General features: G+C 42.5%; 1 protein-coding gene, 1 long non-coding RNA gene and 1 other non-coding gene across 3 annotated transcripts; 1 reads left to right on the top strand and 2 right to left on the bottom strand.

Moving 5' to 3' along the window:
• Window positions 1–1,769: 1,769 nt before the first annotated feature.
• LOC113022188 (zinc finger BED domain-containing protein 1-like) lies at window positions 1,770–3,889 on the bottom strand. Its single transcript, XM_026167326.1, has 2 exons — window positions 2,691–3,889; window positions 1,770–2,421 (listed from the first exon to the last, which is right to left on the bottom strand). Exons 1-2 carry the CDS (start codon window positions 3,761–3,763, stop codon window positions 1,770–1,772), a joined length of 1,725 nt encoding a protein of 574 aa, XP_026023111.1. The 5' UTR covers window positions 3,764–3,889.
• Window positions 3,890–14,207: 10,318 nt separating this feature from the next.
• Window positions 14,208–14,279, bottom strand: trnaq-cug (transfer RNA glutamine (anticodon CUG)). Its single transcript has one exon. It is a non-coding gene; the product is annotated as a tRNA-Gln (tRNA).
• A 26,530-nt stretch (window positions 14,280–40,809) lies between these two features.
• On the top strand, window positions 40,810–71,870 carry LOC113022998 (uncharacterized). The gene is made up of 3 exons (XR_003272481.1): window positions 40,810–41,323; window positions 42,921–43,066; window positions 62,568–71,870. It is a non-coding gene; the product is annotated as an uncharacterized LOC113022998 (long non-coding RNA).
• Window positions 71,871–72,089: the final 219 nt, after the last annotated feature.

Here is a 72,089-nt window from a genome sequence, read left to right as displayed (position 1 = left end):
TCATCTAAGAGGGTATGTTTTAGCCATCCTGAGATAAACTGAAGCCTGTTGGCTAAGAAGTAGTGCTGAAAGTTAGGCAGTTCTAGTCCTCCTTTATCCTTGGTCGTTTGTAGTGTTTTTAAGCTTATACGTGGGGGTTTATTTTTCCAAAGGAATTTGGACATACATGAATCTAGAGATCTGAACCAATCTTGTGGCGGTTTAGTTGGGATCATTGAGAATAAATAATTTATTTTTGGTAAGACCATCATTTTTATAGCGGCAACCCTTCCCATGAGTGATATGGGTAGACATTTCCATCTAGCCAGATCATCTTCTACCTTCTTTAAAAGTGGGATATGGTTTAATTTAGTTAGATCTGCAAGCTTGGGAGAAACATTAATACCTAAATATTTTATATTTCCCGATTGCAGTGGTGTAGAAGAGGAATTATGGAGGGAGCAATTAATCGGTAGAACTGTAGATTTTGACCAGTTAATTGAGTAATCTGATATTCTTGCAAAAGAGTTTATCAATTCAATCACCCCAGAGATATTGGTTTGTGAATTTTGGAGAAAGAGTAACACATCATCCGCATAAAGGCTGATTTTATGTTCCACGTTCTTGCATTTTATGCCCTTAATTACTGAATTCTGTCTAATTGCTGCTGCTAGTGGTTCAATAAAAATTGCAAATAGTGAAGGGGAGAGTGGGCATCCCTGCCTGGTGCCCCTCAAGAGACAGAAGCTGGAGGATGTCTGGTCATTTGTTCTAACACAAGCTGTTGGGGAATTATATAATATTTTTAACCAGTTTATGAAAGAGGATCCAAAACCAAATTTGTGTAAAGTTGCAAATAGAAATTTCCAGTTAACTCTGTCGAATGCTTTTTCTGCGTCTAAAGAGAATATTGTAGTTTCTAGGTTTTTACTGTATGAGTAGTCTATCAAATTAAGTAATCTGCGTGTATTTGTTGATGAGTGCCTACCTTTTATGAAACCAGTTTGGTCAGGATGAATTAAGAGGGGGGTTATTTTCTCCAGTCTTTTTGAGAGAGCTTTGCAGATTATTTTAAGGTCTACGTTTATAAGGGATATTGGACGATAGCTTGAGGGATATACAGGGTCTTTGCCTGGTTTTAGCAGGAGATTAATGTTTGCAGAATTCATATTTGATGGAAGTCTGCCCTTTTCTTTAATTTCCAACAACGTTCTGTAGAAAACTGGTGCTAGAATCGACCAGAATTCTTTGTAGAATTCTGCAGGAAAGCCGTCTGGACCTGGAGCCTTATTATTGGGCATACTTATCAGAGCTTCCTGGAGTTCACCTGGTGTCAGTGGTGAATCCAGTGCCATTGCTTGAGTGTCCAATAATTTTTAAGAGTTATGTTGTCCAAAAACTGATCAATTTCTTTTTTAGATGGGTTTATTTGTGGTGAATACAACGTTTTATAGAAATCCCTGAAAATGTTGTTTATTTGTATCGGATCATATATTGTGTTCCCAGATGAATCTTGAACAGCACATATAGTTGTTTTTTCTTTATTTATTTTTAGCTGGTTTGCTAGAAATTGACCGGATTTATTACCATGTTCATAATTTTGTCATATACACCATATACATCTTCAAGTTCACAGAACATAGGCCTAATTCAACAGGCAAAATAGAAAAAATCTCCAATCATCCTTTTGGGTAAGGTAGATTAGTGCAAAAAAATATGAACAACAGTGAAAAGTATTGTTTAAATCACATTCAAATATAGAACAAGCTCTAAACACACGGTCCTCTGGTCTACTCATCCTTCAGCCAGTTGCTGAGACAAACCAACTTGTCCACGTTCTCTGAGTGCAGAGCAGACCTCTTCTTGTTCACAATGTGCCCTGCTACAGAGAACCGCCTCTCACAGGGCACTGTGGAGGCAGGAGTGGCCAGGTATCTGCGAGCAAGGCGGGCCAGCTGGCTGTGGGCTCCTGCATGAGCTGCCCACCACTGTAAGGGACAGTCCTCTAAGGCAGTGCAGGGCTCTGCTCTGTAGCGCTGTATGGCTCTGTCCTGCTGTACCTCCTCCTCTGACTCAGAGTCAGAGTCCATCTGCAGCAGGCTCAGCCTCTTCTTGGCTGGACCTTCTTCTGCAGTGTGTGATCTTCTAGGAGAGTCTTCATGCAGCATGCCTGCCAGTGTGGTCCACACTGCTTCTCTGTCAGTCTTGGGCACACTGCGTAGGTCTTTAAAACGTGGGTCCAGTGCAGTTGCGATCTGGAGCCATGCATAGTTGGTATGTTCCTGGCGGGAAGCAAGGTCTTCCTTAAACTTCTCTTTAAACCTCACCACATATGCAGGGTCCTCATCAGTTACTTCCATGACACGGCGCAGGTGGCAGAAGGCTGGTAGAACTACAGAGCAGGAGACGTAGGCCTCTCCTCCCAGCAGTTCAGTCACATATCTGCAGTGGAATACACACACACACACACACACACACACACACACACACACACACACACACACACACACACACACACACACACACACACACACACACACAGATAAGACAGCAAATTAAAAAAAGCTTTTCAATACTAGGTAATATTAATAAAATATTTGATTTCATTTATTTTTTAAATAAGACATTTTCATAATAACAAAACTGATTTAAGATGTATGTTTGATACATTTAATCTAAACCTACAATTATGGTCACAATGACAGGCTCACCTGCAGGGCTCTAGAAGTGTCTCCAGTCTCTGGAGTTTGTCCCACTCTGGAGGCGTCAGGAGGACAAGTTTATGCTTTTGTTTATCCAGAGTCGCGGTTACTGCAGTTTGGTTGCGGATCAAGCGCTTCACCATCTCCAGCGTGGAGTTCCAGCGCGTAGGCACGTCCTGGGCCAACGGCTCCTGCTTGCGCCCCAGTGACACCTGCTCTGCGTTCAGCTCTGCTGTGTTTGCTGGGGTGTGCTTAAAATGTCCAACAATTTTGCGGCATTTGGCCAGCGCAGTGACAAAGCCACTGTCTGCGAGACTCACTGTGATGCATCTCTGTAGAATGTGCGCGGTACACGGCATGTGATTGAATGGCATGATGCGAGCCGCGGCGATCATATTGCGCGCACTGTCCGTGCCTACTGTTGTCACCTTCTCCTCAATTCTCCACCTGCGAGCAACAGTCTGGAACTGCTCTGCACAAGCCTCCGCAAAGTGCCGCTCTTCCGTTTTCATTATAGTCAGCGCAAAGGATGTCAGACCCCAGGCTTCAGTGATTAAATGCGCAGTAACTCCCAGGTAATTGTCATTACTCAATGATGTCCAGTGGTCTCCTGTCAGAGCCACGCATTCTGTGTGAACTAAAGCCTCTTCTTTTTTCTTTTTCTCCGTTTCATACAGTTCGTGGATTCGAATTGTTATTGTGCTTCTCGCTGGGGGCTTGTAGGACGCGTCCTGAGATGCAACCTTTAAAACATCCGCAAAGCCCTTGTCCTCCACAATGCTTAGCGGTCTACAGTCCTTTGCTATCCATTTGGCTATATTGTCGGTCAGTTTGTCCAAAGAAGACTTACCGAGTGGCCTGCGTTCACTAAGAGTGGTCTGACGCAGGCCGGGTGAAGCTGCTGCCCCGACAAACGCGTGTTTGGCATTAAGGTGGTATTTTAAGGTCGAATTTGAATGGTGAAATTGAAACTCTTTACTACAGTGAGTGCAAATTACAACGCGTTTGTTTATTGTCCCATCTATGTTCTTCTTGTATTTAAATTCCCCATCCAGAAGGCCATCCTGTTCCTGCTTCTCCATTTTCAGTGGCGCGGTAAACAAATCAAGTGGAATTATGGGACTTATCTGCGTGTTGCGCTAAATAGTTAAATATTCTAACGTAATTAATTCCAAAATTTAATTATCGCAATTAACGCGTTAATTTCGACAGCTATAGTAGAAAGATTTTGCGAACCACAATAAGAAGATGGTGAGGGGCATCAGATGCTTATCCTTTGGTGGCCCATTCATTTCATGGGATCTGGCAATTGCCGGGTCACTGGATTGCATAAGCTTCTAACCCTCTGAAGTCTGAATCGTTATATATGGCACCCTTAGGCTAAGCCCATATTTTGGAGAAAACAAGGCATGCCAGTTAGGAGCACTACTTTACTTTGTACCCTGATTGCCTACAGTTGGGTAAGCATTTCCAGAAAAACAAAAATGATAAATTCTGATTGCCTAACATTAGAGTTAGGGTCATCACTGATGATGACTTAAACCTCAGAGGCTTATAATGCCACATGTTTACTTGTAATTGATACTTGCAAGCTTTAAATACCTTTATATCGTTTTTTTAATGTTATGTGCACAATTATTAGATCTTAGTGTAGACAAAATGCATGTGACATATAGCTCAATATTGTGCCTGATGGTGGCTTGGGAGTCAACTGATGGGAAATGGTGCTAACTCTCTACTAAGTCACGATACACAGGGGAAACAGGTCTTACGTTTCAGAATGGACTGCAAACAACATTCATAGCAAAAGAGGCTCTAGTCAGTTGTCTTGTTTAGAGAACACTATAGTGGGGCTGTGAGTCTTAAGCCAGGGGCGTTCCAGAACAAGCGGCGTGCACGTCATATCAAAAATGTAAAGGTAGATATTTTAACTGTGATTTCCAGAGAGCAGAAGAGACTGGTGGGGGGTAATATGGGCAAGATTGTTGCCACTTAGAGTGGAGACCTGGAGTGGGCCTTCTAACAGAATGTCAAGTTGTTTAGTTAGTTTTTTTATGTCCAAAAAACTTTGTTCCTCCCTGGAATAATTTAAAGTTTGGTGAGACACGGAATCATTTTCACATCAAATCTTGGCTGAAACCATTAAATGAAATAAGAAGGTCTTTTGGTCACTGGGGGCAGGATTCAATGAAATGTTCTTTCTCGCCACAGTATAAACACGTCCCAGTCACAGTTCTTCTGCTACTGTCCTCCAGAGATAGGTGAGACCTTAGAATTGCATCGGTTCAGCACCTAATTCATCATACTCGCTCTCTTTCCATGTTCAGTGAAAGTGGAAACTGTCCACAAAGAAGCCTCACAGGAACTATAAGCTTAAGTGAGGCAGTCCTTATGAATGTGGTTGTCCATCCCAGTACCCATAGAATCAAGTGAGTGAAGGTAATCAGGCAATACTTGAGCAGCTAATTCACTCCTCGTGTAATTATTTAATCAATGAGAAAAAGCCCAATGGGAAGCTTTGTCCTCCCAACTACTGTCCTCAGCCAAAATCCAAACAAATCAATGGAGTAACCCTCCACACTTCTTCCTGTCACAGACTAAATATTCTGGGAGCAGCAGCATCTGAACTTCAACCTTTATCAAATACACATTGAAATTTAATAATGAACTCAGGCAGTAAGAAATGCTAATGAAGCTCTTGCTTATACTAAGTCCATTTGAGTGTTCTGCCCCTTAATATATGAATAATAAATAACGTCGACAGAAGACGTCTCGTGTAGAGGTGAGATGACAGAGGACTCACTCATGTTCTCCCAGCAGAGCTCCATGAAAGGTAATGGCTCTCTGGATTAGGTACATGTCCGTCAAGTCCATAATCACCAGACCTGAACTCACACTCAGCACAGAAGTATCAAAGTTGAACAGGTTTAATGCAGACAGCAGAATGTTTGACTCAGACAATAACAACAGAGGGGAGCAGGTGGGAGGGCTGGCTGGGTTTTAGCTGAAGCTTGATCCATAGGAAGTCCAAAGGTACGCACGCGCACACACTTCACAATGACAGTGGGTTTGGCACAGAAAAGAAGTTTCTGTGCCAAACATGGAGCCGAACTCCACCCTACAGTAGACTCAGTGGTCTGGTAACAACTGAAAAATCTCGTCAGCCTTAAGAAGGCAGCAGGTGATGACCGCTTGCAAAACCAGTGAGTTAATCAGCAAACCATTTTCAGGTATGCTCGCCAGGAGGGCTGAAAGGCACAGAGGTGCACCCAACTCTGAAACCAAGTAACAGATTAAAACTTACTCACACTGACTGGAGAAAGAGGGAGCACAAGCAGGATCGACAGACAGAAAAGGTCAGCACAGGTGGATGATAACTGACTTTGGTAGCTCCTATTATCACCTGTAGCTCAGTAGGTGGAGTAGGTCATCCACGAATCAGAGGGTTGGTGGTTTGATTCCTGGCTGTATGCCAGAGTATTCTTGGGAAAATAGCAAAGTCCCACGTTGCTCTCTGATGCGAATACCAGAGTGTGACTGTTTGGTCAAATGAGGCATGTTGTATAAAAGCGCTTTGAGTGATTTACCAGTTACAACCCTCACACATGGTTATAAGCTTTGAGAATTCACTGAAAGTTATTTTGTGTGGTTTGGGCTCACCATTCATGGGGGCTTCACACTAGAACCCCTGATCCTTTGCAAGAGCCAGTTCAGATGATTCAGATGTCTGATAAGGATGCCCCTCCATCCCCACCTCCAGATCCCAAAGTAGATCCAGAATACTCTGGGGGGATTATTTTCCAGGTACTAGACCCTGACATAACATTTCATTGTCAAATGCCACTGTTCTGACTTTCTCATCAGCCTACTGCAGTGTGCTGGTGGTGTTAAACTAAAATAGAAATGGTAGTAAACATTATACAGACCCTATGACTACTACACGCTGCCATTATGAGCATGTTATCATGCCCACATACAATATAGCTGCTTTTGATTGTTATAAACTTCAAAAGCATAAAGGCTGTCACACTGTACTTATAGTAGATTATAGTATCTTGATTACAAGGCATATGAAAAACCTAAAAGCAGCAATGCAACATTCCTTTTCTCAGATTTTACTCAGAACTCTTTTCCTTGAGTGGTGCTTCTTATAAAATGCTACTTACAACTGTAATCTATTAAACGTCGCACAGCACTTTAAAAAAAAGTAATCATTTACTTTATCTGTTCAAAGTAGGGCTGTCAACGTTAATGCATTAAAGTGGATTAATCCATCATCACGATTAATTCGATTAAAATCGAATTAATTTGAGTCATTCTGCAGAAGCGCAGAATGACTCAAAGTCCCTGAATTGTCTCTGTCAGCACATCTCGGGCAGTTTGTCCAAAGCTTGTCCATTCTGCGCTTCAGATTTGTTAAATGCATTAAAAATTTTAATCATGATGAGGCGTTAACGCGTTAACGTTGACAGCCCTAGTTCAAACTAATTTTTTAACGCTACTCATTACTTGTAGTATTATCCAGCAACACACATATCTGTACTACAGTTTAATCCAGGGAATTCCCAGAAGGACCAGTCAAGACCTTTTCCCAATTCCCAGAAAATGTAATGACAGGAAACAGGAAAAAAACCAACTTGGGTGCAACACATTCCAAAAATGTCTATTAATGAATACAAATCCTTGTGGCTAATTAGTAGAAACATTCTCCAACTTCCTAGAATGATCTTGAGGAACTATGTTTATATGGTAATGCCTCATTCAGCGCATCAGGCTGCCTGCATCATTACTGCAGTTAGCCTCATACAGGTAGCTAGGACAGGCTACAGGTAGCTAGGACAGGCTACAGGTAGCTAGGACAGGTTACAGGTAGCTAGCAGCCTATTTTGTCAATCAAGCTAACACAATGTCTGTTACCAGCTTTGGCTTGCAACACGGAGGACGGTGGTGCTAAATGCAGATTGTGTGACCAGGTAAGAAGATCTTCAGGAGTGTCAACAAGCAGACTGTGTGATATTTAGAGTCAACATTTCTGAGGAAAGGGCCATAGCATGGCGGGGCGTGGCCTGCGGTGCCGTGCAGGGAAGGCGGACGCACCTGCACGGCATCTGCAATCACGCCCCGCCGACTTAAATATTGTAATGGGTGCTGTGTTTGTGGTGGTTGTGATAATGTTGAGCGGGCAGCGGAAGAGCTCTGTGAGCATTGTGAACAGCAACCGTGTGAGTCAATAAAGTATGCTGCAAAGCATGAACTTGCACCCGGGTCTGCCGTGGTCATTTACACAAAGGCTATAATTTATTGCTTTGTTATTACAGTAGATTGAATACTTTGTGTTCACAGCCTCACACCAGCAGAGAGGCGGGATGTGAAAGTAGCTCATATTTTACTAATACTATTGAACATAAATTCTGAGTTTTTTGGCCTTAATCATGACCTGAATAATTGACATGTCATGTTGTGAACACATGTCTAGATACATCTCCTTGTTGTATTTAGTGCTGCTTTAAAAGCCTAAGGCTAACCTGAAGCTTTTATTAGAAAAAAACATGTTTATTTGCTGGTATTCCTACAAAAACTGGCTTCAGTTCCTGGAATTAAAATGGGCTGATTTCAGGAAAAATATTTAACACTTCTTCTTTTGTCTGCTCCTTTTTCATTTCAAAGCTGCTCAAACTGTGTTGTCCCTCTGAAATATTAATTTCTAATCTTGTTTATCCTGCTCACTCCCAATGAAAACCTTAAAATGTTCAACTCTGCCACCACCAGCTCCTCCTCCTGTGTTTTTGTCAGTGCAACCATCTCCAAACTATACATCATAGCAGGTCTTGCTGCCATCTTGTAAAGCTTCCCTTTCACAAATCACCCCTGACACTCCTCTCCACCCACTCTACCCTGCCTGCACTCGCTTCTTCACCTCTCTTGTGGAGTGTACATTGATTCGGGTGGTTCATCCCATGTATTTAAAGTCATCTTACCTCCAATACCTCTGCTGTTTGCAGCTTTACTGGTACACCTGTCTCCCACACATTCACGCAGATGTATTCTGGCTTGCTTCTACTGAGTTTTGTCCCTTTTCTCTCCAGAGCCCAGCTGCACCTGTCCGGGCTCTCTTTCACCTGTGATCTCTCACTACAGCTCACAGTGTCATCTGCAAACGTCAAAGTCCATAGAGACGTCATGAGTCAACCTATCCATTCACCACTGCAAACATGAAGTGTATCAGAGCTGATCTCTGATGTAATCCCACCCCCACCTTTGACTAATGTGTCACTTCTACTTCAGCAACTCGTTCCCATATCTTCATGTTGTGGCTCATCAGCTTTATCTCTGTAGTTACTCAGCTCTACACATCAACCTTGTTGTTGGAAATTGGTATAATACACTTTTTCGCCTTTTTCAGGCATCCTGTCACTCCTCAAGACTATGTTAAACAATCTGGTTAAAAAGGATATCTCCTACCTGTACTAGTATGTCATCTGAACCAACCCTTTCCACTCTAAATCCTCTTCTTAGCTTCTCTCACTTCCACTAACTATCCTCCATCCATCCTCCTCTCACTCTCATTTTCTAAATTCATTGGCTCCTCAATCTACTTCTTCCATCTTCTCAACACACTGTCTTCACTAGTTAGTGCAGAGGTTCCCAAAGGGGGGGAGGGGGGGATGAAAAGGAAAAAAAAAACCCAGAATGCTTGGACACTGCTAGCATAATGGACAGCTTGTTGACAGGGCTCCCACACAAACGCAGAGCAGGAGATGAAGCATCGCTGAATATGTTTCCAAACCAAAGACTAGAAAATATGATGAAGCATATCTTTCCTTTGGCTTCACCTGCACAAGTGCCAAGGTGGGTCTCTGTGACAGAATTTGTTTTCCCTGCGTCGGGAGCAGCGCTGGGCTCTCAAATCACAGACAAACAGTATCCCACATTTTTTATTTTTAGTTCACAAACACTTGTTGTAGTGACTAACTACTCCTGACATTTTGGAGATGTTAGCTCTTTATACAGTAAAGTTACATTGGGATACAAATAACATCAGGCTGATCCTGCCATAATTTGTTCCCCCTGTCCAAACCACTTACAAACAGTATCCCACAGTTGTTTATGTTTTTAAACCCATTTTTGAAAAATGTATTGATAGCAATGTTGAATATTATTACACAGGAAAAAAACAACTACACGTAAAATAATTACACCATGCGCACAGAAAAAAGGCACATACCTTTGACGTTGCGTGACAAACTCTGTATTACTCGTCCACACGTAAACGGCGTTTAAAATCACTGAAAAACTATGTTTTTGCCTTTACATGTGTACGAAAGACCCAAACGCATAGAAACAGCAGCGTTTTCAAAAATATCCGTGTAGGTGTGGACGTAGCGTAAAAGAATCAGTAGTTTATTTCATTGCTACCTGTAATTTATTGCAGTTTACTTTTATTTGTTTAATTGTTTACGAAATCTTTGAGGTGTGAAATAAACCACAGTGGAGTTTGAATATAAAATATGGGTGTGTGTGGCTGGAGGATGTGTTTGTGCGGGGGGGGGTGAAGATTTTTCTTGTAAAACTAAGTGGGGCCTAACAAAAAAAGTTTGGGAAACACTGAGTTAGTACATCAATGTCTTCTTTCTTATGTCCAGAGAATAAAACAAGAAAAATATTAGTCATCAGTATTAACAAACCCTAATAGGACTGATTAGGTTATACCACAAAGTTGATACCAAACTCACATAGAGCACTTCACTAAAAAGGTGGTTCTTCTACCAAATATATGACACTGATACCATCCATCCATCTTCTTCCGCTTTATCCGGGGCTGGATCGCGGGGGCAGCAGCCTAAGCAGAGAAGCCCAGACCTCCCTCTCCCCAGCCACCTCCTCCATCTTATCCGAGGGAACACCAAGGTGTTCCCAGGCCAGCCGAGAGATATAATCTTACCAGCGTGTCCTGGGTCTGCCCCGGGGCCTCCTCCAGGTGGGACATGCCTGGAACACCTCACCCAGGAGGCGCCCAGGAGGCATCCTTGTCAGATGCCCGAACCACCTCAGCTGGCTCCTTTCGATGTGGAGGAGCAGCGGCTCTACTCTGAGCCCCTCCCAGATGGCTGAACTTCTCAACCTATCTCTAAGGGAGGGGCCAGCCACCCTTCGGAGGAAGCTCATTTCCGCCGCATGTATCCGCGATCTCGTTCTTTCGGTCACTACCCACAGCTTGTGGCCATAGGTGAGGGTAGGGACGTAGATCGACCGGTAAATTGAGAGCTTCGCTTTTACACTCAGCTCTCTCTTCACCACGACGGACCGGTGCAGCGTCCACATCACTGCGGCCGCAACACCAATCCGTCTGTCGATCTCCGGCTCCCTTCTCCCATCACTCGCAAACAAGACCCCGAGATTCTTGAACTCCTCCACTTGCGGCAGGAACTGATACTTTTTAAAAATTAAGCTATAGTAAGAAATTGAGAAAGTAAACAGTAGCTCCTCGAAGGACAATCCTACTAACTATTTTTGTATAAAATAACATTGTTACATGACAATGCAATCTGAATTCTATTTCAGAAGAATGTACTCCGTTTGAATCTTTTATGTAGGACAAAAGCAGTGAAAGTTCAATTTAAAAATGAACCAAAGGATCACAACTCAGTAATCACAATCATTTCTAATGTGAGATCCACTGGGTTTTTCAGGGTAGTGTTTAGTGTCTATGTGGATTTACACAATTCAACCAGATGTACCAGTCCAACACAGTGCTTCGCATTTGAATAACACAAAGTTAGCATAGCTTGGTTTGGTTTGCAGGATGTTTGCTTTGTACGTTGTTACTTCCCACCTCTGATCAGTGACAAGTTGGTGCTGTGTTCACGCTGATGGATTGTTGTTTCTGGTCTGAGCAGTTTTCATTCTTTATCCTTCATGGAATTAATCAGAAGTAATTTTAATTCTTGAAAGGTTTTAGGTCACCATACATTTTCTCTTTCCACATAAACTCAGTTTAAATGTCAGTATTGGTTGATTAGTAACTGCTATGTTGTTATTTAGAACAGTAGTGCAGGATGGTGACCATTTAACACATATTATATTGCTGTGGAGTTGCACCTGACACTGACTGTAACTAAAAGTACACCCAAACATTTTTAGTTCTCGGTAATGAAAATATTTCCATTTTTACTCACGCGATTAAAAAAAAAAAAAAGAACTTATCAGAATTTTTGACTTTCACTCCATCCCCTTGTATGTGTATCTGTGCTCATAAGACACAGCAATTAACAAGAATGTTACATGTGTGTTAAGGAGCTGGAGCACTTTTGTCACCATGCATGTGTCTGTGGGCTGATGATTGATGATGAGCATAGTGATAAAAGTAGTAATCACCCTGCCAGGGAACTGAAGGCACAGTGGCTGCTGTTTCTAAAAAGTGGTGCATTTTCATGTGTGTGGGTTCGCAAACAGATGACATTTGTGTGTATGTCTCATCAACACCCCCTCGCCCAACTGTCTGTCCATCAAGATGTTCCGTGGCACAAGTTTGTGCATGTGTGTGTATGGCCTTTGGATGGGCGCTTGTCGCCTGCTACTACAGTGTAGTGAGTGCGTGCGCGGCTTGCGTAAATGAGCTACCGAGCATGTGTGACATCTTAAATTAGACAACGTTCCTGGCCGCAAAACCATTCAACCCTGCCAAACACAACGCGGACAGCACCATTCATGTGTGGCAGACTATGATGATGAGACACACACAGTCTCTGTCTCTTTCTCTCTCTCTCACACACGCACACAAGCGGACATGGTGACTCATACATCTTAATTAGAAGCTAAGCAGCATCGTGTTAGTATTAGCGAGGAGAGGCGAGCCTGTCACTGGAGGCAAATGAGAAGGGCCACGGTTATATGCACAGTCACATTAATGCATATGAAGTAAATGCATGGCCTAAAGTCCAATTAGTTTACTACCTGTGCATTTGGCAGATTGTGTATGTGTGTGTCTATCTAGGACAACACACATATTGTACATAAATATCAGGTACACACACACGAGTATAAACTTTTGGAAAAAAATTAAATAGCAGTAGCAAAGAAGGGTAAAAGAAAAAGCTGGCTGCTGTTAGTGTATGTTTGTGTGTGAGCGTGGCCTCGACTTTGTAAAGCCAGCGCTCCTAACACGATCTGAAAACCCTACCAAGACCCTGTTGTTTGGCTTGATAGTGTCACCGGTCAGTGGCATTTGTCAGAGTTCAGGAAACACACAAATGCGTGTACATCCACGCTCACTCACACACACGCACAGACAGTGGCATTTGGCCAGAGTCGTGTTGTGGTTTCTGGGAGCAGTGGCGGTGATGGTAGGGGAGTTCACTGACGTTCCATGTTGCCACGGGGACGAACTGACCTTAAACAGCTCGTAGCGAGGGACATACGGGGGAGTTTCCAGTGACTGATCAGCTCACCTTAACATCAAATACACCACATAAACACACAAACGCACGTACACACACGTGCACACACACAATCATATACCACATTGTTGAGTGAGGTATAATAATCAACAGCCCCCTTTCCAGGTATCTATCACACCTCATTAAAGCCGTCTTCTGTTCTCATATCCTCTTTGCTTATTCTCCATCTGACTCCATTCAGATTTATTCAAACTTGACTCTGTCATAGTTTTTATTCCTCATTTTATCCTTCCCCAACTCCTCCTTGTCTCTGCTTCAGGTTTGGTTTGGCTGTGTTGACATCCATCAGGTGTCCAGTTAACTGGTTTAGGCCTAGGTCTAGGTTCATTTTTACATCTACCCCTTTAATTAATTGACACACCCAAATTGATATCTCATAGTAAAAAAGAGTTATCTTCTGCTTATTGAAAATATGCTTTTTTAGTATCCAGGTAAAACCTGACCCTATAGCTAAGTTATAGGGTTTTTTTTCCCAGTAACCTGTTGGGTGCTAAGGTGTTTAAAGCAGTGCCCAATAAGAAAGTGAAATACTTGTTGAACAATTTAATTGTTCAGTCATGGGGAAAAAGTTCATCACATCATCAAACAGATAAAAATAGACTCTCAGTTTCCAGATTAGGCACTAATGAGTAGAAACGACTGGTGGAACTTGTGTTATTTGAACCTCTGACATCTGCGGTTGTGTTCTCTTTGCTTTCATGGTGTCATCCTGCTGAGATCCAAAGGAGTCGCTAAGACATCCAGGAAAAAAAAGTTCTGAGTACCTGTGAGTTTGGCAAAGGATTTTAAATGGTCATAAATTATTTATGATGATTCCATCTACTGTCAAGGAAATCATCTCTTTTGGGGTTTTTTTTTGTTTTTTGGAAAAAATACTCAAAAGTTAATTTTTTTTTTTTACCGGAGTTGAGGCTTTCTCACAACTTTCAGGATTGTGGTTGAGAGAACATTTTTAATTTGAACTTTATTTTTCAACCCTTATAATCCCACACATGGGAAATGTTGTAGTCCTCTGCATTTAACCAGTTCACTCAAAGAAGCAGTGGGGAGCTACCCCTGTCCAAAATACAGGTTGCACCGAGATTTGAACTCAGATTTCTGGATTCAGAGTCCAGAGTGCTAACCATTACACCATGGAACCACCACTTTCAGTCTTGGCGTAGGGATACAATCGTGTATCGCTATTTTATTGACTACATTTGCAAACCAAGCATCCAGGATAGCTCATCTTTTTATTTGGCACTAAGTTTTAGAAAAAAAACAAACGTGGACTTGAGAAAAAAGAAAGTCCATGGTCTTGCTCAGATTTGCTCTTATACACTGAACAAAAATATAAACGCAACACTTTTGTTTTTGCTCCCATTCCCCATGGGATGGACGTAGAGACCTAAAATTCATTCCAGATACACAATATAACCATCCCTCCCAAACAGTGGTCACAAATCAGTCCAAATGTGTGGTAGTGGGCACATCTGCTATATTGAAATAATCCATCCCACCTCACAGGTGTGCCACATCAGGATGCTGATCTGACATCATGAGTAGTGCACAGGTGTACCTCAGACTGCCCACAACAAAAGGCCACCCTGGAATGTGCAGTTTTGTCTCACAGCAAAATGCCACAGATGCCACAAGCAATGAGGGAGTGTGCAATTGGCATGCTGACAGCAGGAATGTCAACCAGATCTGTCGCCCGTGCATTGAATGTTCATTTCTCAACCATAAGCCGTCTCCACAGGCGTTTCCGAGAATATGGCAGCACATCCAACCGGCCTCACAACCGCAGACCTCGTGTAACCACACCAGCCCAGGACCTCCACATCCAGCAGGTTCACCTCCAAGATCGTCTGAGACCAGCCACCCAGACAGCTGCTGGAACAATTGGTTTGCACAACCAAACAATTTCTGCACAAACTGTCAGAAACCGTCTCAGGGACGCTCAACTGCATGCCCGTCGTCCTCATCGGGGTCTTGACCTGACTCCAGCTCGTCGCCGTAACAGACTTGTGTGGGCAAATGCTCACATTTGATGGCGTCTGGCACGTTGGAGAGGTGTGCGCTTCACGGATGAATCATGGTTCACATTGTTCAGGGCAGATGGCAGCTGAGAATGTCCCAGTTCTTGCATGGCCAGCATACTCACCGGACATGTCACCCATTGAGCATGTTCGGGATGTGCTTGACCGGCGTATACGACAGCGTGTACCAGTTCCCACGAATATCCAACAACCTCGCACAGCCATTGAAGTGGAGTGGACCAACATTCCACAGGCCACAATTGACAATCTGATAGACTCCATGCGACGATGTGTTGCACTGCATGAGGCAAATGGTGGTCACACCAGATACTGACCGGTTCTGGGTCCCCAGACCCCCAATAGCGCAAAAAACTGCACATTCCAGGGTGGCCTTTTGTTGTGGGCAGTCTGAGGTACACCTGTGCACTACTCATGATGTCAGATCAGCATCCTGATGTGGCACACCTGTGAGGTGGGATGGATTATCTCAATATAGCAGATGTGCCCACTACCACACATTTGGACTGATTTGTGACCACTGTTTGGGAGGGATGGTTATATTGTGTATCTGGAATGAATTTTAGGTCTCTACGTCCATCCCATGGGGAATGGGAGCAAAAACAAAAGTGTTGCGTTTATATTTTTGTTCAGTGTAGATCTATTGACTTTCATGCTTCTTATCCCCTCCCTATTTGTTTCCTGTCTTTCTTCTCTCTGCCCAACTGGTCGCAGCAGATGGCCCCGCCCCTCCCTGAAGCTGGTTCTGCCGGAGGTTTCTTCCTGTTAAAAGGGAGTTTTTCCTTCTCACTGTCGCCCAAGTGCTTGCTTATATGATTGTGGCGTTTTTCCTCTGTATGTTTAATTGTAGGTTCTACCTTACAATGTAAAGCACCTTGAGGGGACTGTTGTTGTGATGTATAAATAAGTGGAATTGAATTTTAAAGATTAAGATCCTCGATTGTCATTAAGAATATGAACTGACTGCACTTTGACTAGCACAACTCCACCTTTACATAATCCCATCTATATATTGAGAACAAATATTCTTTAAAATAGATAATTCTGAAAATAGATAATTCTGGCTAATAAAGTGGGCATTTGGCAGAACTGTCCTTAAGTGTAAGTTTATCAGTTTTTTGTTCAGAGCTGTATAAAAGCTAACTAAAACTAAACTAAACTCCATAGATGTTATTTTTCCCACATGATCAAGACTGAAGCCTGACACTGTGCACAACTTGAAAGTAGATGGGGGAGTGATAGACTGCTGAGCTGGAGTTCGATACCATCTAAAAAGTGCATGCAAAATGGCAAAGAGAGCTTTTCAGATTTTTGTCAGCAGCACTTCAACTTTATTTTTACGTGGACCTCCTACCTAGCATGAATGCACAGCCACTAGTTTTTCAAATGCAGTGTGGTTCAATCAGCTTTTACAGCCTGTGATCTGTCAATAGCTTTATGGTTGCTTTTTGTTTGTTTGTTTTATCATGGGTGACTTTACTTGGACCTTTTTCTATTAGAAGTACAGTACTTTTAGAGAAAAACAAAGGTTTCTTTTGAGACTGTTGTTTTTTTTTTTCAACACTATTCATTTCTAACACCAAAATGTAGACCTTTTATTCAGGGGGCACACATACAAAACATGCTTTGATTTATTTAAGTATATGATAGATCCGTTATTTTTCAGTTCGGTTTGTTTGGTGAACAACTTAACTTACCCTCTATGGCCTCAAACTGCTGGTTTTCGCAGAACGAATATGGTTGTAAAATAAGGTCTTATTGCATGCTCAATCCCAGAAATCGCAGAAAGCTTTGTCTGTTCATCTGGCCAAAGTTTTTTCAGTGGGAGAAAAGTTTCACCTATTTCAAACCTTTCTCCCACTGAAAACGTAATGTCCAGATGAACCGCATCAGCTTTCTGAGATTGTAGGAATACGCTTTCTCTGAAGGTTGTCCAGATGCTGCCTTTAGGATGAGAAGCTCCTTAATGAAAAGTGGTCTGGGCATCTCGCCACGATGCCTCCGACATGCCTCTGAGGAAAGGTGTTCTGGACAAGTCTTACTAGAAAAAGACCCCAGGGCAGACCCAGAATATGCAGGAAGGATTATACTCTCAGCTTTTTTGTTTCCCACCAAAGACAGCACTATATATTATTTTAATAGACCACTTTGCTCTCACAGTACAGCCTTACTTTCAACTGTCAGGCCACTGTTTTGTGGAACCAGCTGCCAGTTTGGGTCATGTGACAGACATCTACTTTTAAGACTGGGCTTAACCTCTTAACAACCACCATGCCACTGGCAACCCATCTGTTAGAGTTTTTCCCCTAACGTCCACCCCTTTCCTTTTCCCAGGTTGGAATACCCGTGTTTATAAGCTTTCAATTGAAAAACTGTCAAAAATAGCCAAATGTATGAGACTTTCTTTGAAATGTAGCATCTTCTGTTTAGCATGTGGCCATACAAAAACACAGCTCGAGCCCTACACCCTTGCTGCACTGAAAAAAAGGCCATGTTGGATTTACTTGATTCAATAGTGGACATTGGTTGCACACAAATGTTTTGCTTTGGCAGAAACTTAAACAACTGAGTTAAATCAACACAACTTTTTCATATCCAGTAAACCTGTGCATTTTGTGTTCATAAAACGCGATTGAAACATGTTCAGATGAAGTAAGTTGAGCTCTTGGAATATTTTAATCCTTCACAATTTTGTCATTTTATGTCAACACTATTCAATAACTTTTACCCCAATACTACTTGGTCACTTAAATACTACATGCTGTCTTCATATTACATAATGTTCAACAAAGTCTAAATCCTGGTTACCATAAAAATTGAACAGGTCTTCAACAACTACCATCCTTCTATCTTTATCCTGGTTGCAGGAGGGTTGGGAAATAACCCTGAAGTGATAGGTTACAAGGCAGGGTACACCCTGGACAGCTGACCAGTCTATCACATAGAAACAAACAACCATTTACGCTTACATTCACAGGTAATTTAGAATCACCAGTTAACCCTAACTCTAATAACTGCATGACTTTAAACCAGAATACCCAGAGAGAAACCTGCAAACTAGCCAGAATGTGGATTTGAACACAGGACCTTCTTACTGTGAAGCAACAGCACTAACCACCATGCCAACAATCTAGGAAATGTAGGAAAGCTATGATTTCCTGTATTTGATGCAGAATTGTTTTGTTTTTGTAATAATACACAATAAATAGCAATAGCAATAGCATGCACGTGGTGCGTGTGTAGTTGTCTGCCTCTTATAACTCCAGTGATTTTCCTGCAGTTTGAAATCTTGTGCGATCTTGTGAATTTCATGAGTTCAGCAACTAACCACTCTTACTAGATTGTATCATGTCGTCTCAACAAGAACAAATTAAGTTGTTGAATTTCGCACAGATTCTTCATGATTTAATTACGTTCATAGAAACATGAAATTATTGTGTTCAAATTACAAGTTAGACTTTTTTAATGTAACAACCACCCAATTTACTTTTTTTAGTATACCAAAAAAAGTAGAGGTGGCTGCTCGACTTGACTGAGATGGATGCCTTCCTGAAACCACGATCTAAAGAGCGCGAGTCTGAAACCCGTGCAGTGTCGCAAGATTTAACATTGATATATTATTGACTCACTTCACTTGAACATGATATGAACAATTTAATCTAGCCTCTCTGCATATCATGTAGTTTCTACACTATGTAGTTACACTTAACTTTAAAGCATGAGGCGATTGTGTTAAATACACGCAAGATGCTTACATAAATCCAAGAGCTGGCCAATCTCTTTTTTTCAGTATGGTGATCTGGTAAATGGAGAAGGGCTGGTGCTTTTGGATAAGGTTTAGAGTTAGGACTAGATCAGGTGACCCAAAACCATCCCTTATTTGTGTTGCTATATCAGCTGCCTGGATTATACGGACTGGACTTATATAGCACTTATCTACTTATCTAGTCCTGCAGCACTCAAAGCACTTTATACAACATGCCTCATTCACCCATTCATACAAGCACTTTTTTCTATGCGTTTCTGTCTTTGTAATCCTGCCCTTGTACGTCACAGCAGACGGCTGCTCCTCTCTGATTCTGTGGGAGGTCTTTTCCTGTTTAAAGTGAGTTCTTCCTTCCCACAGCCACCATGTTTTCTCATAGATGACTGGGGCTTGTAGGACCTTAGCTTACAATTAAAAGGTCTTTGAGACAACTGCTGTGGTGAATTGGTGCTAAATAAATGTATTATATTGTAATGTAATGAACTGAAATCACTTAGACAATAGTAGGCAACCCCTGCAGCCTGGACCTGGATAAGTGGATAAGTTGTCGAAGATGGATGGGTAAACAGTTTAACTTAGTTCTAGTAAAACTGTGGTGAGAGGCCATACACATGAGCACAGCAAAGGCCAGCTGACTTTAAGCACAGGCTGCAGATGTATGCGTGTATCTTGTATCTTGAAACACTGCTAATACACATTTACATAAATATTATATTCCTGTCTTCTTTCTCCTTTTTGCAGCTTTTCTAACTGCAACCCTTTCTCTATCAACCATCTCTCCATCCCCCCGTTCCTTTACTCTCTCTCCTCTCCACCCTCACCTAGCTCTTCACTCGTTCCTCTCTGTTATTTTCCTCACCATTCTCCTATTGATTTATCTCCATCGCTCCTACATTACTTTTCTCTCCTCCTTCTGCCTCTTTTCAGCTCGTTCCTCCATCGTCCATCTCTTCATCCCCGCCCCTGTCCACGGGCTGTTTGTTCACCCATGTTACCTCTCCACACCCATCTCTTTCCAATTTTCCTACATTCCCCCCCCTTTCCCCCCCCACACTGATGAGCTGAGATGCAGCTCTACTCATCAGATTGCCTGTCTCTCCTCCTTGCTTTCTTTAACACTTGTAGAAATGACCTGACACATCCAATCCCAGGTTATTACACAGATGTGCCAAATCTCTCTCTCTCAAACACACACACACACACACACACTTAGTGAAAGAAAAAGCACATTCCCTGCGGCCGCTACACAGACACAAACTCACCCTATTACAGCAGTCCAAATGAAAATGAATTATGCATTCTGTCCTGCCACTTGTAACAAGTATATGATGCATCCCCCATTTCCACACAATTGGGCACACAAAAACACGTGCAAAATGGGAACGGACATGCTCATGTAAACACGCAAACACAAAACGTAGTGAAAACAAAAGCATGAATGCGTTATTGATGGAAATATCAGACAAGCGCAAGCTCGTTCTTCACCAACACGTTGCTTCGCACTGGGCTAATGAAACTCTTCACAGCCCTAATGCTGTGATTTCTACTTAAATGGACGCGCACATCACACAAGACCATCATTGTTTTCAGCCCTCGTGTTTACCGCAGTTTTGAATGATACGCCAACCACAACCAACCCCTCCTCCTGCCTTCCAAGTCCATACCAAGGTCGTCGGCCTCCCTCCCGGCTTTAGCATTCCCCTCGTATCCCCCATAATCCTCACTGTTTAAGCCTGAGGTACAAATACATTCTATTCAACCTGCACCAAGGGGGCTGATAATACCCAGCACAGTGTGTTTGTGTATACGTGTGCATGCTTAAGTGAGAAATGTGTGCCCATATACACCTCTGTGTGTGTATGCACACGGGTGTCTGTACAGGGCTTTGTGTTAAACACCCATAGGTGCTTAGTATTCTCTGCGCCACGCGTCCTTGCATCCCCACTCTTATTTTTTCCGTCTCTGTTCTCCTCTCTCAGATGAGACTCCCAATGGCTGATGGAGAGTGGAAAGAAAGAGGGTTGGGGGGGAAAGGGGGAAGATGGAGGTGGAGGTATGAGCAACAAAATGCAGGTGGATAAAGTTTACACAGCGTGACTGTGGATTCTAAACATACCTTGCTTTCTTTATAACAGACAGTTAAAGCATTGCTAATGCTGAACAGGACATTATCCGCTGAGTGTCGATACACAGTAAACGTGTTAAACAGAGAGATGGAGTGCAAGGTACACCCACCTGCACTCAGTTTATCCACCTTTAATAAGACACAGCTGAATATAACCCCCTTTAATGCTCAGGTCTACCTAATATCACAGTAAATTGAGACAAGTTATATAATCCATACTTGTGTCACACATACACACGCCTTTAGCCTGCGGCGTGCTTAGTAATCACAGGTGATTAGCTATATCCCAACAGAGAGAAAATGGAAGCTTGTAGCACGAACAGCAGTTTACTCCAAACAAAATCTAATTTGGCGTCTTCTCAGGCTGCTGCCGAAATGTGTCCACGCCAGATGGTGAGGCTTGCGTGTCGTGGTGGGATCAGACATGCCTTACAACGTCCTCAAAGCAAAAAGTACAGACAGGAGTTTTAGGAAAACTAGTAAAACAAAATGTTCAGACCAAATTCCTTCATGTAACTTTGTAGACAGCTGTACTTGAAACTATTGCAGCAATTGGTCAAGAAGATTGTGCAACAGATGTGATAACCAGAAGTGGTAGAGACTGAAATAATTAGTGGAGGGAAAAACGGCTAGAGGTCTGGACTCAGTGGAACTCGTTGGGAAACAGTTTGCAATGCATATGTTTCCCGACGAAACATATGCATTGCATTCCTGTGCAGTTCCTTTATAAAGGAATGCTGCAGAAGTTCTGATCACAGGCCAAAAACAAAAAAGCCTTTTGTCTTTTGGAAGTCAAAGCAGTGATCTGTCAACTTGATTTTCACTTTTGAGAACTACACAAAGTTGTAGGGAGGCAAAGATGACCATTTCCATAATCTAGAGGAGGTATTAGTCAGAGGTGTGGACTCGAGTCACATGACTTGGACTCGAGTCAGACTCGAGTCATTAATTTTATGACTTTAGACTTGACTTGAAAAAATGTTCTAAGACTTGTGACTTGACTTGGACTTTTACACCAATGACTTGGGACTTGAATTGGACTTGAACCGGTTTACTTGAAAAGACTTGATATTTTACCCCAAATATAAAATTTAACATGCATATTATATAGAGATTGAAAATGTGACGTCATTCACGGGTAGAACCGCAAAGGATTCTGGGAACTCGTGGCAAGCGGTACTAGCGCACGCAGGCTTTCAATTGAAATCAGTTATACAGCGATAAAAAGAAACACAAAAATGTCAAGAAGCTGTTGTATTATTAACTGCAATAGCCGGTCGCATGACAGCCACGGGAAGCCGACGGGTAAAGAGATCGGTTGTTATCGGATTACGTCGTTGAAGAGAAATTGTTCAAGCCATGTTTCCGAAGTAACAAAGACGCGACGGATGGCCTGGATTGCAGCCATTCAAAGATCAAATATAACGTCCCAGAACTCTCACAGGTTAGTCTGCTCCAAGCATTTACACGAAGGTCAGTCTGCTGTTGTAGTTAATGCGTCATTTTCATAACATAATTAGTGATATAGGTTACAAGCAAGTCTGGCGCTGAACAGAAATTGTCGCGCTATGCTCCTTTATTTATTGTGCATAAATAGTGAATTGTCCTGACACAATATTGCGTTTCGCTTCTGTTATTATGGTACATTGACAAAAACATATACTTTTATTCACAGGATAAAACAGGGTTTTTGTATCACTAATTGCCCAGTGCGATTACAGACTGCGGTAAAGTGAGCCGTCATTTGTGAGCCGCGGTCAAGCCAGCCGCCTCCTATCCGCGCGGTGATTACAGCATACAATATTGTTGTCACTGCTACATTTCTGTAACGCTACCAGAAATTATTTCCACTACTAATTAATTACCGTTGAGCTCAAAGGTCCTATTAATAAACGGTTAAGGAATGTGTATTTATGACGACAATTTGTGAGACTGGTAAACTTATGATACGTACGATGGTCTTTCGTTCTACACGGTGCATTTCAAGGTCCTGTACCCATCTGTCGGTAAACTGTACCTGGGCTTGTTGCAGTGACCTGAAGTTACTAAACTTCATGAGTGTGTGCACTCACTCCAAGAACCGTATAATTATAAATATGCATATAAATATGCTAAGATGAGATAGTTGACTTCATCTAACTAGCAAATGTTGTCCAGGCTACGTTGGTGATTCAGTTTTTTTTAATATGTATGATATTTTTGTCATGCGATTTTAAAGCCGGTCCTACAACCGCATCCAAGAATAACATGCAGCTTATCTCAGAACTGTCGGTGAAAATTATTATTGGAGCTAGGTTTAATTGAGCTGCATTTTAAAGAGGTGCAATTTCACAATTTGTGTATATTTTCTAAGTTCACTATTTTGTCATGTGTTGAGAAAAACACAGATTTAAAAATTACATGGTCTAATATTTACATTTAGCATAACTGCAACATTATTTTTTCGTTTGTTTTTTTTAAAGACTCGAAAGGACTTGAAATTCAAAGTTTCAGACTTGTGACTTGACTCGGACTTTTACACCAGTGACTTGAGACTCGACTCTGACTTGCCTGACATTACTTGAGACTTGACTTGAGACTTGAGGATAAAGACTTGAGACTTACTTGAGACTTGCAAAACAATGACTTGGTCCCACCTCTGGTATTAGTAGCAGTAAAACTATTAGAAAGAAAATGCTCATTGGGTTTTTCCACAGTAGGGACGCTAGTTGCCCCAAGCTATGTTGTGAATAGCTGCTAGCACTTGAGCCACACTGACACATTTTAAGTGTTTTTCCACTACAATGCAAGATATGGTTGATTAAGTAACAGAGGTGTGCTGTATCTGTTTGTGCTATTGCATTACACAGGTCTAATTTGATTATTCTAATATAGATTTCACCTGGGTGAATAAGCATACACTAAATTCATTACATTTCATTTAAGGTTCTCATAATAATAACATCCCAAAGAAAGACGTGGCAAGTAAATATCTAAAGCAATGGTTAGCAATGAATCTCTACAGTTGGGCTGATTAAACTGACTCACCATTGTTACTGATTTTACGGATCATTTGCTCATACCAGGTACTTTTTAGCTAACAAAGACATTTACAATCATAATCTGACAACATGTGATAAACATAACGCGCAGTGTGCTTACTTTTAGATTTCTTTTTTTTTAAATTGAACAGCTTGTGGTAACTACAGGTCAGCTATACTCTCAGAAACAGATACTGCAAATGTTCTATCCCTGTAACTAAAATATAAACAAGTTGATCAGCAAAGGCTAATTTTGGATCTCAGGATAACTGCATATCTTTTTCAAGGGTCAAAAATATATATCGTTAGCTTCATAGCATAAGTGCCTAAGTCATTTGACTTAGTCAAATGACTTAGGCACTTATGCTATGAAGCTAACGATATATTTGCATTGTCTGGTCTAAATTTTAAGGAACAATATCAGGAGACAATTTGTTTACTAGCTATATAGATATTATTTAAAATATTCTTCTTATTATTAGTCAATTTTAAGGTTTTATCTTTATTTTCCTTGTTTCTGGTGAGTTGCTCTGGTTTCCTCCCACATGAATGGTGACTTTAGGTGCGGGGACAGATACAACTTTGAGCTGTCAATAACAAAGAAGTACTTTAAAAGTACTTTACAGAAGTTATTCCAAAGCAGGCATAATACTAAACCAATACAGAATCAATGCTTGACATCATAACCATCTAACACTGTATTCAATAACTAGCTTAAAAAATGAACATCCTATTAGTTTACTATGAATCTTTTACAAAAATAAATCATAATTTGAATCACAACATGCTTTTGTGTTTATTTGCTGGTATGCCAGTGTAAACATAATGTAAATTAGGTTGGCTTTGCATCAGCTCTAACTTAGCACAGCTCTGATACAGTAGATTAAAGCTGATGTCTGCTAGTACCAAAAGAAGCAAAACTTGAGGCCACAAGTGTCCTTTCCACTTTACGCTGGCCAGTTGAGGTTGTTGGATTCAACACTTATCACAAGCGCTGAACAGGTACATTGGCATAGTTATAGGTTATATTATAGCATTAGCTGATAACTTACACTATGTTCTCTTGTCCAAATATGGATGAGCTAATGCTAGAAAGCTTGCTAACTAAACTTGCTAGCAAATCCAGATATAACTTCTGACTCCAAACAAAACCAACATGGTACCAGTCAAATTGCCAAAACCAATGAGTGGCATCACTATGGCTATGTAAAATATATATGTATGCATTATATGCAAAAATTCTGTTTAATCTCATTGCTGACATAGTGAAAGGAAGCTGGTAGTTTTGACAGACAGAATGACAGGATTGGAACGATATTTAGCAGCATTCAAACACTTGAGCCCTGTGCAAAGATATCACCCAGCACAGAAGATATTGTGACATCAAATTGGCTTAGAGAAGTAATCTTCCTCACTGGGCTGTCAGTCAGTCTTCATTATGAAGCTCAAACAGTGCACATATTCAATTTGACAGTTTTTGTGTGAAATTTTGAGTGTGCCAAATTACATTTCATTAGACGCACAAATTACAGGCATGAGGGAAAAAAGCCCTGTGCCCAGGTTTCTGCAATCATGGAGGATACTTGACCTTAAGAACTGTTTAAGTGGATAGAAATATGAATAAAACATGAGAAATGGCCATCAGATACAAAGAATCAAAAATAATTATATGGTTGCATAGGTGTTTTGCAATTACATCGCTTGCTGAGAAGAAATGAAGTACTGCTAATGCCAAGTGACAGCTGCAATTTCCAAGTGGGAAAACATTCCTATGGTATAATTTTTGCAGACTTAATTTTGAGGGGATTGGAAGAGAGGGCAAAAAGTAATAAAAGAAAATAAAGGCAGTTTCAATAATAGGTGGGAACATCTAGTTACATTTTAAGTCTATGTGCAAATTTAGAATTTAGAAAAAGAGATTTTAGATCTAATTAATCTGTAACTGACAGACGAAAAAGACTCTGGAGATCAGCTAAAACTCGAAAGTCTGTTCTTAAGACACAAATATCTGTGCATTATAACTGCAGTATGCATAAAATACAGTTATAGTTTGTTATAACAAGGTCAACACCAGAGCGGACTTTACACCTTTACTTCACCACACTGCACGAACCGTAAACTGCATCTTGGACTGCTGGATGTAAATCATGTCTTGCAGAGACACTCAATACAAACATAATTCCAAGGCAGACTGCTCACACAGAAAGAATTCTTGTACAAGAACCACAAATATCGGTGGCATTTGTTCATGATAGTTTAAAGAACTCATGTTTTATATTTCGCTGTGTCAGAGCCGGCCGTCGATTACAGTCTGCTCTTTTTGTCTTACAAGTTGGAAATCGTTAAAAGAGTTAAAAGCATTTGAAATGATTGTTTATTTTCAATAACTTTGCTTTGCAAGACCAACAAGTTATTATTTGCTTTCTTTGTTAACATTCACCTGGTACCTTTGAACTGTTGTGAAGCTGTAAATCAAATCCTGGTATTGACTATATACACTATACTGCCAAAAGTATTCACACATATATGAACTTGAGTCACATCCCATTCTTAATTCATAGGGTTTAATATGATCTCAGCCCTTTGGAGCTATAACAGCTTCAACTCTGAGGAGACTCCACAAGGTTTGGAAGTGTGTTTATTGGAATTTTCATTCTTCCAGAAGAGTATCTGTGAGGTCAGACAGTGATGATGGATGAGAAGGCGTAGGTTGTAGTCTTTGCTGTAATTCATCCCAAGGCTGCTTTGTCAAGTTGATGTCAGGACTCTGTGCAGGCCAGTCAAGTTCTTCCACACCAAACTCGCTCGTCCATGTTTTTAGTATGCTGGAGCATTAAGAGTTCTTTTCATTTGAACTAAGACCAACTTCTGAAAAACAACCACACACCATAATCCCTACATCCACCAAACTTTAAACTTGGCACAGTGCATTCAGACAAGTACCGTTCTCCTGGCAACTGCCAAACCCAGACTTGTCTGTCAGATTGCCAGACAGAGAAGCCTGATCTGTCACTTCACAGTGGGTGTGTGTGAAATTTTACGCCACTTTGTGGCAGAGTTGCTGCCACGCCCATTCACTTCAACTTTGTAATAATGCCACTAACAGTAGAAGCTTTGTGGAATATTTAGTAGTGAGGAAATGTAACAACAGTTGCATGGGTGGCATCCTATCGCAGTACCACGCTGGAATTCACTGAGCTCCTGAGAGCGACCAGTTCTTTCACACATGTTTGTAGAAGTAGTCTGCATGACTAGCTGCTTGATTTTATAGATCTGTGGGATGTGATTAGAACACCAGAATTCAATGACTTTGATGGATGAGTGAATACTTTTGGCAATATAGTGTATCCAGCCAATTCCAGGCTGACTGTCGTATTATTTATGGTGGCAAAACTAAAAGAAACATTCTCATGGTGTGAGTACATATGCAGAGTAAAGCTTCACACAGGAGTAGAGACAAGTCAGAATCCATGTTGCAAACAAATGTATATTCACCAAACAGTTGCAAGTGATTGCTGGCAGTCGCTGGGGAATCTATAAACCCCCATTCACACAACATAAGCTATAAACGCACATTTTTTTCAGATAGGTCACTGACTGGGCTCTAGGCCTTGGTCACTGAGGCATAAGTAATTTTAATCTGCTGTGTCATGGTGTCAAAATTAGAATATGATGACAATAAACAAGCTACTTATGAGTCCATATCTATGCAGAGAAATGTTCATACAGTATGTGGTTGAGTTCATCTTGTGCACGTAATCAAAGAAATTTGCTCCTGTTTTAATGTTTACAACATAAAACACATTTGCATTAATTGTGTTACAGTGTTGTGGAAGCCAAATTAATTATTAATGACCCAAGCTACAGATGTGGAAGCACCTTTATACTAATATGCAGTCCTAACAACTGGCTATAAGAACTCTGAAGTCACTCCCCTGTGGATTAGGATAATAAAATCTCCAATCTCTCAACATACAAAGGACAGCTCTCCACACAGCAAGTAAGCTTTGACTAAATTAAAGTTAATGGAAGTTATTTGCCATTGCCTGGTCCCACATATCACCATTTACTAATCCTACTGTAAATGCAAAAATTACATTTACAATATCTGCAGCACATAGCAGACTTTATTTGGGGAACTGAGGGAGCTAATTTCTTGGAGTACAAAAGAGGAGAATGTAATTAATGTCTACTTTGTTAAGATCTGTGCAAAATATGTAACTCGACCTCTTTTAATTGTATTGTCAAATGAAAGCAATTTTGACAGTCCATCCCTACCATCTGGACCTGTTTTAGGTTGCCTGTGGCTCAGGAGTTAGAGCAGGTCATCCACTAATCTGAAAGTTGGTGGTTTAAACTTGGCTGTCCTTGAGTAGAAAAGCGCTATATAATAAAAACTACATTCACCATTTATTTGGGGGCCATCTGCATTGACTGTATGTAAAAGATGGATTTAGGCACTGGCACCTCAACTTTGGCTCTGTTGTTCTTTTGGAGGCAGAAGTAACTGCATTTAGATGAAAGGAGGCTGAGATATCAGCAGAGGTTAGATAGAGGGCATTTCAGAGCTGATTTCATTTTTCAACGCTCCATGTGGTCACTGGCCATCTGCAGTGGTTGTTAGCTAAAGGTTTCCCTGTGGAAGATGCAAACTGGCGAGGGTAATTGATGTCTTATGCTGTCATTCGTCCCCACCACCTGACAATGCAACATTAAAACATTTTTAAAGGATTTCATGTGGTATAAAACTCGCCTGTCTATGAGTGCATACAAACTAATGTTCAATATAGTAAACCGACAGTTCAATGATAACTTGTTGTGCACTTATCAGTTATGTTCTGCAAAAATATGGGGACCGCAGGTCTAGCAGCACCTCTGAGGTAAGGTGGCCAAAGTCAGGAGGAGCATTAAAGGCATTTGCTTATATCTGTTGCAGTAATGGCTTAGGATGAACCGCATAACTGCAGTATTTACCACTATATCAGATCTGAATGTCAGTGTGGTGTGCGTGTCATCATGGTTACAGCCTCTATGGAGCATGTTATGAGCCACGTAAGTGGTTGGACGGAGCTGCGCTCGCAGCTGATTGATGCTGGGCGGACCGGCTCTAATGCTGTCTGGCTTGCAGCATACAGAATGTGACACTGGTTTGGTTTGGAGAATATTGATCTCGAATGGTTCTTGCCGAGCGTAGATATGGGGGCCTGTATTGATGTTCACTATGGCTCTCATTTCAGGCTCATCTCACCCTGCCTCTGTGTTTGTGTGAGGGCGTGTGCGTATGTATGTGTGTGTGTGTGTGTGTGTGTGGGGCAGCAGCAGTGCCGGAGGCTACTCAAGTGTGAAATCGCGTGACGTTTTCTCCATTGCGCTTCATTTAGCCACACATCGCCCATCTCTCATTCCTGACAAGTTTCTTAACTGCTCCAAAATGTGAGCGCCTCAGGGCGGGGAGGCCGTGTAGCCCCGTCAGTGTACAATGAAGTGTGTGTGTGTGTGTGTGTGTGAGAGAAAGTGGGTGTGTGTTTGTGGGGGCTGAAGCGAGAGTCTAATAAAGCTAGCAGCTGCCATGGAAACCAGGGCAGAGGCTAACTCATCCTCTGTGTCTAGGGACCCATCAGGGCCTCGGCCATGGTGCAAACACATGCATGCACACAGAGATACACATATAGACACAGACACACAATCAGGTACCAAAAGCATGGTAAATGACTCTTACTGGGAGGCCTCTCATACACGCTCTCATATAAACAGCAGACGAAGAGCCGTGAAATAAGCTATGGCACCGCAAGAAATGGGAAAGCAAGCTGCCTGTTCAAGAGCCCCTGTGACTCTACTTCGTCTGTCTCACACACACACACACACACACACACACACACACACACACACACACACACACACACACACACACACACACACACACACACACACACACACACACACACACACACACAAACACACACACACACACACACACACACACTGGTACAGAATGACATGAGAGTCAGGATGGCTTAAGATGCTCAATATCCAGCTGTAATCCTCTCCCCTTTCTTATCAAAAGTGTGTGTGTGTGTGTGTGTGTGTGTGTGTGTGTGTGTGTGTGTGTGTGTGTGTGTGTGTGTGTGTGTGTGTGTGTGTGTGTGTGTGTGTGTGTGTGTGAAATAGGTAGATACGAATGACAGCAAACTCAGGTTTTGACGACATGACAGCAGCATTCTCCATGTGGCAGGTTTATTGCATTTTTAATCTCTGCTTACATAAACCCTCAAACCCTCAACATCCGACACACGGACACGCGCACGCACACACACACACACACACACACACATAAATATATACAGACATTAGGCACACGCTTCATCATCTCTCCCTTCACTGTCGCTCACACAATGAAAAGGGCAGCGGAAGCCAATCAAAATGATCTCTAATAAGAATATTACCCATCATGCTATTTGTGTGTGTGTGTGTGTGTGTGTGTGGGTGGATGGCTTGCCAGGCTTCATCTGACATTTATAAAATGAATTGCAGTTCACATGCTGAGGAAATGGCGCACATCTACGCGTTATGCGATGCAGGTTCTCCCCCGGGCTCGTGCTTGACAAATCTCATATCCTCGCCGTGGACTGAAATCCCAGCACAGAATTAGGCAATTGCAATTGAAAGTGTGATTGAAAGGTGGATGTTGGTGTAGGCGACTCCGAGTGCCACTCTGGGTGTCACTGAGGTGTCACGAGATAAGGAAAGATGACAGCAGTTAAGGCAGGCGACTGACTTGTTTCCTTAGCTGGGCTGCAGATTCTGTTAGGTCAGACGAGTTCAGGCTCAAACGACCCTGGTGGGGAATATCAGCTCGACGTGTCAGGAGAGACGCAGAGAAGATAACTGTAAGACAAATAGTGAGCAGAGAAGATGATTATAAAGAAGAAAAAAAGCTAGCCTTGCTTCTTGTGTCATGTTTCAGTAAACAGGCGATAAACTTATTAAAAGTGCTTTTCAAAGGCCTTCCAGCTTCAGAAATGAAAAACTGAGGCATATTTGTGAAGCTCCTACTAACTGCTATAATCTCAGGGGGGGTTGATAAAGCCTACGTAATAAATGACTAACTGAAAATGGCATCCCATAGACTTGAACCCAGCGCGAGAACAAAGTAAGCCACCCACCACGCCTTATTAAGAAAAGAAGAAAGAGAAGCTTCCAGGGCAGCATTTCACAGAGAGTGAGTCCAAGTTTAAAAACACTGGGCACATATTGTTCTTTGATCACAGAATGTGATGCAGTGTTGATCAGCCTCCGTGGAAACAAATATGAGATGATTTTCTACAGCAACGCTTTAGGATATTAAATGAGGCAGGTATTCATACCACACTTTTCTCCCATCCCAACAGTGAGAGCATCAGTGGACGATTCCTATAACAGACAGAGGGTGAAAATAATTACATAATATAATGGCGTAAAACCAGATTCATGCTCCAAAGAGGATGAACTCGATGTCTGTCTCTACTGTCACCCATGCCTCTCTTCACACAGTGCAGGGTTTTAGCTTCACTCTTTAGAGCTGCTAAATTATGGTCTGTATTCTGTTCAGTGGGAACAGAGCACAGTGCACTGCTCCAACAATGGTAGTAGTAATTAGCATTTTCATGTAAAATGGTTGAAGGCATACTGGGAATACTTTTATAATGATTAAATGTTAACACTTTCACACTCTAACACCTGTAACAATAAATGTTAGAAGAGAATGTGCCATTCAGAAGGTTAGCTTGTTGGACACGATTCTATTATGTTTAAAGGCAGTTATTGTAGCTCTCACGCTGAAAAGAAAGATGGATGTATTTTATTCTATTAAAACTTTTCTGATTATTCCTTTAAAAATTGAGAGTTACAGATTTGCACTGGTTACTTTGTTTCTATATATTTCTGCTAATGTACATTTCTGTATAAGTAATTGCATTCAGTTTTATTTGCAGCAAGAGCTGCAAATAAAACTGTACTACTTACTTTACTTCTTATAATTATAGTAAATTATTGTATGGTTTCTACCTTATTGTAAATAATTATTGTAAATATTGAAAAACAAAAGCTGTATTACAGACCTTAGATAGACATGCCTCAGAACAGTTACCTGACTCTACTATGCACTGCATCTAAAAGACTTACAAAGACTCCATATTCTGCTTTAAGTAACTAAGAGCAATTTTAAATGGGTTTAAATGGGTTCTGAAAACAAACAGCTGAATGGGATTAGAAATGGACTTGACACTAATCTTCAGTAAATATCTAATCACCTGTCTGCTGCTCTGCCTTGGTCAGTTTCAGTGGATGTGTTTCAAACTGGCAGAAATATTTAGGCAAAAGTAATCAAGTAAATAAGTCGGGTGAAAGGAATGGATGAGAGGTTCCAATGTTGAGCTTTTCCTTTCCGAGTGCAGATGTACAAATGCAAAGTGCATTTCAACTATTGCAAAGAAATCACTTCAGTCAGTATTTTTGTAACTAGGCTCTTATTGGCTGAGGGGTCGCAAGACAAAGGAAGCTTTGAACCAGTAATTCACAGTACACACGATTTAAAAACCAGTCCATATACCATTTATATGTCCACATATGCATTTCCCTGTGATTTTTCAGTTAGTCTTGTATTTGATTGGGTGTACGTATGATGGGGTCAGGATTGAGTTTTTTTTATGTTTGGTCTTTGGGTTTCTGTTAATACTGGATACTGTCACTCACCAAGCACATCTCATATTCATTCTAAACACAGCCACTGCTCCCACAAACAAATTAAATCCCTTCCTATATGCCACGGTGCTTTTTCCTCTTGGGTAAAGAGAGTGTGGCACTAGAACTACTGCCATATTTGTTGGTTGGAGTCTGATTATTTACTCTTGCACCTGTTCGGTAATTTCGAGGCTTCAAAACAATCCTGCTTGCGCTGAGTTGCTTGGAGTGGCGCAGCTGTGGTTTTACTTTTGTATTTGTTATGAAATTGCACCTCTTACCACGAACACAAGTGCAAACAGGTTTTTTTGTTGCTGTTTTTTCAGATGGCTCATATAAAGCCTTTTGTGTGCTAGTCCTGAGTTGAGATATTTCAGCTTTAGCTTTTAATGTAAGACTACACCTACGGCTGTGGCTTAACATATTCAAGCTTATCACTCATTAATGGACTAAAAGCTGTGAAAAATATACATATTTCAGTGCAATGTTTTGTCTTCTACTTTTTTCTCTGATAAATGGTAAAAACAAAAAAAGCTAAATACATATATTGTGTATACATTGCACACTTTCTGACAGTTTAATAAGAAAATCGTAGCTCTAGCACAGATGTTGAGGGAGAAAGGGATTTTTGTTTCCTTTAACATTTTTTCCAATGGACAGATTTCAAAACATGGGTCAGCCTGTATGAAGCAGGTGTCCAGTCCATTAAGCCTTCACAAAGGAATCTGGGATCTTTAACTAGTCTTTTCCTGACTCATTAATCCCTGGTGTGATCAACAAAGGAATAGATTCCATGGCAATGGGTCCAGTAATGACTCGCTGATAAAACTGAATGTGATTAATCACCCCACTAACAAAATTAAAACAAGTGAATTATCATCACTTATTATCATTATTAATCAAAGCCATTATTTTAAAGTGGTAGCTTCATTTGCAATTTGTTCAGAACAGTGTTTGTTATTGTAATCACAACATTTATGCTTTGGGTATTACACTCAGTAGAAGCAACTTTATTTGTTGGTTATTAATTTAAAGTGGTAGAGCTTTTATAAACTGGGTCCATTTACTATCCACCCATTCTATTCCACTTATCCTTGTCAGGGTCGCAGGGGGCTGGAGTCTATCCCAGCCATCATAGGGCGAGAGGCAGGGTACACCCTGGACAGGCCGCCAGTCTGTTGCAGGGTGAACACATAGACAAACGACCATTGGCGCCCACATTTGCACCTATATAATGTCTATGGGCAATTTTGAATTACCACTTAACCTAACCCCACTAACTGCATGTCTTTGGACTGTGGGAGGGAGCCGGAGTACCCGGAGAGAACCCACGCAATTATGGGGAGAACATGCAAACAAGCCAGGTGGTGGAATCAAACTCAGGACCTTTGTGCTGTGAGGCAACAGTGCTAATCACCACACCACCGTTTTGTATTCTCGGAAACACAAAACCAAATTTTCCTGTGACTTAACTTTGGTTTTTCCAAGGTCATGTTTTAGAGCATGTGTGATTCAGCACTGCTGCCATTTCTAGATCATCCTGTTCTGGCACCTACACTTGTGCGTCTGCATAGCATGCATCTTCTTGAAATGATGCATGTAGAAACAGTTACTCTTCTACTTCATTTTCATTTGCCAGACGTGGACAAAGAAGAGAGACACAAATCTGTCAAGATGATTTAAGATTGTGTTTCTGTGTTTTCACTGTGCTGCATGCTGGAACCAATCCAGTCTCAGTCGCCATGTGCCAGTCGGTGGGGTTTTGTCAAAGCCTCTGGTCTGGTTCATTTTTGCTTGTTGCCTGCATCCTAACCCACTACATTAAGGCATCAGTGAGATGGATTTGTCAGTACCAACCCTTTACGAGTCGTTGCCCGGGGCGGCATCGTGGTGGCGGGCGGCATCACGGGCATCGGCAAAAAAAATAAATAAATAAAAAATTGCTCGTACTCATGCTGCCCCGACATCAGCCAGCGCATATTGGGAATGGTACAGGCACCGATCGGTTTTCTGGGAGTAAGGGCGCCCTCCGTTTGCGAGGTGCGCCTGCTGCTTGCGGCACAGGGAGGAGAGGGCGGGGCGGCGGGGGAGTCTCTGGCTGGCTGGAGCAGCATCTAATAACCAACTCGCAAAATAAAACAAAATAAAAACAAAACAACAAACACGAAAACACCAGACATTATGATACAGACTTATAATTTGCACCGATGTTTTTTTGAAATTCTATACGCGAACAGTGAGCGCGAGAGCCCTCGGTGCACCTGCTCGCTGCTGAAGTCAAAGTAAACTTTATTGTCATCTCCGCTACATACAGTCCAGTATATAGAGAGACGAGACGACGAGGCTCCAGTTACAGCAGTGCAAGTAAACAAACAATAAATATAAGAAGAGTAAGAAAATAACAATTTGAAATTTATAATTTACAGTTTGATGATTTAAAGTCTCACACACAGAGGGAGTGTTCGCCCGGGGCGCCGAACAGGCTAGGACCGCCACTGTCAGTACCAAATAGTTTTCAGTCACTTAACCTAACCAAACAAAAGTAGGTGCAAAACACAAAGATGTCAAGAAGACAGACCACGACAAACCTGTGCCTATCCGGTCTAAGTCTGACGTCATTAGTCATTTCCGGGTCCAAACTCCGCTTCAGGTCCCAAAGTCAAACGAACACTGCGGCATCACTGAGAGTTACAAACTATCTAAACTGTTTCATCTTTAATAAAATCATCAGTGTTGCTGCTTCACCAGGTGTAACAATTAAGTTTAACATCCAGGCATCCATGAAAACAGAATTTATTAAATTTAACAGAGTTAGAAGTTAGCAGGAAGTTAACTCACTAGTTTCCACCTAAACATAATATATCATGTTCTGACTGAGGGATTTCTGAAAAAATTAAAACATTCAGCTCTGCTATCACTTCATAAATAAATGAAGACAGAAAACTAAACAGCAGTGACGTTTGTAGGGTTACTGAAGTTTGGCTAGCTGGTATATAATGATGTGCCACGTGTTAGCTAGTGACACAGCTATGTTAGCATAACATAAACACATTAGCACAGTGAAGCTGGAGGATGAACGCTAACTTTTTTCCACTTGATGAAAGGAGAACAACTGAGATAAGGTTAGTCATTAATATACTGCTGCATGGGCTGGGCTGTAGTTACATCGTAAGGTTTTAAAAACTGAGCTATGAAATGAATAGTGGTAATAAAAACCGAGAGAGGCTGACTGTGATCACTGATTTTTTTAGGGGCTTGTTGAGATTAAATAGAACAAAATACATTAAAAGCATTAACACATGTTAAAAACACAACAGCCTTAATAAACGCAGAGTAGTTTGGACCCAGAAGCAGGGTTCATACGTCATCACTTAAAGACCAGATTGCCATTACATCCCATCCAGCCTCCTAAGGCAGACTTTTTTTTTGTCTCTAAAATAGGACCATTATTTCTGGATGGCCAGTATAGCTGCAGCTGGTCAATAAACGAAGAGGTGAAGGCACCATATGATAAAACAGCGTCATATCTTGATGTGGTATGAGAACGTGCCGGCTAGAACAAAATGCAGTTCAGGTTCTTTCTACTGAACGTTTCAGTAGAGCTGTCCATTGACAGCACTGGGGATGAATTCCCTCCAGTATTCAAATTTTCCCCCTACTGATTACTGCAGAGTAAAGAATTTTTATCACCAAAGTTAAAATGCCTACCTTCAATAGGAACTCCATTTTTCTTTGTTGTTCCCAGCAGCTGCCTCCCTCTGAGACTATTAAACCACAAACACACAGGATTTGGTGTGGCTCCACATGAAAAACACAGCAAGCTTACTTGATAAACAGTAAATTCAAGGTTAGGCATATAGGCTTTTGCTACAGCCCACGTAATACGACTTGCCCTAAACTTCAACTCCCTATAAACCTGTAGACTACATCTTCAGCACTGGGCCGACGTGCTCTTCTGTTAACTAAAGCACGGCTTTTGTCGGCTGACATTGGAGCTGTTGGGCACAAAGTGGTCACTAATGGCAGCTTAATCATTCTTACAACATTTAATAGGCACTTAACAAATGCTTTTAGTGTACATTTAACACCTACATTAATTAATTCCACTCATTTAGTGCTTGCCTGCTAGCTATGTAATGTCATTAAAGTAGAGCCATGCAGTAAATTGACTGTTCACAGCGATGTAACATGAGCTTCAAACATAAATAAGTGAAGAGTTGTACCAACCACAGTTTGGTGGTGTGAAAACAGCATTAGTCCTCTTTCCCTGTGTTCAACAACTGAACACCATTTTTAGCTTATTCTGACCTTTAGTAATGTCACGGTGCAGTTACACAGAAACCCTCAGTCATAATTAAACTTGCTGGTTTGTCCATGTTTCTCTTTGTTCCCGCTGGCTCTGTTTATAATCTGCTTTCTTCTTCGTTTCTTAATCTGGCCTCTGCACACAAACACAGCAGATTTAAAATCAAACAGCCAAGGTATGGATTGTAAAGCTTAGAGTGAAGAGGTTCGACAAAATTATTGCATTAATTATTGCAGTTGTTGCATCAAGTAGTTTTATAATCAGGTGAGATCTGTTACAGGACAGCTCGATTTCTAGGGATTCGGTTTAGACAACTGAACAACAAGTTTGTTTTTTTTACAGACTAAACATTTTAGCATTTTAAAGAGAGAGATTAGACATGATATTATGATGAAATTCTATCATTTCCTGTACTTTCCCAGATTACTTCAGTTCAGTATGGTTTATGGAACAGTAGTGATGTATAATACCAAGTAACATTCAGGCAGGTATTGGCAATACTGATCTGATAGTGATACTTTGTATCAGTATGCACTACAATTTCAACAAATGAGACTTTGTCTTTTTAAAGATGCGCAGAATTCCCGTCATTTAAACACAGACACAAAAACCTAGACATAAGTCACTTTCCAAAATTCAGCACCAGTGCTACACGCAGCCAACAGCTCCACATTTCATTTGTACCTGGATAGATAGTGCCTGCCTGCAGCACCAAAGGACTCCGCGAGCTATGTTTGTCTCGCCCCAGCAGCACCTGTCCCTCTCCTCCTCTTCAGTTTGCCTCATCATAAACTCATCATCATATTCTGTGTTATAATTTACTTTTGTTTCTGTTTGACAAGGTTTGCAGTCTTGCTACATTTGTCACAAACCGCGTCTCGGCTGTTAGTGGAGCTGAAATAGCTCCACACATGACTCCACTCATCAACTGAGTGAGCGAGCACAAGTGACCTGTGACGCATTTACACAGCTGTATTTCGCAGATCACTATGACAGGCGGAAGAAGAAGTAGTTCTTACCAATCATTTAGACAATCCCTGTAATACAGCTACTGTGTTCCTGTTACTCATAAAGTACAAATTTACCACAAAGTACCAAAATGTATATTTTTATGAGAATCGATTCTAAAACAGAAATATCTGGTATCGGAGTAATTGATATTTTGTATTATATCTATATTTAGTATTGATCCGCACTCCACTAGTTTATGGCAGTGGCGTTCTTTCAGGGCATGCAAGGCAAGCAGTGCTTGTCTAGTGAAATCAAAAGCAGACATTAATTAAAGCATACCAAATTAAACAATCTTGTTTCACTACACATAGCATTCTGTCATTAAATTTCTCTCATGGCTGTTTGCATTCATGCATTACTGCCATCTTGTGACCACAGATGGTTATTGTTACTAGAAACAGAATTATTTCTGCATGGTAGGAGTATGGAGTAGGCGTTCTCATGAAAGTGTCCATGGCTGGTTGACGATGGCTGGAATTTCTCAAGCTTAGAGCCAGCAGCTTACAGTTCTTTGTTTGTGCTTGTGCACTGGGGATAAACCTCTGGTCTGATGATTAGCATGCAGGGCCAACTGCTGCTGGCTTTGCATCTACTGATCTGAGCTGTGTTTAGTGACAAAACAGAGCTGGAATTGGCAAGTAGATGGAAACTCTATTATCATGATAAAAGATGAGCTTTCTCTTACTAACCACTTTGGTCAACATATCCAACATGTAAGAAAGTTTGAATCAATCATTCAGAACATTATAATGAAAACTATGATGATGGCGAGGGGAACTAATGCTCTGTTTGGCTTAATAAAACCACCAGGTGAATAGGTGCAGGTTCCCCCAGCATTTCATTACTTTATGTAGAATTTCAGATTAACTTGTCACTTGGTTTACCAAATTTACAAAGTTCAGCTGGTTTGCTAATACACCACCTTCGCTTTTCATTCAGTTTTTTCCCCACTATAGATATCGACAGCTATGTCACACAGTGCTCAAGCGATGAGCACAATGCGATGCATTACTGTGCACTGAACAGAATATGAATTATTTAAAAGAAGCTCAATGCTCAGCAATAGTAATGCTAGTAATACTGTAGGAATACAGTAACACAGTAAACCATATAACACCAATGTGGAACGTTTTTCTGCAGGAGAAGTACTTTCATTTCATTATCTTACATAATGTTTGCCAGTAATACAGTTCTGAAGTATGTATAGAAGTATGTATATGTAGAGTATGGCATGTGTAGTCAAGTATTTTTATACTATTCTGTTGTTTGTTTTGCTAAAGCATTGCTTACAGTTCTATAGAGTGCAGAGACATGAAGGGGGTTACATCCGCTAATTTTCTGTACATGCTACTGGTTTATGGTATGTAAGTATTTACTTTCAACTTAAGTGGTTAAATGCTGCAATTCGGGCATGTTAAAGCAATGGATAACATATACCACATGGATGCAGCAAGCTTTGGCAGCTGTGATGTTTTTTTGTTTTTTAATTAAATTATGTTATTATGTAGTTTGATTAGCGAGCTGAAGTCATAAAATACATGTAAGCTAAATAGTGCTAACTAACAGACTCATAAAATTATAGAGTTCCACTGTGTAATTTGTATCACACATCGAGCCATGTTCTTGGTGAGACAGTTTTTATTAGCATGCTTCAAATTGCACCAAACTTGGTGGAGAGGTGAAGTTTAGTGATGATAATGAGCAAATAACTAATTATCATAAGTAGTTGTTTTAGCAGATCATAAACAAGTACTGGTGATGGTTTGATTAAGATTGCGTGCTAATGCTATAAAGTTGGATGTCTATTAGAGGAACGGCAGTTTTTGCACTTTTGCTTTTTTAGTCACCTCTCGCTCTTGTGTGGAAATTATTGGTTTGGAACATTTAGGCAATTTATAAATTTAGCATCACAATACATGTAGCATGTGCAACATTTCCCCAAAATTGTTTTGTCACTGCTTCCCAAAGTGCAAGAATCCAGTATGACAAGATAATGTACTCCACGTTGAATTGTGTCATTTCAGCCTCACAAAACTACCCTGTTAGATATATGAGAAAAACTGATGCGAGCTGTCAAACACAGAGACGCTTAACATCCTGTAAGGGGAAATTCTTGGTGGAAACAGAGAGTTCTGGTCACACTTTTTGCTTCATCTCAACTTGAAAAGTTTTGGCTGACGGCAGTTTGAAACCCGAAATAGACGTGGAGCTCTTAGCTGAAACAGATGCACATGTTGTTTCGGCTACTTCTCGACAAGAAAAAGTGCTTGTAGTTGTACGTACATAGACACACACACACTGAGAAGAGCATTTACTGGAAACAATAGATGTGGAGGGGACACCTGCTTGCCTGATATGCACCCCCCCATCCCCCCCCATCCTCCCTCCCATCCATTAGGATTCAGTTCAGGGCTCGGCTCTGTCTCCGTGAGTAGGTTAGCCATGTGTATCATGGTGAAATCCAGTGAATGATAATGAACTAACTGTGTGTGTGTGTGTGTGTGTGTGTGTGTGTGTGTGTGTGTGTGTGTGTGTGTGTGTGTGTGTGTGTGTGGAGAGGAGGAGGAGAGGAGGTGGCATGCTTGCTGAATCACTCCCTCTATCCATCCCTCCATCCACCTATCTATCTAGCCATCCAGCTATTCCTCCTCCTCCACCACCTCCTCCTCCTCGTTGGCGGTGTGTTGGCTAGAAGGACGGCCCCCATGCTCTGACACACACACATGCAGACGCACACCTCCGCGATGTGTCACTACCCAATTCCACCTGCCTCTTCTCGTCATTCTCCGCTCACTGTTCCATCTACCTACACTTGCTCTTTTCCACCCTCTAAACCTCAGTTTGTCTTTATTAATATTATTTTTTTTAGTTCTCTCTTAGTCTTGCTCTCCACCCCCCCCCCCCCCCCCCCCCACTGTTCTCAACTCCCCCCCACGCTGTGTGTCACCACTGCCGGGAAGGAAGAAAAATGCTCCGGCACACGAGAGCGAAAGGAGAAAACGGTGAAAAGAGTCAAAGGGAGAAGACGGTGAAGACTGGAGTGTGCTCGGAGCACAGCGATGCCTCCATCTGCTATGAGCCACACTCTTCTTTGATGGAATATCCCGGACAGCGGAGGGCAGAAGGAGGGAGAAGAAAAAGAAGGAGAAGAAGAAGAATAACAGGACTGAGAAGACGGGACGGCCAGCGCTCGCCTCAGGAGGGTACGGCAACACGAAATGAAAAGAACAAAAAAAAACAACCCATGTATGACATGCTTTTGCCAATCATTTCTCTAACAACTTCAGCTCTTCTGTCCCTTTTGGCGTTTTTCATTTTGGGTTTTGATCTCTCTCGCTCTCTCGCTCTCTCTCTTTATTCCCTTCTCTCTGCTGAGTTGTGTCCACAGGCTCTGTTTGGGACTTTGGCTAATTGTGAAACTATTCTCCGGACTCAGGCAAAGACGAGACTTTCTATACCCCTCATTTCTTTTTCATTCTAATTAATCCCCCCCTGTGCAGACCCTCAAAGAGCCCATCTCTCTCTCTTGCACTCTCCATAACTCCAGCTCTGCCTCTCTCTACCTCACTCACTGTTTTTTTTCCCCTCACTCTCTCCATCTGTCTGCCTTTGAGAAGCAAATAATTGGATGTGGAGATTGGCTTCTCTGTGGCTGAGCCAGAGGATTGAGGCTGCACGGCACTTCACACACAGACACACACACATGAAAACACGATTACTCACACACACATACACCTGCAGCTCAGGCTGTGTGTGTGTGTGTGTGTGTGTGTGTGTGTGTGTGTGTGTGTGTGTGTGTGTGTGTGTGTGAGAGACAGAGAGAGTTTGAATATGAGCTGCAAAGATCTCCCTCGTTTTTTAAAAAGAGTAGTTTTCATCGTTTCTTTCTTCTTCTTTTTTTTAAAGAATTTGCCAACTTCTGAATGTGCTCTCAAAGCCAAGTATAGACTAAGTAATGTGCCTAAATGACTCTGTGCTTTTTCTTTTTTGGGGGGGGAGAGAGATCCTCTGCTGAGGTTTTTTTGGGATAAGGAAAACATATATATATATATATATATATACACACACGTAAATATATTTCTCCTCTTCAAGTTATGGATGTGAGCTAATTTCTTTGGGGAAAAAGTATTTATTGTAATAGTATTTTATCAAAAGTATTTTTTTACAGTGCAGAAACCAAAAGAGAGAAAGAGAGAGAGTGAGCTCGAGCGGCTGAGAGACCTTTGAAGAGTTAGTGGCAGAGGTATTTCCCTGCAGAGAGGGAGAGAGAGACAGAGATGAAGAAGATGAAGAGGAGGCTTCTGAGACAACAAGACACGAGAGGTGTTGAGATGCTGGCGAAGTTACAGGCTAGCTGGCTGAGTGGAGGACACACACGCACACACACACACACACACGTGCGCATGCACACACACACACATCAACACTTAGAAGAGATGTGAAGCTCTTTTCAGCACACTCTCTGCTCTGAGGCAGGGCGCCAAGTCCCCAGGGATGGATAGGAGACCTCTCAGCCGTTACACTCACACACACACACACACACACACACACACACACACACACACACACACACACAGAGTTAGTTACCTTAACACATTTTACACACTCGCAAAGCCTCAGATGGAACGAGAGGGACTTTGCTTCGGGACAACCTTTTTCACATTTCTTCTTCTTTTTTTAATTGTGTTGTATTTCATTATTCACTCTCTCTCTCTCTCTCACTCTCTCTCCTCTTTACCTTCCCGCCCAACCACACATCTCCCGCCTCCCTTTTCTCCTCCTCCTCCTGCTGCTGCTCAGCTCCATCCAAGCTCATTGTCCTCTCAAACGCGCACACACCTCGCCACTGAGAGTGTTGCGTACACGTGCGTGCATGAGGACGGGGGTGTGTGTGCGGCCGGTCTTTCTACGCAGCAGCGCAGCCCGGCACCAGCTTTCACTCTGAGGTGAGTGTTTGTGCGCCGTCTCCGTATCTCACAAACTCACCTTTTTTCTTTTAAAACACAGTTTTTGTGTGTATTGAAGTTTGTAAAGTGTGTGTATGTCATATTATTTGAACTATTGGTGTTTGTGTGTGTGAGTGAGTGTTTGCGTTAACAGGGGTCAGAGGTTCTGCCGGTGACATTTGGATGGCAGCAGGGTTGGATATGGAGCTGAGATTGTGTCCCAGGCTGCTGGCGTGACTGTGAGTGTTATGAGCGTGTGTGTGTACGTGTATCCGTGCGTGTGCGTTGCCAGAGGGTGAGCTCGGCTCAGTCTGTACGTGCTCTGCTTATGAATTACTGACCACGGCTTGAGTTCTGCTCCCTGCTAGATCACAAGGAGCCTGCAGATAGCCTCTCCTCTGTGCTTTTTTCTTTCTCTTTTCTTTTTTCACACTTTCACATCGCTCCGTCTCTTCCTCTGTGTCTCTCTCTTTTCTCAGTCCGTCTCATTTGAGTCGGGCGTCTTAATTGGCATACCTGCTCGTAGGCAACCGCACCGCCAAAGCTGTGCGCTCAATGCATATTCTCACACAACCAGTTTATATGTTGAAATAATCTCCTCTGTCACACACACACACACACACGCACACACATTCCACGGCAGATTTAAATATTTCCCGGCGGGGTTGGAGGGTGAACAGAAATAGATCTAATTCTAAATCAGGACTAGAGCTCGGCTCAGGCAGCCACACCACCCCCCCTCCCTCTCTCCCTCTGCTACAGCCAGCAGCTACAACACTTGCACTCCAAAAGAAGAAGAAGAAAAAAAGAAAGTTCAAAGATTTGCTGTGAGTTTTACCAGTGAAATATACTGCGACAGCGTGAGAAGAGCAACTCTTCCCTCGCCAAACCCCGCGCTGTTCATCCACATCAGCCTCAGTGCTGAACACGGGGAGACAAAAAGAGCTTTTTAGTTTCAAAGATGCTGATAATCAGACTTCCTTTATTTTTATTTTTCAGTTTTATTTTGAAGCAATAACATTAATAAAAAGCAGATTTAAAAAAACGGTTCATTTGCTTCACAGAAACTTGACTTTAAAAAGATTTTGGACAGTTTTAAGCTGTATGGATTTTCCCGTTCCGCCTCTTGGCTGCTACAGTAGCTGGCTGCGGGCGGATTAAAACTGGAGTTAAGATACAGATCTGGAGTTGATGAGTTTCTAGCTGCCTGTCTGTCCGCCTACCTGTCTGTCTGTGATGCCGTGTCTGTGTGAGTCGGGCCTGATTCCAGAGCGGTGATAGGATAGGTCACGGCCTGCTGGCTGCCTCCAGCGGCGCAGGAGAGAGAGAGAAGGAGGAAAAGACAGAGATATGGAAAAGAGGAGGACGGCAGGGGGAGCAGGTTGAAGGAGAGGGTGTGTGTGTGTTCATGTGTCAGGTTGTGTGTTTGTGATGACGGTGTGTGAGATAAGGCAGAATGGGGGGGGATAAGATGTGCTGAAGGCTGGATAAGCTGCACCTGGTTTGAGAGAGAAAATAAAAGATAAGAACACACAAAGAGAGATGTGGGGAAAAGGGGAGGTGGCAGGTCGCAGGAGTGTGTGTGTGTGTGTGTGTGCCTGTGTGTGTGTGTGTTAAGCTTCCGATATCTACCTACTGTCTCCTACTTCTCCTCACCCGCAGTCTCCCTCGCTAACCGCCCTCTTCCTCTTCACTCTCTCCTCTTTCTCTTTTTTGACAATGAGCCGACAGCAAAGAACAAAAGAAGACATAATACATGCAAGCCCTCCTCTCTCTGCAGTCAGGAAGGAGAGGAGGAGGAGGAGGAGACAGGAAAGAGGAGAGAGGTATGAGTAAGGCGCAACATGCAAGGCAATTGTCGTAATCAAATTATATAAAATAAAAAAGGAATAAATAAAAATAAGCTGTGTGGTTGCTCCAGAAATGTCAAACTTATGAAAGGAAGGTGAATCAGTGGGTGAGTTCCTGGATGTGAAATGGTATTTAAAAAAAAAAGAGTTTTATTCATGATCACAGACCAAAGTTTTCAAAATGTGCAGACAAACAAGCCTTCTGCTGTTGTTGTCTTACTGACTTTCTGCACTAATAAGACAAGGTGACATTGAAAACAAAAACCCTCAGGTGACTCTGTGCTTCATCTCTTACCAACAACTGTTGAGCCGTCCTGTTTCCAGACTCTCTCTGTTGTCTTTAATCTGGACGCAGCGACCTGGAACTGCACTCGTAACGTATGTTTGGACCATAATTAGTTGGAACCAAGAGCAACGACCGATCACTTCAGAATTTAAAGTGTGCTGTTTAAAGTAATATCTCTTCTACTTAATTTAAAAACAAAAACAAACAGTAGAGATGTTGGCAAACTGCTGCTTTAACCAGTAGCAGCTACATCTAAGTAGAAGTCATTTTAAGTTCATATAGTGAGATATTAGATTAAAGGTTAGTTCTTTACTTAATGAACTTTTAAGTAAAGTTAAGTAAACCTGAGCCTGGTTCTTCCTGTTAAAAGGGAGTTTTTCCTTCCCACTGTCACCAAAGTGCTTGGTCACAGGGGCTCATATGATTCTTAGGTTTTTCTCTGTATGTATTATTGTAGGGTCTACCTTACAATATAAAGCACCTTGAGGCGACTGTTGTTGTGATTTGGAGCTGTATAAATAAAATTGAATTAAATTGAATTAAAAATAAACAACACGGCCACATATGCTAATTTGTCGCATCTTTCAATAGGAGCTTAGGTGGTTTCAGTCGACCAGAATGATTACTTTTATTTTGTTCTTGATTCTCTTTGGGATATAAATTCTTTGGACTGTTCACTGTGATGTCGTTCTGGGTCTGAAACCCAGAACGACAGCGAGTTACCCGCTCCCTCCGCTGCTTCATCTTCAGTTGTATAAACTCCAACATTATCACTCATACAGTGAGTGCTGCAGTGTATTTCCCTGGTTAACAAACTGGTACAAATGTGAGGCTAATGCTCCAGTTTGAGCTGTTTTTAGCTAAAACAGTTGTAGCTGTAGTGGTTTCATATTTGTATTTTGTACGCTGAAAAGTTTGCTCAGCAGAGTGTTGTCCTGTGCTTCCCATTTGGCTATTATTGTCTGAAAGCAGGCTAGCGGCAAAGAATTCAGACACTGGAAAGAACAGACTGGACAAAAACTGTTGAAGTAGTCAGAGGAACCCCAAAGGTTAGCCAGATTGTTTGAGCCAACTTTTTCTTAGCAAATATGTTCACACACAACACTATTAATGTTACCAGCCATGCAGTTCATTCACATAAACAGTCTTTTTTTTTTTTCAGCTCATTTGGTTTGAATGATGTTGACACAAAGGTGCAGTGGTTAGCACAAAACTTCCTTGTTCGAGACTGGAGGTGGAGTTTGCACGTTCTCCGGGTTCCTCCCACAGTCCATAGACATGCGTCTCAGGTTAACAGGTTGATATGGTCTCTCTCTAAGTGATAGACAGGTGACCTGTTTGGATGTTCACCCCATTATTACACAGATGCTTGTTAAAAATCTAACCTGCAGGAGTCCTGCTGCAGATATAAAGAGGAATGACTTAACCTTCTGAACTCTTTCATGGCATGCATTTTTAATTTCTCTTTGCTATTTGGGCTGATTGGGACCTGATGAATGTAAAAACAAAGTGTTACCAGACATTTTTTTTAACCTGATTTTTGTTTCTGAGAAAAATGAGATCCACATATGAGGACATTCATTTTAAATGTTGATAGATCAGTGGCACTATAATGTCCTCTTAAGTAGATATCAGGCCCTTGTAGAGCAAAAATAGTATTTTGATCTAGATAACCCAAAATGTGATGTCCACATATGTGGACGCCAGGTCCTAGGAGGTTAAGAAAGCAAAAGTAGTTACGCTTACATACAGATTTAACTGGCTAATTTGTGGATTGTATAGCATCAACAGGATTGCACTGGTTTTCCCTTTGCCTTACTTACACCAGATAATTAATGGTTGCTGATTATTACACAAAATAGGACTCCACACACACACATGCAGTGATCACACCCGGCCAGCGATTTCAGCTGCGGTAATTAAAGAAGCGTTAGCAGTGAGTGAATAAAACATGCATCAATCCCTCTTCCCTTCATTCGAACCCCCTCCTCCATCTTTTTTTCACTGTCTGTTCTTTTCTGTTTCCCCCACCCTGATGTAATTCTCCGGCATCTTCCTTTCCTCCAGTTCATCTGCCCCCCCACCCACTATTATTGCGCTGCTTTCCTCATCTCCTTCCTTGTTCCTGCTCTTGCTCTTTTCTGCCCTCATTTCCTCCTTTATCATAGTCTCCCTCCTCTTACTCTTCGCCTCCTCCCATCAGACTCCAGCCTCTCCTCTCTAGCATTCCCCAGAGATGAACCAATGTGTGCAAGCTGTTGCAGCAGGAGCAGTACAGGTGTAGATAAAGCTATCGTGGTGGGGATGTGCTTGGAAACATGTCGTTTTTTGCACGCGCATACACACACACACACACACCTTGTAGGCACTGCAGGTGCTGCATCAAGATAAATGAGCCGTCATTAGCCAATCAGGTCAGCCGGTGGGAGGGCGATGGAATACCGAGAAATGAGATCAGCTAGTGGAGGTCAAGCCTCTGACAGGAGGGATGTGTGTATTTATGTGTGTGTGTGCGCTGCATGGAGAAAGTGAGAAGGAGGATTCCCTGATTAGATGTGAGCAAAGTTTTCTTCTCCTCCTGCTTTTTACTGCTCAAACTTCCCCTTCCTTCCTCTGTTACTGTCTCCCCCAACCCTCCCTCTCCCCACCAGCACTGCTCTGGGAAAGTTGAGCGTTGCTGAAGATTGTTGCACTGCAATTTGACGGCCTAATTGGTATCTGCGGCCGGTTGTTTATCTCTTCATGGTGACTCGGTGCAGTGAAGGAGACAGCGATTGAGGAGGAATTTAAAAGCGTTTCAAAAGTCTTGTTTGCACCTCTGAATTTCTGCTGGAGGGAGAAGCTGATGTCATATTGTGTCTTCAAGCTCCAGGGGAAAGCCTAACTAGTTAGAGAGAAAGTCAGACTCACATATATTTTCATTAGAGCACCGTGATCTATGAGCGTGCATGTGCATGTATATGTTTGCCCTCCTAACATTTACTCTGGGGCTAATACAAATGGATTTATGCATAACGTGCTCATTCTCACAGCTAATGTGCTGCTGGGATGGAGGAAGGTAAATGATAAACCCCATGGAAAAAACCCTCTAATCTCACTTATTCTCTCCCTCTCTCTATGAATATATGTGTGTGTGTGTGTGTGTGTGTGTGTGTGTGTGTGTGTGTGTGTGTGTGTGTGTGTGTGTGTGTGTGTGTGTGTGTACGTACATGTATAAAGGGCTTTCAGGATGGCCGCTAGCTTTCTTTGATCACTAATCCTTTCTCTGGCCTGACTTTCTGTCCCTCGTTCTTTTTTTCCTCTGCCCATCTCTCCGCTCTCCTCTCATCTCCTCTCCCGCACTCGCCTTGCCATGTCTGCATTGTGAGCAGCTTACAGGCGGCTATCTAGGACAGGGTGCCCTCTCTCTGTCTGTTTCTGACTCAGGGTAGTTCTCCTTTTTCCCTTCACCGCTGCTTTACTATTCTCTGATTTCTCAAGCATTAAAGATGCACTCCTTTCTTTTCTTCTTAAAGCACAATACATTCTGTTTATTTAGAGTTTCTGGTCCACGGCATCATTCCTCCTGTGCTTGCTGGGTATGGTGCAATGCTTTTCCTAGCACACCTCTGAGCATAAAGTGCAGCGCAGAGCAGGTGTTTCAATGGAAAATCAAGTGCACCAAAAATGTGTGTGAGTGTTAATATGAAGCACATTTTGCTAGCTTAGTGTGAGTATTTTTATCTGTTTGGCTTATCCTACAAAGATCAGTGGAAATAAGGATCAAAATTATTTTAACCAATACAAACTGATGGAATAATATAAAAGTACAAGAAGATGAAGAAGAAAAATACAGGAAATGTTCAAATAATAACAGAAACACAGTGCACTGCAGGGTTAACAGCTACACAATTAGCCCTTAGAAGTATTATGAAATGAGAAAATTAGTGTTTTGCAGTTGTTGCCTGGGCTCTGGGAACTTTAGTAATATTATCACTATTGAAAGGTTAAAACGAGACATCCAAATACAGGCAAACAGGTTTGGTGCGTTCAAGATTAGCTTGCTACGTGCTACAAATATGAGCAAACATATTCGATGTCTGAGATCAATAGAAAGACTGCAAAAACGCCACTGTTGAGTATGGAGTAAAAATTGCATTTTCTCATGTCAGGCCACACATCTTAATAATTTTTTGAACAAAACTACATATTTTAGTTACTCTGTTGTAAGCTAACGTCATAAGCTAATTTGCTAAGACCTTAAGTTTAGCATTTTTTGCTCTATAGAAAACTAAAGACAGGACTGGATTTGGTCCTGTTTCCTTTCAGGTCATTGCTCTAAGAAGAGATACCTTTTTGGATAAATGGTGAATTAAGGTTTTAACCAATATATATGAACTGTGAGTACTGAAAGGACAGTTTTAACACAGTTTTGGCCTGGCAAAATAAAAGCGCCCTCTTTCATTTCTCTCCATTCATTTTCCTTATCCTGAGATCACTGTGACCTTTCTGTCCTCTTTTTTTCTTGCGTTCTCTCTCACTCGCTGTCTTTCTCCTTGCTCTCAGTTTCAGGTAATCTGTCCAACCAGCTGAGGCGAGAAATCTCTTGACTGCAGCGCACACAAGCAGTCTCTCTCTGTCCCTGTTGCTCTCTCTGCCTCTTGCTCTCTCTCTCACAGTTCACAGCTCATCTAAAGCTCCTGCCAATGCTCACGGCATTATTATTCACCATGTTCATAACTTTACCGAGGAGCCCTGTGGTCGGCCAGACAGTTGTAGTGCTACCGAGACCTCGTAATCTCACTGCTCTCTGCGCGGGCCTTGTTAAGCCTTATTCTCCACTGGGAACCTGGAGGTTATAATTATCCTACCTTGAGCGGTCCGGGAGCATCTCGATTGCTCTCTGTAGTTCTGGTGTCGCTCCAAGAAAAAGGCAACAGAGACTTCTACAGAAGGCAAGTGATAGCACAGAAGCACCAGCACTGGGGACGCTAAGCTCTAAATTGTGCTGTTGGTGAGTGCTGTTTCAACACCATCTCTTACAAGAACAACAGGACACGTCCGACCACACTTAGCTTTGACAGTAGGCGTATTTTCTATTAATGTTTTGTTGCTCCATGGGTCATGCTAAATATGTACTCTCCACTTTCTGGGAATCGAGGAGTTGAACAAAGCAGCGTGAAAATTGTATAAATATACCGAAAAAATGTCTTCTTTCTTTTGTTTGATTTTCTTAAGCTCAGTTGTTCTCTTGGTCTCTCCAGTTGTTTTGGGGAGCTAACACGCTATCGCCTGAATAACAGTGTTTATTAGAACCACAAATTCATGTGTTGTAGTTCTGCAGATGGGATAACTCCCACGCACGGACACATGGAGACTTTCTCTGTTTACCATCAGCAGGTCCCACTCCTGGGAGAAACAAATTCCCTTCTTGAACACCAAAACAATGAGCACAGGAACAACACCAGTTTCCCCGGGTACGTCGCGTCTAGATAAGACCCTAATGTCGGTCAGCCTCTACCTCTAGCCACCTCTTCCATTTGAGAAGCCTGCTTTCTAGAATCATGGCAAACTGACAGACTGAAATCACTTGCAATTATCCTCAAAGTAATCTGGCATTACATTTTACCTTTTTAGTTTCAATAAAAATCACCGTATCCTTTTTTAGATAGGATAGTTGAGTCAGATGTCCCCAAATAGCTGTTAGCTATTTCCTTTTCATCACACTTTAAAACAAATGTTTAAAATGACTCATGTATAAAACATTTTTTGGGCTAACCACCATGATGTACTGTTTGCAAAGTATTTTTGAAACTTGTCATTTCCCCAGACCTCTACAATGGTGGTGCAGTGCAAAGTTGACGTAGCGCGAAGGTAGCCGCAATAATGGAAAAGACGGCAGGTTGAAGTAAGCGATCCTTTACGTGCCAGAATATATAACCTGGTTAGTATGAAACGTTGGCGTGTTTTACTGTTTTTGGATCGTTTTTGATCTCTTGATTCAAACATAGACTTAAGGCACTTCCAATGTAGAAGTTCCTTAAACCTGCTTTCTTTCTTGTGTCCAACAAGATGGTTGAAAAGGGACTAAACCTGTTGTGTCGAAAACAGATCTTGAGCTGCCTTGCTCCATGACCTCAGTAAACACTTTCCTGAGTTTATTGTCTTGGTTGGTAGTTTCAAGTCTTACCAGGTTACCAAATGCATTATGGCAGCAATTCCCAAAGTCAAGAGTGCTGTGGCCCACTTAAAAGTCCCACGGGGCCCATCCGAGCTTCACTGTAATCAAAATACAAGAGAAAGTGATGTGTTTCCTTGAAGATTTTATTTTTAAAAACATTAATCGCTAATGCTACATAGTCATATTGCAAAGTGTCAAGGCCAGTCTGTGACCCACCTGCCACTGGGACACAAACTTCAATACAAAAGCAAAAAATTATTAGCTTTTATTCACTTTTTAATGAATAAATACATTTATATAAATTAGCGCTATTAGCATTAATCTCGTTAAAATGACGTTAACACCATAATCGCATTAACGCAGCAAATCTTGATTTATCGCGGCTCGCCCCGTGTGTGGGGCTGGATGTCACTAATGCGTTAACGAGCTAACCGCGCTAATGCGTTGATGCGGTACAGCCCCACGTACGGGGCGATCCGCGATAACTCGCTAACAGAGATTTGCCACGTTAATGCGATTATGGTGTTAACATCATTTTAACGAGATTAACGCTAACAGCACTAATATAAATATGTAAGTGAATTTCTGTTGTTACTGCGGCCCACGTGCAGTAGCTTCAAGGGCCACCAAGGGGCCCCGGCCCACACTCTGGGAATCGCTGCATCATGGTTCTCATTTTTTAAATCGTAGTCCCCTGTTTGTCAAAATGGACGATGAAGCAAGACACACTTTAGGCCTCATAGCTAGAAAAGTTACTACTGTATGAACATACAGTGTGTCAGTGAGTCCACCCTCGAACTGTCGGCATAGTTTGCAGAGGTTATTCCGTGTGACTTGTAAAAACAGATATTTTATGATTCTCAATTCAGAAGTGTAAACTTATCCTGTAGAAATGATGGATAGGTGGAGGAGCAGGTGAAGCAGTAGGATGGGTTTTGGTGTGTATCAGGAGGCAAAGATGTGTGTGTGGAGGGATTGAGGGTGAAACACAAAGCAGTGGCCTGTGGAGAAGAAAGAGAGCTCCTCTGTGTTTAGAAGTCAATAGGCTCTTTGTTCACTGATCCTGGGACACAGTTAGCCATGAGACACACTGACACTTCATACACACCATAATGTACCTGCGGACACACACATGCAATTTAAATACCTAAGCCCGAAAAGGCATTCCTCCATTTTCAAAGTAGCTGCTTTCCAGGTTTTAATCTGTCTACATACATATGCCACCCTTTATCGCTCAGCCCTCAGCTTTGGTGTCTTTATGTTGAAACTACAGAGAAAACCATTACCTTGACTTTTTCTTTCACTTATCTGGGAGGGGGGATGCGGGGAGGGGTCAGTGGGTTTTTCTTCTTTTTTTTAACGAAAACTGGACAGAGGACATTTTGTGTGAGAACAAGAGAAAGAGGGTTGGGAAACAGAGAAGGGGGCAGGGCTGCAGGTACAGGTAAAAGCTTTGTGCAGGTACCAGAACCGAATACGTGAATTCAGATGGAAAAGAGAGCAGGAGGCGCTCTGTATGTTGGAGTCAGTCGCACAAAATGGCAGGAATTGGTTCTTCTGTGGCTTCACGGTGACCTGGAAAAGTGCATAATTGTAAGTATACATAAAAAATCTTCAGGTATTTCTCTAATTTTGTGTTATCTCTTGAGCTGTAAAAGAGGAACTCGTGACTTTCAGGAGCTATATTGTGTTTCTTCCTAGTTGTGCAACCGCGACTCATTTCGGGCAAATATTCAGAAACAAGAAGATGTTTCCTTTTAAATGAAGTCTCGCGCATTCAGTTTGGCATTGCATTTTTTCTGTTATAGCTATTTGGTTTTTATGAAAAGGGGATAAGGACATTGATCTAATTACACTTAACCTTAGATGGGTTGCCTGTGACCCGGTGAACCCCAAGAGGTTAATAATGTGTAAAACTTTCGATGAAACGAGTGCTGTGGAATTCAGGGTTTTTTTGGCCATTGCCGAGTAGAGCTTCTGGTTCTTGCACCAGTGAGAGCAGGTAAGGCGCTTGATGGGAAATGTTCTGGATGGGAGGTTTCTCGGTGGCTACTTATTTTCCATGAGAAGAAGTCAGGCACGTGTCAGCACGAATCACGCTCACACACAAGGTTCCTGCTTTGTATGTATGTGTGTATGTGTCCGAAGGCAGGCCCGATATAAATAATGGATAAAGGTCTAATAAGTTTTCTGTGTTATGTCTCTGGGCTGTTGACCATTGGGATCAGCATTACGATTCCGTCACTCAAACTGTGGCACAACACTCGGCTTATCTGTGTTTTACGCACACAAATGCACACACACGTCCACGCCAACACTCCCACACGTCTGCGTACGCGCTCGCAAACACTGATCGCTTTATCTCATTGTCCAAACAAGAAGATAACAAATAAACCACATTGTCTGTTTCCACAGAGGATCTCGATAAGACACAAATCAGCTTACGCACACAGACAAACGGACATACACGTAAATATCTACAAACAGCGCACACAAGGAAGCGGTGCGAGTTTTCACAGGGAATGACGGTGGTAAAAAAAACGGATTAAAACAAGGATGGATGACTTTGACATTAATCCCACCTGTTTCAAACTCTTTCTGAGTGACCCTTTTGCTCCATTTTCAAGCCCTGATACCTTTATCTCTCATTTCTTCTTATCTTTCCGGCACGTCTTTGCAGCCCTCTGACTTTCCTATTCCCATGCCTGTTGATACAGCAGGCTGCTGAAAAAAGAGGGGATTCCCCTTCAGTCTGAAAAGTAGCTCTTTGTTCACCAAACAAGGTACCACATACTTTAGATGTGATTGAGGTTATTAGCTGAATGAGTATATACTATTCTGCTGATCGCAGTAATAAATATCAGAGAAATAATCTGACACTGATCTTTTCCAAGCACTTTTTTTTTGGCACATTAGCTACTTTTTCACATATACAAGACTACAGCTAACAGCAAGTTAGCATGGCTTAGCATAAAAAAAACGTACATCACAAAAACTGATACCTCTGAAACTCTGAAGGGTTCCAAAGATTTAATGCAATCCTTTTTTGTCCTTTTATGTCAAGGCAGGTGTAAATAATTATTCTATTATGTATTCAGGTATCCTCATTCATTCGTATTCAGTGAGGCCCATCTCATAAGTACCTTCTTCTGCATCCCCTGACTGAACTGCAGCCAAGGCCTGGCTCAATAGATCGGCTTCAGCTGTATTTCTGCCATACAGCAGGTACCATAAAAACTGTGGGAACAGGCACTAGTTGGAAACAGCGCCATAAAAAATGGTTGCACACACTAAACGTCATGTATAGAGAAATTATGCAGTTGAGTTGGATAATCTGAAAGAATTCATAAAAAAATAACAGTCAACTTACCAAAGCTGCTCAAAGACAGACCGAGCTGTGAGCAGAACTGAAGGTGAGAGAGAGTTTCAGCTATAAAGGCTGTGCTCGTGACGCTTGTGCCACAGCTCGTGATGCTGGCGGTAGAGCAGGTCACATACCAGTTAGATCAGCGGCCCCCAACCTTTTTTGCGCCACAAGCCGATTTAATGTCAGACAATATTTTCGCTGTGTAACACGTTGTGTAACTTTATTAGCAGCGTCCGCCTGAAATGCGGCAACAACATTGAGAGTAACATCCTCCTCTCTGCCCCTTAATGCTCCCTGGTCACTATGGTAACGCGTAAATATTTCTTTCAAAATAAGACGCACAACTACAACACGGGAAAAGACCCAGGGAAACCGAGTTAACGATAAAAACCCTGAAAACCATAAATTTCACACCTGAGTCTCAAGTCTCGCGGCCTGGTACCAAACGACTCACGGACCAGTACCGGTCGCCCGGGGGTTGGGGACCGCTGAGTTAGATCAATTATCAGATGGTGGGACATCTGGTGGTTCGACCCCTGGCTGCTCCAATCTGCATGCCAATGTGTCCTTGAGCAAGATGATACTGAACCCCAAGTTGCTCTCACATCCAAGTGTTAATGTTACACAGAAAGCAGTTAGGCATAGAAAAAGGTTCTTGTATGAATGAATGAATGAGGCGGTTTGTTTGAAGTGCTGTAAGTGCTCAAGTAGAGTAGAAAAGCACTATATAAGAAGCAGTCTATTTACCATATAGGACGACTATTAAATCTGAATTTAAAACATTCGCCTGAATGTAGGGCTGCCACGATTAGTCGACTAGTCACGATTACGTCGACTATCGAAATCGTCGACGACTGATTTAATAGTCGACGCGTCGTTTGAAGCTTTGTAAGATCACAAAAAACGCAGGGATAAGTAGTAGGATTTAAGAGTGTAATAACGGACTGAAACAGAAGATGGCAGCACTGCACGTACAAGGATGCCAGCTGCCGTTAAACCCTGAAGAAGAAGAAGCAGCTGTGTCCCAGAATTCATAGCGCAGCCCAGCTCAGTTTCCAACAATGGCGGCAGCTAGTAAGTTTTAATATTACTCTTATTATTCTTTCTGGGTCACAAAATAAACGTTTAGCATATTGTCAGGCGAGAATGTAGCTGTGTAAACCTCAAATATCTGCTCAGTTTATCAAGACACGACATATTTTCAAAAGCGCTCCGACGTTTTCGGAGACGTCTGTTACCCACTAGCTCGATAGCTAGCCAGGGGCAAGGCTCACTAGAGCCGTGAGAGCACCGGACTCCCGGCAAATCGTTTTCAAACCCACCGCCGTCTTTCGCTACTCAGGTTAAACATATATATAAGTCACTTAGATAACTTAAAAATGTTATTGTTTGTCTTTCTTTAGTATTTTATTTGTTCCTGAGTAAATCGGTTAGGCTGAGATTAAAGTTATAGTTTTTACACAGCTGAGTAAACGTCAAGTAGACAACTGATTATCAGAAGTGTGAGATGCTCGAGAATATACTCCGGTGTCCTGTTATATTTTAGATAGCAAGGAGTTTATTAAACTTCACCGAAACAATCTGCAAATTTCATTAAAATTTAATAAACTATCATCTTGTCTTTATTTTTAGTTAGCACCTTAAACACTTACAGCTGTAAGCTAATGATAGTTATATAAGAGCAGATGCATGTTGGTGCAATAAGCTGTACGTTTTACGTCCAATGGATGCACGATCTGATTAGTCGACTATTAAAACAATCGTTTGTGGCAGCCCTACCTGAATGAGATTGTGAGAAACAAAGAATAATAAAATTTTTGAAGATTAATAAATAAATTGCATTTTGTGGAAGACAACCATTTCAGCGCCTGGGACACCTCATGACATCCAAAAATACTAATATATGAAACCTTCTTACTAACCTTCTCATCATCTGCTGTAAGCCAGACCCTGACTTGTTCTCCCAGCATCTGGTATTGTTCCTGGTCAGCCTTTACAAGCAACACTAAATATCTCTGTTAACTTCAAAAGTTACTTCTAGTTAGAGCTGACTAAGCAAACGAACTATTTAGTTGTAGGGATACTTGGGCATATTACTGCCTTGTAATCAATAATTTACGAGTGAAACTTTTATCAGAGCGTTAAATAATTCAAATTCATCGCCGATCTACTTTTTTCACTAACAAAAGCTTACGCTCTAACCCTTGTTTGTTTCCCACGACGGCTGGTTCATGCACAGTGCCATGCTGTACTTTATGTGCATATTTGTGGACGCACGTGGGCTATTTTTTTATGCTACCCTCCCTCTCCCTTGCTCTCTGTTAACGTTGACTCATCCATTTTCAGCCAGTTAATAATTCAGAGGGTCTGCAGGCTGTATTTTCATCTATCTCATCTCTACACTTGCCTGTGAAAGAACCTCTAGAAATTACGCATCGCCAAACAAGACGGTGACTCCGATGGCTGGCAGCGTGGCTGGAGATAGAGAGAGACGGCGAGCCGGATGAGTGGGAGAAGAAGAAGAAGCAAAAGGAAAACAGGGGAGAGTGAGTGGAGAAGGCCAGGAGTGGGGGATTGGAGGATACATGGGAGACAAGAAGGATACGCAGTGGAGATGGGTGTCTCAGCACTGCTGTAAATCCTCTGCAGGGCCTTGTAAGCTGTCAGACAAGCTGAGGGTGTTAAAGGCATGTAGTGAGAGAGCTGCACACACAGACACACACACACTGCGCGTGCATCATTGTGTGGAAAGAAAAGTTTACTCTTGCTACCAGCGTGATGGCTCGCTGCTGTGTTTTATGGCTTTCTATTCCTATGTGATTTTCTCTGGCATGTCACATAGGGTCTAAAGCCATTGGGTACAGAGTGGGAGATCTGCAGACAAGGATTAGATGGATATATGGGATGGCAGTAAAGGGATAAAAGAAGAGCTCATGGAGGTTTAATAGTATATAGTACACACAAATGCATGCGCGCACACACACACACACACTGGATATGGCCCGAGGCGTTTTTGTCTCTGCTCTCAGGCAGCCCAGAGCCCAGCTCAGCTAATTGCCCCCATATGAGACAGGTTGAATCAATCCTTAAACCACACACACACTCAAGCACACGCGTGAATGCAGACACTTCATGTTCCATCTGTGCTTGTGTTTTTGTCACCCACTCACTCCCTCTTGCACAGCGCACACACACACACACACGCACTCCCCAGCCAGGCCTGCTGGTGCTGCTGACTCAGGTTGGTATTTAATGAAGCTCTTAGTTTCACCTCGCGTCTCCTAATCTCAGAGCTCATTTGTGATTGGCTGCTCGAACACTGGCGAAAAATGTTAACGCTTGGAGTTTAGTGAGCCTTAAGACATGCGTGTGTATGTGTGTGTGTGCGTCTGTCTGTCCATCTGTTTGCATGAGAGGGAGCCAGAGATGGAGACAGAGTTGCGCAGGGAGAGAGTAACTGAAGCGCAGACATGGAGAAATGTTGAAAAATATGAGAAGTGTAGCAGTAAAACGAGTTTTTCTCCTTGCTGAGTGACAGCGCTCAATAGACTGTGTGTGTGTGTGTGTGTGTGTGTGTGTGTGTGTGTGTGTGTGTGTGTGTGTGTGTGTGTGTGTGTGTGTGTGTGTGTGTGTGTGTGTGTAATGACCTACTGACTGAACCCCTGTAACTTTATCTACATGGAGTTTTTTCTTGCTTAATGGGCTGAACATGGTTTTCCGTTGGCGGTGTGTTGGCAGATCGTAGGGAGCTTTGGACCGTCTACCTGCAGGGAGCGTCTGTTACCAGATGGAGGCAATGTCCTAAGTATGTGTTAAACTGGTCTCTGGGCTACTGTTGCATGTGCTGCTGTTGGTCGCTCAGCCAGCCGTGGAGAAGAGCAAAGTCCTAACATTCAAAAAACTGAATGTCTGTCAAAAACCGCTGTCTGTGCTTTTCAAACTCTGGTTTTGATCTCATTCCTGATGAATTCCATGCACGAGAGCACGTTTGTGTAGACTGAAAATCTCTCTCTGTAGGCAAATACCTATGCAAATATACAGCAGCAGCATAAAACAAGTATAAGGCACTGCAAATATGTGGAGACAACCACATGCAGATATCTACACAGTCACACACGCTGCCTATTGTGATTTACTGAAATAACATCACTTGCACATCTGTACACCTTTACCATATAAGTGACGATAAATCTCAAAAGATTAAGAAGTTAATCAGTGTTTTTGCAGGTAAGATCATTTAGTTTTGGTCACACAGGAACTTCCATCAGTCGATTGGCTGTATCTCTTTCGTTTTGTAGAATGAGTGTTCGCAGACTACAGCCAGTGCCGACCCCTAACCTCAACCCCTACCACTTGACAAGAAAAAAAGGCTCTTGTATGCTTAAAAAAAGAGGGTGATTTTTGTTAGTCTCTCGTCTTTCATCCATAATATCAGAGTCATGGCTGGTACACTGGACAAATTTACGACATTTATTTTTTTTGAACCAAGCTCGATTTTTGTTTGGATCCAAATAAACAGATCTGACCAGTCAGACCACTCGTAGCTTAAAATAAACCAGTCGTGAATATAAAATGATATGGAAATGGTTAAATATCTTTTAGATCAAATATTACCTTAGACACACAGCTGCTCCGGGTCAGTCAGCTCTCTGATATTATTTCGCTGCCTCCTCAGATGGGGTCCCAACTCTGCCAACAAGAGTTCAACCTGCCCCACTGATATCCTGAAATATGTATGAAAGTGCTCGTGATACAGCTTCATCTCCTGGATCAATCCATGAAACTCTCTCTGTTGCTGCTCCCTTGTCTCAAGAATGGGATGGGTTAGGAATCTGTTTCTTCCTCATCTTATTTGGAAACATTGGGACCATCTCATCATCTCTTGATGCCGTCTTAAATTTTTTTCTACGCTGCGTTTTTTGTTGTTGTTGTTGTTGTTTTTTAAAGACAGATTTTCCACACACAAACATTGATAAATACTACAGGTTTTAAATGTAACCTCAACAAAAATGTGACTACAAAAAATTAACACAAACATAAAGGATCACTTTGATATTCTACGGTCAACTCAAGGTGCTTTATATTGTAAGGTAAAGAACCTACAATAATACAAAGAAAACCCCAACAATAAGAAGACCCTCTATGAACAAGCACCTTGGCGACAGTGGGAAGGAAAAACTCCCATATAACAGGAAGTAACCAGGCATAGGGAGGGACGCCCATCTGCCACAACCAGTTGGGGTTGAGGGGAGGAAAACCGAGTCAGAACATACATATACGTTCCATAATAACTAATGATAAATACAGAGTAGTGTATAAAGACATAAATGGCACATTACAAACACTGAAAGTGTTAAAGTGTACATTATCTTGTGAAACCCTCATTTGAACGTTCGGGCCTAAAGCTTACACCAGCTGACACTCGCTAAGAGGCGGCGTGCACCCTCAACAAATCAGCAGTCCATCCGCAAAGATATGTGTCAGTTTGTATCAGGTGGTTTTGAAACAGATTCACCAACATCAGTGTTTATGAACCAACGCACCTGCTTATTGGGACATAGACTTGCTGTGTTTTAAAATACTCTAGGGTTGGGCACCTTGCCCTCACAGTAGCCTAGCTATTGCTGATTGATTTTTGGCAGCCTTAATGAAAAAAGATGAAGTTCTAGACTACCACCAGAAAAAAACACACCAAATGTAGTCAGCAAGAGCTGCCAAATAGATCAATAAACACATACATACAAAAAAATAACCCAATTTGAAAAAATAACCCAAGTTTCTATGCATAAAAGATACCTAGAAGAATGAAATGACAATAATTATCCCCGTGTTTATTACTGGCTTCGACGAAGGTGTAAAAAAATATAATATGATCAAAACTGTAAATTTTGGTTGAAATAACTAACCTGAACAGTGAGTCAGTGAAAACAACTTTAATGAACATGGTTCAGAAATTGTCAAGTACAGCTGCAGCAAATTTGATGCACCAGCCATAGTTACTGAGTAAGTGATGGCCTTTGGTGAATATGCAGTGCTTGACAGGAGTTTTGATCAGCTGTTCCTGGTCCCAGTTCAAGGACAGGGAGAACATCAACAACAATCTTCTACGTTTCTATTCCAGTGTGAATGCACACAGTATGAAAACAGTATTTCTGTGGGAGTTAAACAGTAAATACAGGCCAATGTAACACATGTTCTCCATGTGAGCGGGACCTTTCAAATGCCCATTCTTTGCCCTGATCTAAGTTATCATCAGTTATGAACCTGACACTAACCCTAATCCTTACTGTTTGCCATCATGTCATTTTTTTAAAAAAAATGTTCTTCCAAGTGTTTGCTTGTCAGACTCATGACACTGACCAGCATCATCTTCCCAATGGTTTCTTTATTAATGGCAACACACCGTCTCCTCAAAACAGGAGACCAGACTGAGATCGCCTTCCTTTTCCTTCAGTTGTATGAGGGTAATGAGTTGCCAGGGTTTTTTTTAAACTTACTGATATAGTGGATGCCAACTGAATGTTGCGTTCTCTCCACTGAAAGCCTGTCCAAGGTTCACACTTGTTTTACATTCACTCATTAGCTCAGTCCTGACTCCAGTGTCTTAGAGAGAAGCAGAAAAGCACTCTTTCTATATCCCCTCATTGCCAAGACTTCAGAGAACAATTAAAAGAACACAAACATGTGTAGGGTTAGTGTCAGACATCACTGGTGACGCCCTGGACCACACACGGCCTGATTTAGAAGTGGAAAAATACTTTTGGGACTAGCATCTTATTCTGCTCAGTAATGTGGTAGCTGTAGCGACTTCTATTTAAAATTAACTGTACGTTAATGTTGGTAAGTATTTTCACTGTAGAGATTTCATGTATTGAAATAGAAAGATTGTCAGTGATGAACCTGTATGCCATCATATCAGTATTTTATAGGAGCACCTAATTTTATACATTTAAAAAAATGTTCTTCCAAAAGTTAACAGGCAGAGAACAAAGAACTGTAAAACTCATGTTTTTTAATTGGAGATAAAGTATCTGAATTTCGGGAATGGGACCATGCCTCCAAACACGCTCCTTCCGGTTCCCATCTATATATGTTCCCCAGTTCAGAATCAGAATCAGAATACTTTATTAATCCCGAAGGAAATTAGGCTTCTACAAGCTGTTCCTTCTCATTTACGTGTCCCACCCTCCCTCCACCTTTCAGTTCTTTAACTTCTTCACTTCTATTTAGTACATTGGGATCTGCCGGGTCTGGGAGCCACCGCCAGCCCCCTTCGAGGCCTTCCCCAAACCGCAGCTCAATTCACGTCCAAGCCATTCACCTTTATCTACTAAAATGCTGTCAAACCTAAAATGAGGATGTGGGCCCAGCGAGTGAAAATGCTTTTTGATTAGGGTCAGGTTCAAAGATAGAGTTGGGATTGTTTCCGATGATAACTTTGACCTCTGAGGGTTAAGAGCTTACAGGTCTGTGCAGAGCCTTTAGATTCATGTTGATTACAGTGAAATTTAATTTAGTTGGGGAGGCTCTCCCCATTTGTGTTCCAAGCATAAAAAGGATGCTAATCACTGAAGCATTTATTGTTTTAGATGGTACCTCTGCTTAAAGAGTCCACTGCACATAAAGAAATGGCCACTAGCTTAATCTTTGCTAAGTTCCATCCAGAAAACTGGCTTTGCCTGAAACGTGCATGAAAGGGAAGCAGCTTCTTCTATTGCAGATATCCATGTTTGTTCCAAGCAAAAGTCCTTATCATGAGCACTAGATGAAAGAGGACTGTTTTAATGCTTTACCTATTCTTCTCTCTCTCCCCCTCTTCCCTCTGTGTCCATTCACAGGTTCACGTAGATGCGGTGCATCAGATAGGACATGCCCTTCACCTGCGCCTGCTTCTGTGGCCTTAATGGCTTCTGCCGCAGACGGAGGAAGAAGAAAAGTGATCAAGTGGAGGATGAGGAGTGTGAAGAGGTAGAGCAATGGAGGGATCAGGAGACACAGGTGTGACAGCATTGCTGTCAGCCCAGCTGTCTTCGCCTTTTCTGTGGGATTTATCCCTAATGGACCGAAATGTGTGGCCTGGGTTATCACTGCTCAGGACAGCCTCCACTGTCTGGTATGCTGCCTGGCGACATTATAACAGAGATGGTAAAGGGGGTTCAACGAGCACAGGCTTTTATTTAAAGTTAAAAAAAGAAAAGAAAGAAAAGGTGGTTTCGAATCAGGTACTGTATTTTTCCCAGAGTATCGGTGACTAACACTTCTTCTTTTGTACTTTTTAACCTGGCTAAACTCAACAAGCACAAGGCTGTCTTGAGCCACGCTCTTCAAGTTGAAAATAAAAGCCTGCGAACTCCTCGCTCATGCCCATTACACATCCCTGCAGCACTCTCATTTCTCCCTTGGCAGCTGACTGAGAACTTTGCTTTTGCTGATGTGATTCCAAAAAAAGAGAAAAAAAATCGTATCTGTTTGATTAATTTCTTGCCATAGCTGGCGTTCCTCACAAGGTGCGAAGAGGCGATGGACTCTAGAAATCCATTATTTTTCTGAGTCGCACTCCTCACCGCTCCTCCGCGGGGGCTGAATTAGAGCCAAAGCTCGACTGAGCTCTGCACCTCCTCACCTACCTGCTTATGTCAGATCAACTTAGTGAAAACTTCAGCTGAGTGAGAAAGTGTGCAGTAATTTCCAGAGTCACCCATGGAGGGCCGGAGCCCATCTCGGCTTTTCACGCTGCGCTGGGCTCCATCTAAAGCCAAGCAGCTGTCCAATCAGCAGCTTAGCTGGAGTGTGAAGATAGGAGTCAGGGGTCAGAGTGAGCAGCGGAGTTTGGGAGAAGTCCTTCCGCTTACGGCGTAGCATCTCTGTCTCATTAACAGGCAGACGAGTAATTACAAACACACGCACACATGGATGCAGACCCATCAATTAATGTCCCCCATTGGGAGAGGAGTGTCTGTCCGTAAATGCCGTTGCGGTGCTCTTCCAGCTGTCACCTGTTTGAGTGTAGGACTCTGCGAGTGTTGTGTGTGTGTCTGTGCTTCTTCTTGGCTGCAACAATAGCTTTTCAAAGCTGAAACAAGTGGTTAAGATATCTGTTCAGCCACTACAGTACAGCCTTTCCAGAATGCACATGGAGACACAAAGACAAAAGACACACACACACACACAGGTCTCATTAGCATGTGTGATTATGCATGGCACGTCCAGTCAGGCAGTGGAGATGTAATTAACCTTTTCCAGCAGGAAACAGATGCCTGGATGTCACACACAAACACACATGCTATGGCACACATACACACACACTGACACACACACACGTCTGCTGTCAGGGAAACAAAGCCAACGTCATGGTGTCACGGAAACAAAGCCCCAAAAGCGCCGCCTGGCACTCTGTGATAATCCCCTCACGCATATTTACATTCAGGGCTTAGAATACGCCTCAGTGCCGCCGTCTCCACCCCCTGCTGCACGCTGTTTCGCCCCCCTCCCCAACTTCTTCGCTGCCATCCTCTCTCCCCTCTCCGATCTACCTTCGGGCCTTCCACCTCATTCGCCCGAAGTCCTCCTGCTATCTCTCCCTCTGCTCCATCTTTCACTCGTCGTGTCCCGAAACTCTCTCCTTGCTCGGATTCATCTGTTTATTATCGGTGGATAGTACATGGCCTTGCATGGCAGCTCCCATAGATTAGCCCCCACCCGTCTCTCTTTCTCTGTCTGCGAATATCAGGGATTCCTTCAGGCGGGCAAAAAGCTGCTTTACGACAGATTAATGAACGGCCCTGATTGTGTCTGTTGGTGTGTGTCTACGCCTGCATGGAATAGATTGTCTGTTTACTCATTCTCCTGCTACAAGCGGCGAAATGAGACAAAGCTAAAGCCATTTCACAGTGTAGAGCACCTATTATGATTCACTGTGTTACGACGCAGCCCTAATGAGAAAGAGAGAGAATGAGAGGAGGGACGATAGCGGAGGAAGAGAGAGAAAGACGGTAATGAGAGCACGAGCTGGATGCGTGTGTGTGTGGAGGGGGGGCTAATGCTAGACAGAGCAGTCATGCTAATTGGCTACAGTGGATAACTTTCTGAGGTGGGGCATGAGAGTGTGTGCGTGTGGGGGGGAGGCAGCGAAAAGAACAGCCTGATCTGTCGGCGTTGCACTCGTTTAACTCCCTCCATTTCACCTCTTTAATGAGAGGAATATTCGCTCCAGTAATGGAGAAAGACTTTAAATTGGTAACGATTTGTTGCTCACACACACACACGCATGCACAGAGGTGGTACGATGTGGTGGTGGGGCAAGTGAGGATGGGGTGGGGGTAGGGCTGGAGGGTGAATTGGCACTGGCAACGGTGTGTGTGTGTGTGTGTGCGAGCATGTTCTCCCTCAAGCACCACAACCCCTTTATGGATCATGGCAATTTTCGGGGATTGTAACTCAAGGACAAACAGCTAAAAATAGAGGGGTGGTGCATGACTCCTGCGAGAGCGGCGAGGGGGAGGGCGGGTTGTGGGAGGTGGTGAGCGCGCGGGGACGGCGAAAACGAGTCCTGTCGCATTAGATTTGGGTCAGAAACGAGGGAAGAGCCGGCGAAGCGGAGAGTGTTACAGACGGCTGGAAGATTCATCACTTGCTGCTCCCTGTACGTCTCACGCGTCTCCTTCAACACCTTGCTGCCCCTCCTCTCTGCTCCCACACATCATGCACACACCTGCAGGAGATGGAGAGGGGAGGGCGCCGGGAACAAGGACGCCCAGAGAAAGGGTGAGAAATTGGTGAGAAAAGACGGTAAACCACCGGAAAGACAAAGATGTAATATCAGGGCAGAAAAGGCAAATTTGAAATGTGGCAAAAAAAAGAGAGTGAACTTCAGTTAGGTTAGATATAATATTAATATATGTCATCCGATTCAAAGGCCCTTTGCTGCATAATGAGGTCATACATAAATTCAAATGGTGGATGATACTAGTAGGGAATGAACTCTAATGAAAGGGACTTACTTCTGAATTGCATCAGAAGCTCTGTTCCCCCAGCTTAAAGGAGAAGCTTCACACAGTAGGCTTATTTGCTCCTGTGTCAAAATGGCTAATCTTCTGTCTGCACGTTTAATTGTTAGCAAAAAGAAAAGGGCAGACTGAAGTCTTTACACGAAAGTGTCATTTCCCAAATGTCGGACTTCTGCTTTATTCTGAAGGGGAGCGAGTTAATCTCTACCTAACCCCATGTAACCCAACGATAGTTCCCTGTGAATTTAAAATGAGACTTCTGAACCACATTATTTAAGTTCCATTTGAAAACACGAATCACCAAAAATCGATCGCCCCAAAGATATTTTCATTGTTGGGCATTTGGATACAACCCAAGATTTGTCTTAGTTGGTTTGCGACTACTTACAAATCATGAGTAGGTGCAGTGTCACGTATATACTGTATATATATATATTGCAGATATAGTCCAAACATATGTGTCCGCATTTCCAGCAGCTTAAGGAAATGACATGATGTTGCAGATGTTACAGGGGTTTGTGGTGGGGTTAGCTGTACAGCATGATTATTATAGCAGGGTTAGCAAACTCAACCACAGACTTTATATAAAAGATGGATATCACCAATTTGACTCTGTATTTGAAACCTCAGATTAAATTATTCATAGAGACCAAAACATTCTTTTCACTATCCCAGGCTGTAAATGTGCTAATTTCATGGCAAAAATTGGCCATGAAAATATGTCTGTAGTTACTGACTTACCCTCAAGTGGCCAATATAGGAACTGCAATTTCTGCACCACAGGTTGACCGTTGTAGTAGAAGTTCTTATTCTGGTTCAGACAAGTCATGATCAACACGAGCTGATGGATCAAATCTATTTGCAAGTGATGTATAAATCAAAGAAGACCTTTGTAGACCCCAGACAAATGACAGTATTGCTGGCACTAACATAAAGTTGTGTGGTATTCAGGGAAAACCAGTGAAGCTAGCTCGCATGGTTGCACCACAGTTGCAAGCTGTTCAGTCAGATGGGTGTTCTAGTAGCCTGGTATTGTAGATGAATGCATTATACCTGCAATATGCCACAATTTGATTCTGGCCACCAGCCTATGTGTCACTGTCAAATAAAAGGCAAAATTCCAAAAGAATAATCTCAATAAAAAATTATGCAGTAAGCGTGCACATACACTTAGGTGGCAGACCCGATCTCTCTGTGCAAACATCCCCACATGCAGATAGACACACACATCACACACGCACATATACCCTACCATTCATCACACTGTTGTCCCACCATTGCTTCTGCTTCTCTCACCCACATCTGTTGTGTTGTTCCTAATGAAGAGAAAAGTGATGGTCCCACTAAGGCTAATTAGGAGAAATGAGATGCGCAGTGATGATAGACTGGTGATAGTCAAGAGGGAAGTGCTAACGCCGGCCGATTAGAGCTCCCACCGGCTCTGGAGTATCAGAGGAGTGGAGCGGGAAAAATGGGGGATAAAAACAAGCAGTGGAAGGAGAAGGAGGGAGAGATATATAGCGTAATTGAGACTGTAATGGGTTTTGTCAGGAGCACCTGTCAGGGTCAAGTTAAAATGGCTTTGGTGAGAGAGGAAGAGAGGGATGAGAGGATGGGAGAGCGGAGAAGGGGCCAATTGGAGTCAGGATCCTGGTGAGGAGAGGCCCTCGTCCATGCCAACCTCACCTGATTGCCAATTTGTGCCAGTCTTCAGGCATCAAACACAATATGAGCCACAGTGAGACACACAAACACCTCTGATTGGAGAGTGGTAACCAGCTAAAAGCACCCATGCACACTCAATCACACAGACGGGCGCAAACTCACACTGACAGCCCACCTACGCCTGTTGATTGGGCACATCTAGCCCCTTAACAAGGTGTCCACGGTGCAGACCCAGGCGTGTGATTGAAAGATAAAACTGTCGCCATTAAATATCTAATTCTCCCCCACGTCTCCATGAAAATAAGGCGCGGTGCTGATTAGATTGCAGCCTGCTGTGCCAACCTCAGGTCTGCGCCTTGGTCATTACCAGCCCCCCCAACTCCACCAGGCCCAACCAGTCCTTGAGTTGCCAACCACACATGTGCTCCTCGTGATAGAAGAGCAATTCTGACACCCTCGAGAGCTGAGGTCGATGCCTGAGGAGTTATGAAATTAAGTTGAGTAAAAATGTATTTATAAATCACTACTAAAGCTGCACCTGGCAATTTAGCATGCTGCCAGACCCAAATGGCTGCACTGCATAACTGAAAATGTAAGACTTTACAGAAAAATTCTGTTAGGGTGGCGTCAGTGACTGCCTGACTCATGGGCCAGGGTAGTGGAGGTGCTGTAGAGGACGAGATCCATCATCCTGGGGATAAAGTCCTCGCTGCTGCTGTTTATGGATTTGCTTTTTCAATTTTTTTTTCAACATTTTTTGTACTAGCAAACATTTTGACGCTGCATGCCACATTTGAAGTGAAAGGTGGAGACTATGCCTGGTGCCTCAGTCAGATATATCGCCTCTCAGTGACATCATACAGAGCCAAGAGCAGAAAAACCTGTCTCAAACCTAGTGCTCAGAGAAGTGTGAATCTTGACCTTTGGCTGTCTGCATTTAAAAGGTCTAAGAACAGAAAATAAGTGAAACGTAGTCTTCTTTAAGAGTCTGAGGTGACAACCTGTTTGTTATTAGATAGAATGTAACCTTCCACCAGGTTCCTGAAACTCCTGAGTGGCTTATTAATAGATGTGCTGCGCTGTTTTTAAAATGTAGTATTTGCAAATATACTTGTTTTTTCAAATCCTCAAATTAGAAATTCATTCATTTCCCAGCAGTGTTATAGTTTGTTCACAGTTGCTGAAAAATTTCCATAAATATTCAGTGATGGTTTGGAGAAAATGTTGTGTTGGGTAAATTAACACCACAAAGAATCGTCCAAAAATCACAACAAAGAATTTTTTTTTTAAATCATGAAAACAGAAATATGGCTTTCACCACACAGAGATGTTAACATTTGTGAATACTATTTACAGATAATAGATGTGAATTTGAGCTTAGGAAGAAGTGGAGGAAGCCATGCAAGATAGCGGACCCTGCGTCGCGGGATATAAACCGCTAGGAAGAAGAAGATGTGAATTTGAGCTAAAGGGTAATTGACAAAAGGCAGAGTAAAGAAAAGAAGCAGAAAATGATAAGGCCTACAATTCCCATCATGCAACTCAAGAGAAATAGCAGATAAAAGTCCCTAAAGAGCCCCAGTAAATATAGCTGAGTTCATACATTGAGAGATGTGATAAGTAATTACGAAAAAGAAAATATGTATAATTAAAGAAATGCGGGGTGGGTAAAATGCGAGGGCTTTGACTCCTGACATTAGAGTTTCTGGCTACGGCCCTGGTGCTCATCTACACAAACTCCATAATTGTCCTTTTGTGCTGCATGATTTGCCTTAAACATAAACCAACAGCCCGATTTTTTTGTACTAACTTTTTTAGTTTGTTGATTGTAAGCTGGAGTAAAATCCTCAAGGTCCGCTTGCTATATTTTGCAAGTACAAATACAGCATCAAAGCGTCAGGAAAATGAACTCTTTGGACTCTTCTCCCTTGTGTATCTCCTCAGCCTTCACCGCTAACTGGAGAAATGAAAAAATATCTTCAAGCAGAGGCTTTCGGTGTATTTACTCTTCCTCACAAATTAGCAAGATACTCCGCCACTTCAGTTGCCTTATTTTTCGACCGGGTGGGGGTGAGGGTGGCGGGAGGCTCCGTTTATTGGAACATTTGCTGCTAACGCTGGAGATGTGAGATTATTTTGTATACTTCACTGCACCAGGAGCTTCACTGGGGAGCTCACTTTGCAGAATATAACCTGGTTCACTGGCACAATTTAGGCTTCGGAGCAGTTTAGCTTAATGGTCTTTAAGTGTCAGAATTTAGTAAGGGTAATGAGAAATTTTCTTTAAAGAGCAGCCTCAGCAGCAGCCCTGCCAACAAAATATCAAATTGATGTCTATTTGAGATGCTGGAAACACCCCAGGGCCTTCAGTTTTAGTGGGCTGAAGGTTAAAGGAGATGCACAGCGAGATGGTCGCTTTTTCCCACCATCACCTTTAACGGACTCTTCGATTCAGTCGCTTCAGGCTGTCTGCTCTCTTACACGTGCCATTTTCCACACATCCCCTGTTTTATACTTTTGTGTTATTGAGCTGTGTTTTCAAGCGTACAGAGGAAAACTTTTCTAATTGGCAGGCGGAGGAGGTGGGGGGGCTGTAAATAAGGTCAGGCATCCCACATATCTGATGCCAAATCACCATCATCAATGGGAGATAAATCAATCCCTCGCTGCTTTTTCCTCTTCATCCCGCCCCGCCTCCCATTCTCTCTCAAACTCCCTCTCTCCTTCGCGCACATAAGCACTCCCACCGAGGCCGATCGATACCGGAGCGGGTATTGAGCAGTGGCTGTGGTCCAAATGAGAGTTTGATTTCTCGTGGGGGGTGTTAGCCCCTGTAACCATGGTGTTGAGTCCCCATCGGGGACCTCTTCGCCAAACGCTCGTTGATGAAGTGCGTGTGAGAGCAGCGAGCGTGCGCTTTAAACACCTTTTGATTTAGCTGCGCTCGAGAACAATACTTTTCATTAGCGGCTGATAGCATTCATTAAGAGCAATTCAGCATGGCCGCTAATGAGCTGATCTGCTCTTGAACACTTCATCCTCCTTGAAAAACAATCAAGCGCGAGAGAAACTTGCCCTGACTGGAAAACCAGAGTTCATCACAGCTCCAAATCAGTGACGAATAGCCGGTTGATTCTTTGCTTGGGAAGCTCTAGCTTTGAGCTCCTGACTGCAAATCCACCCGTTGGAGCCTATTCATTTACTAATCTGGCGATACAGTTTGTCTAAACTGACACAAAGCCTGTGCCTTCAGTCCAGTACGCGGCCAGAGCAATCGCAGAATCCGTCCGTCAGCCGCTTCTTTGCCCGCGGGAGCCTCAGTTGTCTTTGACAGGAATTCGTTTGTAGCACCTTACAAATTCTTTCACCCCCGTCAGATTTCTCTGCCCTCTGTCTCCTAACAACACGTGGAGCAGCCTGTTTGTCTGAGGGTGAGCAATGCTATCTGCTTCTTTCTTATATTATTCATATCCCAGTGCCTTTGCAGCGGAAAAACAAGCAAGGCAGAGAGAGGAGAGAAAAGATGGGGAAGGGACCTTTGACAGAGCAGCTCTGATGAAGAGCGCGACATAGTGAGATACATAAACATGAGGTCAGAGAGTGCTGCGGCGAGAGACGGAGGAGGGAGGAAAAAAGCCGAGAGAACGAACGAGTACAAGGGAAAAGCAGCTGAGAGGCAGCGCACAGCTTCAGAAAGGTTGTCCGTCATTGACGGAAATCCACCAATCAATGCTTTGGCACAACACACACATTAACCTGTGATGAAGGGTGTGTGTGTGTGTGTGATGGAGGAGAGAGTGTGCTACTGGTTTGAAATGCAGAACACGTCAAGAGTCCTAGGGAGCTCCTTTTGCAGCAAAGCCTCATTAAAGAGACACTTGCCTTAAAGCAAGGATATACTGCCAGACCACACACACACACACACACACGCAGGCAGACTCACTCAGGCTAACAGAAAGGGACACACACGCAGGAGCAGCTCCGGACAAAATCGAACCCGAGTGCAGAGATAAATGTAGACGGGTAAATGCGGCGCTCTAATCCCTTTCCCCATTTCCTCTCCTTGTTCTCCATTTGAATAAAGTTTCATTTAACACCCCCCACCCCCCACCCAACAATCTCACACTAATATTATATTCATGTATATTTGATTGTGTCAACTCTGTGGAGAATGGCTACGCTGTATCTTGTGTGCCTTTTTAAAAATGCATCGATGAATAAATAATGTCTGTATTCGCTGATTGAAAAAGCCATATTGCCAGGAAGCCATGATGAAATGATAATGTAATATCTGTCCCTGTGCCGAATAAAGTCAAGCCATCCCTGCACCCCCTCTTTTTTTCTTAATTCTCTCAGTAAATGAAACCTGAAGCTCTGCAACTGCACCTTACACTGCCTGATGACATTCTGCTGTATGGTTTGCACTGCTGCACTAAGTGTGTTTTAATAAAGACGAAGCTTCTTTCTGTACGTCTGAATGCTGTGTGCTTGTTTCCAGATATTAATAAAGAGAAGCCTGCCATTTGCAGTCCACCCCACCCCCACCCCTCTGAGCGTCTCCCCCTGCTAATTGACAGTGATAGCAGAGACTCGTCTCCTGGGCTGATGTTGGGAGCCTAATAAAGATGCATTACCCACCTCCCATCTTCACATCCTCCCCCACCTCCTCCTCCTCCTGCTATCCCCACG

The sequence above is a fragment of the Astatotilapia calliptera genome, chromosome 5, assembly GCF_900246225.1.
Source record: "Astatotilapia calliptera chromosome 5, fAstCal1.2, whole genome shotgun sequence".
Lineage (NCBI taxonomy): Eukaryota > Metazoa > Chordata > Actinopteri > Cichliformes > Cichlidae > Astatotilapia > Astatotilapia calliptera.
The sequence above is the reverse complement of the archived record's forward strand: the minus strand, read 5'-3'. Positions and strand labels throughout refer to the sequence as shown.

Excerpts from the sequence above, each read along its gene's own strand:
- LOC113022188 (XM_026167326.1), bottom strand. The coding sequence starts at position 3,763 with ATGGAGAAGCAGGAACAGGATGGCCTTCTGGATGGGGAATTTAAATAC. Across the intron at positions 2,422-2,690 it reads ACACTTCTAGAGCCCTGCAG|ATATGTGACTGAACTGCTGG; the intron begins GTGAGCCTGTCA and ends ATTCCACTGCAG.